Consider the following 72,089-nt stretch of genomic DNA (forward strand, 5'->3'; position numbering starts at 1 on the left):
CTCATTCAAGTACCTCGGGGTTTGGGTGGACAATAAGCTGGACTGGACTGTTAACACGGACCACCAGTACAAGAAAGGACAGAGCAGGCTGTACTTCCTCAGGAGACTGCACTCCTTCAACATCTGCAAAAAACTCCTGTGGATGTACCACCAGTCTGTGGTTGCCAGTGTTCTGTTCTACATGGTAGTGTGCTGGGGGGGCAGTACATCTAAGAAGGACAGCTCCAGACTTGAGAAACTGATCGGGCGGGCCGGTTCTACAATTGGAATGAAACTGGACTCACTGGTGACGGTGGCAGAGAAGAGGACTGTTGACAAACTAGTAAGCATCCTGGATGATGCCAGTCATCCTCTGCATAGCGTTATCAGTAGCCAGAGGAGCCTGTTCAGTGCTAGACTGCTTCATCCCAAGTGCAGGACTAATAGACTCAAGAACTCCTTTGTCCCACACGCCATTAGACTGTACAACTCCACTCTGGGACGGGGGACGGGGGGTATTAGGATGACAGGGGATGCAAAACATTAACAGTGCAATACGTTTTCATAACATGGTCATGCCTACTTTGTCTTGTTATATTCTTATTTTAATGTTATATTGTTATTCCCATTGTTTTTATTCTTTTTGTAATATTTCTCTATTTTGTTTCCTTTTAAACCCCCATTATTTACTTTTTACTTTTTTTTTTTTTTAAATTGATCTCAACTCTGTACACTGCTGCTGGAATTTTAATTTTCCTTAAGGAACTCTCCTGAAGGAATCAATAAAGTACTATCTATCTATCTATCTATCCATCTATGTATTGCAGCTGCCTTTAGCACCGAAACACAGCCAGTGTTTCTTTGTTGGGAAGCTTTAACACAGAGCGGTCAAGCGAACATGTTTCTCTACGTCAACCAGCACGTTTTTGGATGGGAAAATTGTGATATTAAGTTGGCTCTTACCGGAGACTTCATTGGATTATGGGACCTCCTCCTGTAGCTGTCAAAAAGGCAACTGCGATCTTGGCTCCTCGGCTTCTCTCAGAGACACTGGCGTTCAACACAGCCATTCGACTTTCAGGTATGACAGTATAATCTCACTGAAATACTATTAACACAATAAGCAGATAAGGGATTTTCCAGAATTATCCTAGTAATTGTGTGTAATTACATCTGAAACGCTCCCACTGCCGCCACCCGGAGCCGTCGCTTTTTTTTTTTATTTGCCTCACTCTAACTTTCCTCATCCACAAATCTTTCATCCTCGCTCAAATTAATGGGGAAATTGTCGCTTTCTCGGTCCGAATAGCTATTGCTGCTGGAGGCTATGATTATTAACAATGTGAGGATGTGAGGAGTCCTACAACCCGTGATGTCACGCGCACATCGTCTGCTACTTGCGGTAAAGGCAAGGCTTTTTTATTAGCGACCAAAAGTTGCGTACTTTATTGTCGATGTTCTCTACTAAATCCTTTCAGCAAACATATGGCAATATCGTGAATTGATCAAGTATGACACATAGAATGGACCTGCTATCCCTGTTTAAATGAGAAAATCTAATTTCAGTAGGCCTTTAACCTTTCATATTAAGGCTTGGCAACTGGAGAAAAGTTTTGATTTGTGCTTACATGGTAAACAACTCAAATGAATGTTTTATCCAGACGCATACATTCGTCCAAATGTGGCAAAGTAGACGCATTGTGGGTTTCCTGGACGTCGTCTACATCGCTAAAAGAAAAATCTAAAGAAGAGAATCCCTCTGCCATCTTCCACTAGTTTTTTTAATATATAAATTGCCCGCTTGAATATTCCCTCGTCTCTTCTCCGACTCTCTCGTCGTCATTTGTGCAACCGCTAAATGTAGTCGGTGACCAAATAATCGGGCGATCTCTAAAACCCACAGTAGATGACCCTCACATTGAAGAATTTAATTAAACGTCAACAGTCCCATGCATAATTATGCAGCCATGTGAAAAAAATATTTTACCATTACACGTGTTATCTTCTGTTAAAGTCAGAATAATAAGCGAATAAGTCGTTGTTTGGCTTATCAGATTCCGTCAATTGTCTTTTCTGTCTCCTGAGGATAAGACACAGCCTGATAATTGATATACATGCCCTTGTTACACAAATGCACATCATCAGGTATGCTTACATATAGGGTTGGGCGATATGGCCTTTTTTTATTATCTTAATATTTTTAGGCCATGTCACGATACACGATATATATCTCGATATTTTGCCTTTGTCAACACGTGGACTTTGGTGTATTCGTTATTCCGAGATGCAAGTAAAGTTGGATCGGACATGGCTTAGAGGTAAATACATGATTTTATTTTAACTCTAACAAAAGGTACAAAACTAAAGGCGCGCACAAAGGCGGAGAACAAACTTGACTAATGAAACAAAAACTAGCACTTGGGAAAAAAACTATGAACATGAAACAAATAAACACTTACAAAAGGTACAAAACCAAAGGCGCACACAAAGGCGGAGAATAATAATAATAATGGATTAAATTTATATCGCGCTTTTCTATTATTAGGTACTCAAAGCCCTCATAGAGAAGTTGGAACCCATCATTCATTCACACCTGGTGGTGGTAAGCTACATCTGTAGCCACAGCTGCCCTGGGGTAGACTGACGGAAGCGTGGCTGCCAGTTTGCCCCTACGGCCCCTCCGACCACTGCCAATCATTCATTCATCATTCATTCACCAGTGTGAGCGGCACCGGGGACAAGGGTGAAGTGTCCTGCCCAAGGACACAACGGCAGCGATTTGGATGTCAATAGGTGGGAAGCGAACCTGCAACCCTCAGGTTTCTGGCACGGCCGCTCTACCCACTACGCCATGCCGCCCCAAGAACAAACTTGACTAATGAAACGAAAACTAGCACTTGGTCAAAAAACTATGAACATGAAACATATAAACACTCACCGTGACCAGAATACACAAAACTCGCATGGCGAGAAACGAGCAGCAAGAAAACTATGGCAGCATGACAATGGCATGAGTAGTAAGGATATCAGATAGCATGGGTGTAAAGGAGGTAATGTTGCCAGCCCGACTGCCTGGCAACTTCAAGCTTAAATAATACCGACCTGATTAGTGCAAAACGTGAGACAGGTGAAACTAATGAGTAGTCAAAACAAGCAAGAGTGCACAACCAGGAACTAAAAAGAGTCCAAAAAACCAACAGCACATGGCCAAACAAAAACATGATCAAACAGACATGACAGCCTTAGCCTTGAATGAACACTTGATGCATATAATCACAGCAGTATGATGATTCTATGTGTCTACATTAAATCATTACTCTTCATACTACATTAATACACTTTCATGCAGAGAGAGAAATAACAACTAAGTCAATTGACCAAAACTCTATTTATTAAACAGTTCTTAAGCAGTGGCACAAACATTCATGTACATTCCAAAACAGAAAGTGCAAGATTGTCAGAGACATTTTAAAACAAGCTATTATTGCACTTTTGGTACAGAAGGCCACTACAATAATTTAAAACAAATAAAGTGGACTTTTGTGTATGATGTCACACAAGATATTTCAATAAATGTCAAATAAAAATGAGCTGCATAATAGAAAATCAAATAATGTTCGTCCTTCGCTATGTGGTAGGTTACTGCGGAAAATTATCGCCTTTTGTTATTTACTATTATTTTCATACAGTGTTTGTCTGGAAATGTTTGCCTCTGCATTTTGGTGGTGTGGGTGTGTGGCACCGAAACGGAGATGTTGACATACGGAGTAGGCATTCTTCATTCTCTAGCACAGGGGTCGGGAACCTTTTTGGCTAAGAGAGCCAAAAAGCCAAATATTTTAAAATATATTTCCGCAAGAGCCATATAATATTTTTTTTAACACTGAACACAACTAAACACGTGCATTTTTAAGTAATACTAACATTTCTAGAGTATGATAAGTATCTTATTCTTTGTAATAACATTGTTATTCTGAAGCTAACTGTGGAGGGGGCGTGGCCTGCGGGCCTGCAGCGACAGGTGCGTAGAAGGCCCACCCGGGCCTTGTTGTCTAATCACCTGTCGCTCTGTTATAGAGGAAATATACCCCCAGGGATTCCCGAGAGGGGGGGCGGAAGAGAATCGCACTGGACGGATCAAAGGTTGACGACACATGGCAATGGTAACACGACGACGACTATGGAATGCATATGTGGGAAGGTATGCAAGAACCGACATGGCCTGCGGATCCACCAGGCCAGGATGAAGTGTATGCAGAAGTTGGTAGAATCACAGCGCACAGGAACTACGCCTGGTGAGACGCAGGAGGAGCCAGGCCCGGAGTCACCCCACAGTGCCCGGAGCCTCCAGGTGATGCAACAACCAGAAGCACACAGGACATCAGAACATCGTCGGGTAAAGTGGCCCCAAGCTAGCAAGGAGAAAGAGTGGCTCCAGTTTGATTAAGATGCTGATACCATCTTGGAAACAACAGCCAAAGGGGACGCTGATCGACGCCTCAAGACGATGACCACGATCATCATCAGCCTCGCTGCAGAGAGGTTTGGACTTGAGGAGAAGCGGGCAGCGAAGCCCCCCTACATCATGAACAATAGAGCGAGTAAAATCCATCAGCTCAGGCAGGAACTGAAGTGTTTAAGGCAGCAGTTCAAGGTTGCACGTGAAGAGGATAGGGGGCCTCTTGCGGAACTACGTTGTATAATCCGCAAGAAGCTAATAACCTTGAGGAGAGCGGAGTGGCATAGGAGGAGGAGGAAGGAAAGGTCCAGGAGGAGAGCTGCCTTTCTGGCGAATCCCTTTGGAGTCACAAAACAGCTGCTAGGACAGAAGCGATGCGGTAGACTGGCCTGCTCCAAAGCTGAGGTCGACCACCACCTCAAGCAAATTTACAGCGATGAATGCAGAGGACAAGACCTAGGCCCCTGCAGGTCCTTGATTAATCCACCAACACCAACGCTTGACTTCAATGGGAAAGAGCCCGGCTGGAAGGAGATCCAGGAGATGGTCCGCAGGGCAAGGACGAGCTCTGCTCCAGGGCCCAGTGGAGTACCTTATAAGGTCTATAAGAACTGTCCAAGACTACTCCACAGACTCTGGAGAATCCTGAAAGTGATCTGGAGGAGGGGCAAGGTAGCAGACCAGTGGAGACAGGCAGAGGGTGTGTGGATCCCAAAGGAGGGGAAGTCTCAGAACATCAATCAGTTCCGAACCATCTCGTTGCTGAGTGTTGAAGGGAAGATCTTCTTCAGCCTCATGGCCAGGCGACTGACAGACTACCTCCTGAAGAACTCCCACATTGATACATCAGTCCAGAAATGAGGGATCCCAGAGGTATCTGGATGTCTGGAGCACACAGGCGTGGTCACTCAGCTCATCAGGGAAGCCAGGGAGAATAAGGGGGACCTGGCTGTTCTGTGGCTGGACCTCGAAAATGCCTATGGATCCATACCCCACAAGCTGGTCGAAGAGGCACTGAATCGGCATCACATTCCAAAGAAGTTCAGAGACCTCATTCTGGACTACTATGCCAACTTCCATCTAAGAGTCTCCTCCGGAAAAACAACCTCCGACTGGCACAGGCTTGAAAAGGGGATCATCACTGGCTGTACGATCACAGTCATCCTCTTTGCGCTCGCCATGAACATGCTGGTGAAGTCTGCGGAAGTTCAGTGCAGAGGTCCCCTCTCCAGGTCTGGAGTCCGGCAGCCACCCATCCGAGCCTTCATGGGCGACCTGACAGTGACCACTACATCCGTCCCAGGTTGCAGGTGGATCTTGAATGGCCTTCAGGAGGTGATTTCCTGGGCTCGCATGAACTTCAAGCCGGCCAAGTCGAGGGCCCTAGTGCTAAAGAAAGGAAAGGTTACTGGCAAGTTCTGCTTCTCACTTGGCACCACCAAAATACCATCACTCACCGAGGAACCTGTGAAGAGCTTGGGAAAGGTGTTTAATTGCAGCCTGAGAGACGCAGCCTCCACAAGATCGACCAACCAAGACCTGGAGACCTGGCTGACCGTGGTGGATAAGTCTGGCCTTCCTGGCAAGTTCAAGGCCTGGATTTACCAGCACGGGATTCTCCCTCGGATCCTCTGGCCCCTCATGGTGTACGAAGTCCCCATTTCAACGGTGGAAGGCTTTGAGATGAGGGTCAGTAGGTTCCTGCGCAGGTGGCTAGGACTACCGCGAAGCCTGAGCAGCATTGCTCTATACGGGCAGAACAACAAACTGAAGCTCCCCATCAGCAGCCTGAGCGAGGAGTTCATGGTGACACGGTCCAGGGAGCTCCTACAGTATCGGGAGTCCAGTGACCCAAAGGTTGCACAGGCTGGGATTGAAGTCAGGACGGGGCGGAAGTGGAGAGCTGTCGAGGCTGTGGATGTTGCAGAGGCAAGGCTGCGGCAAAAGGTTTTGGTGGGAACAGTGGCGCAGGGGAGATCTGGCTTAGGTAGCAGAAGAACACCTCGCTATGATAAGGCGCAGGAGAAAGAGAAGAGGTCACTGATCCTCGAGGAAGTGCGAGCAGGAGTTGAGGAAAGGCGAGCCTGCCAGATGGCGGGAATCCGGCAACAGGGCGCCTGGACGAGATGGGAACTAGCATCAGAGCGTAAGGTCACATGGACCGAGCTCTGGAAAGCCGAACCCCATCGAATAAAGTTCTTGATCCAGGCGGTCTACGATGTGCTGCCAAGTCCATCCAACCTCTTCTCCTGGGGAAAGGTGGAGACACCAGGGTGCCCCCTCTGCCAGAGGAGAGGAACCTTAGAGCACATCCTAAGCTGTTGTCCAAAAGCCCTGGGTGGTACCGCTGGCGACATGACCAGGTCCTGAAGGCCATAGCTGATGCCATCTGCAGGGGAGTCAGTCACAGCAAGAGCCTCCGCCCAGTGAAGAGTACTGCTTTCATCAGAGCTGGGGAGAAGTCAACACCGGCTGCCCAGAACACCTCGTCTGGTCTGTTGGCAACAGGATGCGACTGGGAGCTGTCAGTTGATCTGGGAAAGCAGTTGAAGTTCCCTGACGTGGTTGCTAAAACAACACTAAGGCCAGATATTGTGCTCACCTCAGTGACCTCCAAGCAGGTAATCCTCTTGGAGCTCACAGTGCCTTGGGAGGACCGTATGGAGGAGGCCAATGAGAGGAAGAGCGCAAAGTACTCTCAGCTTGTGGAGGAGTGTCGGAGCAATGGGTGGCGAGCGATGTGCCGGCCTGTTGAAGTGGGATGCCGAGGGTCTGTGGGCAAATCTCTCTGCAGGGCCTACAGAAATCTTGGCATCACAGGGGCCAGCCAGCAAAGGGCCATGAAGTTAGTCACAGATGCAGCAGAAGTGGCATCAAGGTGGCTGTGGATCAGGAGGGGAGAGGCGTGGCATGTAGGGCAGTAGCGCTACCTGGGGCCTGATCAACCCTGGCTGGGTCGCCTAGGGGAGGGGGTCTGATTGTTGAAAGACCCGAAACCCCCTGTGATCTTAGGTTAAATCACTGAGGATGTGTCCAGTTGCACCATTGGTGTATTTAAAAAGAAGCACCAGCCAGGAGGAGAGACTGGGTTGGGGCTGGAAATACTATTGCTGGAAAGCAACTGAGAGACTTATTGAAAAATAAAACAATATTGTAACCCTGAAACAAGCTCTCATGTGGGTGCTTGGGGGTCTGAAGAACCCCAAGGAGGGCAAGCCCCACACTAACCAATAATAAATAAATAACTTCTTACCATTAACGCAACTTCTTGAACAGGTGCGGTAGAAAACGGATGGATGGATTAAAAATGCATGAGTTTTTTTTTAATGTTTTGAACATTATTTTTAACACTGTGGTTACAAGTGGAATTATTCATTACTTATCGTGTTATGCAACGTCAACTCAGATTTACTAGAGAGCCAGATGCAGTCATCCAAAGAGCCACATCTGGCTCTAGAGCCATAGGTTCCCTACCCCTGCTCTAGCAGGTGACTTTTGAAATGATGCTACATATTAGCAGTAATGCTATTTTTTTGTGGCAACGCTTTTGCCCCACACTTGACAAATTACGGTTGTCTGTTCGACATATTCCCGCTTGAAGCCAAACCACCGCCAGACGATGGACCCCCTGCTGTTATGCTTGGGAATTAATTATTCCTTTATTTGTTACCAGATTGGCACCTTCTTTCTCTCGTATTACCACTCGCAACACAGCTAACCTTACCCATTTTTCTACCTCTCTGCTCCGCAAGGGCGTATACGTATGTGACGTATGTAAGAAGGTGCGCGTGGGAAGAGGCTATAGTGTAAAGCCCGCAGCTAAAAGCAACTGCGTGATAATGTTTACTCGAATATTACGATATTGTCATTTTCTATATCGCACAGAGACAAACCCGCGATAAATCGAGTATATCGATACATCGCCCAGCCCTAATAAGTAGTGTTATAAACTTTGTTCTTATGGCCATAGAGATGTAACGGTAAACGGTATAATGAAATTCCAGACGATTAATAATACCGCTTAAATTTTTAACAATGGAAAATACGTCATTTGTGAATGCATTTTAGGCGACACTGCTCATTTCCTGGGAACTGTTGCGCCGCATGCACGCCATGCTTTGAGAAAACATGGGGGAAAGCAATGACACAGACTTTTCTCCGGAGATGATCATTTTTTCATTTTTTCCCCTCACTTCACTTCCGTAGCGTTGACTCACGAGGTGCGTTATTAGATGGAGACAGGTGTGGACAATATTGTAGACACACATTTTTTCCCACACAAAGTACACAGCGGAGGAGAAAAATATTTGATGTACTTTCATTTTCTCAACACAGTGTCCTCTAAGCTGCTGTGACTGAGATTTAATGAGGTGAGGAAACATGCAGCAGGCGATAAAAGTCTTTAGTTTGTTTACTGGTATGGTCACTCGTCCTTTAATTAACTGCTAACTCTTGTCAGTGTTCCAATAACATCAATATTAGCTGAAATGTTTTGTCATCTCACGCTGAGGTACGAAGATTGTGTATTATATGAAAGAGGTATCACTCCTGTTTTTTTTTTGATATCAAAAAGTAAACACCATATTTGTAAAATTACTTGTGTTTTTCACGTCACAAAGCTGTTACTTAAAAAAAAGACATGCGACATAGCATGTTAAAGTTTTATGGTGTATAGTAGAGATGCGTGGATAGGCAATTATATCATCCGCAACTGCATCACCAAAGTCGTGGGGGTGGGTGGCGGGGTTTGCTGCTAGCGGGGTGTATACAATAGTCAGACAGTGTCACGGATGCAAAGGATTCTGGGTATTTGTTGTGTTGCGTTTATGTTGTGTTACTGGGAGGATGTTCTCCCGAAATGTGTTTGTCATTCTTGTTTGGTGTGGCTTCACAGCGTGGCGCATATTACTAAGAGTGTTAAAATTGTTTAAATCACAACCATTAGTGTGCTCTGTGTCACCCAGGATGCCTTGCAGTCGTGTGCGTGTATCTGCGGAAGCCACACACAACGTGTTGCTGGACTGACAAGCAGATCGTACATGCTGTAGAAGGCGACAAAGCCAATGACTTCATAGCACGCTCTAATACTTATTAACTGGGTGACTGCCGGCAGACATTCTAGAGAATGTCTGCATCTCCTATTGTCTTCTTCGCTTTGTGACACAGGTCCTAAATGGCTCTTTGAATGGTAAAGGATACCGATCACAGAACCATGTATATCAAATATTTCCGAATGGTTCAACCGCCATCCGCTCGAATCTAATTAAAATCTATTTTTTCATCATTTCACCCGCCCGACCCGCGGTTTATCCGCGGACTCCGCGGATGAGACCGCAAACCGCGCATCTCTAGTGTATAGTTAAATGTGATTGTGAATGTTGTCTGTCTATCTGTGTTGGCCCTGTGATGAGTTGGCGACTTGTCCAGGGTGTAGTCTGCCTTCCGCCCGATTGTAGCTGAGATAGGCGCCAGCGCTCCCCGCCACCCCAAAAGGGAATAAGCGGTAGAAAATGGATATATGGGTGTATAGTTAATTGCTAAACGACAATTTCCTCTCAAACTCTTATTGGACTTTTACTGATACAGCATCTACAAGTACATACATTTAGTGCATGTAAATGTACATAACTTTAAAAAAATACTTCTCTCTATAAAAGTTTTTAATAGAGATAAAGACATGTATTGAAAAAAAGATGGCATATTCTTACTATTAATGAACAAAATCACAAATATTTGTCTTGAATCACGGTTCAAATAACTTTGATTATTTCCCTCACCTCTAATTACCATGGTAAGAATTGTTTTCTAATTTTAAATTGCTGTCTTCCATACTATTTAAGGGTATATAATTAATAGGAAACATTTAACGTTTACATAATGTACTGTATATGTTTGCATACAGTTCAGGGAGGCAGGTGCTGTACATAATCACACTTGCGCCCTTACGCCCTTACTCCTGTTTACTAATAAACAGTGGGGCAAAAAAGTATTTAGTCAGCCACCGATTGTGCAAGTTCTCCCACATAAAATGATGACAGAGATCTGTAATTTTCATCATAGGTACACTTCAACTGTGAGAGTCAGAATGTGAAAAAAAAAATCCAGGAATTCACATTGTAGGAATTTTAAAGAATGTATTTGTAAATTATGGTCACTTCAAACAAGGAAGATCTCTGGCTTTCACAGACCTGTAACAACTTCTTTAAGAAGCTCTTCTGTCCTCCACTCGTTACCTGTATTAATGGAACCTGTTTGAACTCGTTATGTGTATAAAAGACACCTGTCCGAAGCTTCAAAGAGTCAAACTCCAAATTCCACTATGGCCAAGACCAAAGAGCTGTCGAAGGACACCAGGAAAATAATTGTAGACCTGCACCAGACTGGGAAGAGTGAATCTACAATAGGCAAGCTGCTTGGTGTGAAAAAATCATCCGTGGGAGCAATTATACAAGACCACTGATAATCTCCCTCGATCTGGGGCTCCAGGCAAAATCTCATCCCGTGGGGTCAAAATGATCATGAGAACGGTGAGCAAAAATCCCATAACCACACGAGGGGACCTGGTGAATGACCTGCAGAGAGCTGGGACCAAAGTATCAAAAATGTTACCATCAGTAACACTACGCCGACAGGGAATCAAATCCTGCAGTGCCAGACGTGTCCCCCTGCTTAAGCCAGTGCATGTCCAGGCCCGTCTGAAGTTTGCCAGAGAGCACATGGGAGAATGTCATGTGGTCAGATGAAACCAAAACCGAACTTTTTGGTATAAACTCAACTCATGGTGTTTGGAGGAAGAAGAATACTGAGTTGCATCCCAAGAACACCACACCTACTGTGAAGCATGGAGGTGGAAACATCATGCTTTGGGGCTGTTTTTTTGCTAAGAGGACAGGACGATTGATCCGTGTTAAGGAAAGAATGAATGGGGCCATGTATCGTGAGATTTTGAGCCAAAACTTTTTTCCATCAGTGAGAGCTTTGAATGGTTGACCAAATACTTATTTTCCACCATGATTTACAGATAAATTCTTTAAAATTCCTACAATGTGAATTCCTGGATTTTTTTTTTCACATTCTGTCTCTCACAGTTGAAGTGTACCAATGATTAGAATTACAGACCTGTCATCATTTTAAGTGGGAGAACTTGCACAATCGGTGGCTGACTAAATACTTTTTTGCCCCACTGTAACTGTCATGGATGTTTTGGTTTTGTGGGTGTTTCTTTATGTTTAATGTTCAGTTACTGTCCTGCGCTCTTAATTTCTAGTTTCCACTTCCTGTTACTTTGGTTACGCAGACCCTTACTTTGTCTGCCGGCACCTGTCCTTATGGTGCGTTTCATTTGTACTGAGAAGTCGGAATTTCAACTGGAACGCTTCTTGAGTATTCTCACCATCCCCGGAGATCGTTTTAAATATGGCTGCTCTGGATGTAAACCCGCTTTTATAATACCCGTTCCCAGAACTTCTGATTAGTTTTTGTCACGGCAAATCCGTCATATACAATGTACTGTTGTACGTTTATATATGGTAACGTCACTGCAGCGTAACCTCCATTTATTTAATGTGGTATACACGCTATACGTCGCAAGCAATATCATTCGTGTTCCTCTTCATACACTGGTTGCAAACTGAGTGCATATTTTTCAATAAGTTGTTTATATTCAGACAAGTTAAGTGCAAAAATAGCTTTTGTGGATTTGACCATCTTGATTTCTGACATTGTATCCGGAGCCCTCACAGGTCTCTGGCACTCATCGAGGGTGGACGCTTCCCTTCCCTCTCCCTTATCACTCCTGCTTACTTCTTTTATCTTGTCTTGTCTTAAAGGCCTACTGATATTAGATTTTCTTATTTAAACGGGGATAGCAGGTCCATTCTATGTGTCATACTTGATCATTTCGCGATATTGCCATATTTTTGCTGAAAGGATTTAGTAGAGAACATCGACGATAAAGTTTGGAACCTTTGTCGCTAATAAAAAAGCCTTGCCTGTACCGGAAGTGGCAGACGATATGCGCGTGACGTCACGGGTTGTAGGGCTCCTTACATCCTCATATTGTTTATAATCATAGCCACCAGCAGCAAGAGTGATTCGGATCGAGAAAGCAATGATTTCCCCATTAATTTGGGCGAGGATGAAAGATTCGTGGATGAGGCAAGTTAGAGTGAAGCACTAAACAAAAAAAAGAAAAGTCGACGGCTCCAGGCGACGGCAGTGCAGTGGGAGCCAGTGTTAATTTTGACAGCAAAATTTGATTTAGTTTTAGTCATAGTCTTTTGACTAAAATGTAATTTAGTTTTAGTCACAATTTAGTTATTTAAATTGTTTTAGTTTTAGTCTAGTTTTAGTTGACGAAATATCGTAAGATTATAGTCGACGAAAACTACAGTAGATTTAGTGGACTAAAGGGTAATATGTAAACTTTCCCTTCAATTTCTGAAAGTCAAAGCAAAACAGCGGAAAAATCACTGATACAAGTCGTATTTTGATGAAAATCATGTCTCAAATGTAGTATTTCACGAGTAAGCCGTGTAATAAACGGGATAACGTCGAGTGACTTGTATGTTGTGGAAAATGCTTACCTGTGTGTGGATTTCGGGGTGATTCGACTGTAAATGTCGCTTCAAGTTTGTTGTGTTTTTCCCCGTAATCCTCGCCCTGCAAATCTTACACTGCGTTTTGTTATCTTTGACCTCAAATATAAAATTTCATATGTCCTCTCTCCTCTTCCTCCCCGGCGTTGACATGTTGTCTTCTGCAGCGCATTCCCGGGTCAGTCTCGAACGCAAACTACGTTTACGTAACTTCCTTACCACATCGCTCTGATTGGTTCTCTTCCCAACTCCTCCTGCCTCTTCCTAACGAAATGAGTTCCGATTGGATCTCGTCTATGGCAGACATTTCCGTCTCGTTTTTATTCGTTGACGAATATGTCAATACACCTCGTCATCGTCTTAGTCAACGTAAATTATTTTTTTGTTAGATATTTTCTCGTTTTAGTCAGGAAAAAAAGGTCGTTGACGATAACTATGACGAAAATTTTTCGTTAACAAATTTAACAGTGTTGGGAGCGATTCAGATGTTATTAGACACATTTACTAGGATAAATCTGGAAAATCCCTTATCTGCTTATTGTGTTAATATTGTTTTAGTGAGATTATAAAGTCATACCTGAAAGTCGGAGGGCTGTGGTGACCGCCAGTGTCTCCGAGAGAAGCCAATGGAGGAGCCAAGATCACAGCCACCTTTTTGACAGCTGCAGGAAGAGGTCACATAATTCGCTCAAGTCTCCAGTAATTTTCCCGTCCAAAAACTTGCTGGTTGACGTGGTGGAGAAACATGTTCGCTTGACCGCTCTGTGTTAAAGCTTCACAACAAATAAAGAAACACCGGCTGTGTTTGTTTTGCTAAAGGCAGCTGCAATCCACCGCTTTCCACCAACAGCATTCTTCTTTGACGTCTCCATTATTAATTGAACAAATTCCAAAAGATTCAGCAACACAGATGTCCAAAATACTGTGTAATTATGCGATGAAAAGAGACGACTTTTAGCCGTGAGTGGTGCTGGGCTGAAATGTCCGCTCCAACCAATAACGTCACAAGCACGCGTCAACATAAGCGTCATCATTCCGCGACGTTTTTAAAAGGATACTTCGCGGGAAATTTCAAATTGCAATTTAGTAAACTAAACCGGCCGTATTGGCATGTGTTGCAATGTTAAGATTTCATCATTGATATCTAAACTATCAGACTGCGAGGTCGGTAGTAGTGGCTTTCAGTAGGCTTTTAAATTTATTGTTGCCTCTTTGCACCGATCTCCAAATCTGAACAATGGAAGTAATTAACTGGCCTCTCAACGAAATTGACAAGATTTGGGGTTTGGGAGAACCTGCCTGTCTTGACGGAGCGGTTGTTGCTTGACACACGGTGGACTGTTGGGAGAAGAAGGAGTGTCGCGTGCCTGGCGACCCTTTCAGTCGAGGGTGTGAAGATATCCACCTATTCGGAATTATGACAAGAGGACATCTGCTGATTGGAGTAAGCGTTGCTCTTGTTTGTCCACAAATTGGAAGTTGCTGGCAGCCTTCAAAGTACTGCGGTGTAGACTAATGGAGATCCCTAATAAACTGAAACTAAACTAAAAACTAAACCCCAAAGCTTCCACAAATGATTGGAGGATGCAGGCAGAACTGCGGACAATTGTGTGATTTGCATAACATCGAACCGTCTGCCCTGCAGGATCAATTTGAGGAACAGTAATAGACAATTACGAGTGAAAAGCACGTTTCATTTTCGCCCGCAAACAAATCATTCTTACTTGGGTTTTTTCCCTGGCTTCAAGACTCTCCCGAAGGACAGTGCGGCGAAGACACAAACTCCCTTCTTGTCTCTCATGGACACACCTGTTGTTGTTGACTTTGAAGTGACTGGCGTCTGCAAGAACACCAAGGTCGCCAAACGGAGACACGAGACACACAAATCTATCCACAAAAAAATACTTATTCGATGCTTGAATCCCTTAGGAATGACAGGCGGCTGGGCAGCGCTTAGATAGCAGCAGCCTGGCTCCGTAACCCCCACTCCCTCCTCTCTTTCGCAAGTCTCGAGTTCTATGTTGTAATATGTATATGTGCTTTGCCTTGGAATTTTTTTTCCACTGCAAACGAGGCCCCCTTAGGACCCCAGTTTTTACTCATCTACCTTTTCCTCATCTTTTACGGGGCCCCTTGTGGCATTTAGATGTTCTTGTCCAATGACAATAATCAATCAATCAATCTTTACTTATATAGCCCTAAATCACTAGTGTCTCAAAGGGCTGCACAAACCACAACACAAACCACGACGACATCCTCGGTAGGCCCACATAAGGGCAAGGAAAACCCACACCCAGTGGGACGTCGGTGACGATGACTATGAGGACCTTGGCGAGGACCACATATGTGGGCAAACCCCCCACCCCCTCTAGGGGACCGAAAGAAATGGATGTCGAGCAAGTCTAATATGAAACTGTGAAAGTTCAATCCATAGTGGATCCAACACAGCCGCAAGATTCCAGTCCAAAGCAGATCCAACACAGCAGCGAGAGTCCCGTCCACAGCGGAGCCAGCAGGAAACCATCCCAAGCGGAGGCGGATCAGCAGCGCAGAGATGACCCAGGCGATACACAGGCGAGCGGTCCATCCTGGGTCCCTACTCTGGACGAGCGGTCCATCCTGGGTCCCGACTCTGGACAGCCAGTACTTCATCCATGGCCATCGGACCGGACCCCCTCCACAAGGGAGTGTAGGACATAGGGGAAAAAGAAAAGAAACGGCAGATCAACTGGTCTAAAAAGGGAGTCTATTTAAAGGCTAGAGTGTACAAATGAGTTTTAAGGTGAGACTTAAATGCTTCTACTGAGGTGGCATCTCGAACTGTTACCGGGAGGGCATTCCAGAGTACTGGAGCCCGAATGGAAAACGCTCTATGGCCCGCTGACTTTTTTGGGGCTTTGGGAATCACTAATAAGCCGGAGTCCTTTGAATGCAGATTTCTTGCCGGGACATATGGTACAATACAATCGGCAAGATAGGCTGGAGCTAGACCGTGTAGTATTTTATACGTAAGTAGTAAAACCTTAAAGTCACATCTTAAGTGCACAGGAAGCCAGTGCAGGTGAGCCAGTACAGGCGTAATATGATCAAAATTTTTTGTTCTTGTCAAAAGTCTAGCAGCCGCATTTTGTACCAACTCTAATCTTTTAATGCTAGACAATAAAGACAATAAAGATCCATCCATCCATCCATACCCAGCTCCGATTTCCAACATCCGAGATAATAGGACGCAGCATTAGTTTGCAGTTTAGTCCATTTAAGTTCAGTTGTTGTTGCTGGTTAGGACTGGGATATTGATTTTTGAATGTTGATGCTACTTCTGAGAGGTAAACTGTTTTTGCGGACTGCATTTTGTTGAAGTTTACATTGGTTTGTCTCATGTTGGCCTAAGTTCCCCTGTGTTCGCGTGCACTTAAAGCTGCACTAGTCTTTTCTTATATTAAAGTCATTTTAACGTGTTTTCCGTACCCTAAGGCGTACCGGATTTCAAGGCACACTGCCGATGAGCGGGTCTAGTCAGGTTTATTTTCATACAAAAGACGCACCGGATTATAGAGCGCATTAAAGAGGTCATATTATTATTTGTTTTTTCTGAATGTAAAACACTTCCTTGTGGTCTACATAACATATAATGGTGGTTCTTTAGACAGAATATTGCATTGATTATGTTTTACAGATCTTCTCCAAGCCGCTTTCTGACAGTCGCTTCAGGATGCGCCATTCTGTGGGCTGTCTTATTAACGTGGCTCACCTTCGGCAGCGTCTTTTCTCCGTCACCTTTTGTTGTAGCGGTGTAGCGTGCAAGGACGGGAGTGGAAGACGTGTCAAAAGATGGCGCTAACTGTTTTAATGACATTCAAACTTTACTTCAATCAATAACGGAGCAGCTTCTCCTCATCCATGGCTCAAAGGTGCAATAATAACGCCGGAAATGTGTCCCGTGAAAAACCGTTCAACCGGAACTCTCTAATAATTAAAGTTCCTTGGGTGAAAAATGTATACTAACTACACCGGTATGTTTTTGGGATTTCATTGCGAGTTTGCTGACAGATACAAGTAAGAATTTTACACTACTTAATATTACAAAGGGGAGGATGAATGTCCCATAACAAGAAGATAGAGAAAAAGAAGACGCTTATTTTCAGGACTTATGCAGATCCAAAATACATATCAGCAGGTACCACAAGATAGGAAAAGTTGGTTTTGCACAATATTGTGAATTAAAACCACTTGCAGAACATGTCTTACGTTATACACACACCATAATAACACCCGTATGTTGACGCACAGTACAATCCATCAAGCTGTGCGGCTTCATAGTTTACCAAAGTCATACCAAAACGTTTTGATATTTTTTGGCGCGCCGTGTGTAATGTTCTATTTTTTCAAAGGAACATATACAATTTTGGTGTTGTTAACTTGAGTCATATTGCAGCCTACACTATCTCTTATGTGTGACTGCCATCTACTGTTCACACTTATAATATCACCTTGTACCAAATAAAATGCCTTCAAGCTTAGTAAGCACAAACAAAATACTTCTGTACATTAGGCGCACCGGGTTAAAAGGGGCACTGTCGAGTTTTAAGTAAATGAAAGGATTTTAAATACGCCTTATAGTCCGAAAAATACGGAACTTGCACTCTGTCTCCTGCTGCCCTTTGCATATTGGGATCACGACAACTAGGTCCCAATACCGTCGTATCCGCTTAACATGCAAGGTTGTCATTTCTCTAACTACCGCAAAGCCGGACTCAAAATGGCTCCCAATCTGCATTCAGTGGCCACCCAAAAAGTGTTCACTATGATTGTATTTACAAACCACATTTCCATATGAGTTGGGAAAGTGTGTTAGATGTAAATATAAACAGAATACAATGATTTGCAAGTCATTTTCAACCCATATTCAGTTGAATATGCTACAAAGACAACATATTTGATGTTAAAACTGATATACTTTTTTTTTTTTTGTGCAAATAATCATTAACTTTAGAATTGGATACCAGCAACACTTGACAAAGAAGTTGGGAAAGGTGGCAATAAATACTGATAAAGTGATGGAATGCTCATCAAACACCTATTTGGAACATCCCACGGGTGTGCAGGCTAATTGGGAACAGGTGGGTGCCATGATTGGGTATAAAAGCAGCTTCCATGAAATGCTAAGTAATTCACAAACAAGGATGGGGCGAGGGTCACCAATTTGTAAGCAAATTGTCAAAAAGTTTGAGAACAACATTTCTCAACGAGCTTTCGCAAGGACTTTAGGGATTTTACTATCTACGGTCCATAAAATTATTGAAAGGTTCAGAGAATCTGGATAAAACACTGCACATAAGCGATGATATTACGGACCTTTGATCCCCCAGGCAGTACTGCATCAAAAACCGACATCAGTGTGTAAAGAATATCACCACATGGGCCCAGGAACACTTCAGAAAACCACTGTCAGTAACTACAGTTGGTCGCTACATCCTGTAAGTGCAAGTTAAAACTCTACTATGCAAAGCAAATGCCATTTATCAACAACACAGAGGAACGCGTTCGGCTTCGCTGGGCCCGAGCTCATCTAAGATGCACTGATGCAAAGTGGAAAAGTGTTCTGTGGTCTGACGAGTCCACATTTCAAATTATATTTGGAAACTGCGGACGTGGTGTCCACCGGAACAAAGAGGAAAATAACCATCCAGATTGTTATAAGCGCAAAGTTAAAAAGCCAGCATCTGTGATGGTATGGGGGTGTATTAGTGCCCAAAGCATGGGTAACTTACACCTGTGTGAAGGCACCATTATCGCTGAATGGTCCACACAGGTTTTGGAGCAACATATGTTGTCATCCAAGCAACGTTATCATGGACGCCCCTGCTTATTTCAGCAAAACAATGCCAAGCCACATGTTATAACAGCGTGGCTTCGTAGTAAAAGAGTGCGGGTACTTTCCTGGCCCGCCTGCAGTCCAGACATGTTTCCCATCGAAAATGTGTGGCGCATTATGAAGCGTAAAATACGACAACAAGACCCCGGACTGTTGAACAACTTAAGCTGTACATCAAGCAAGAATGGTAAAGAATTCCACTTTCAAAGCTTCAAAAATTAGTTTCCTCAGTTCCCAGACATTCATTGAGTGTTGTTAAAAGAAAATGTGACGTAACACAGTGGTGAACATGCTCTTTCCCAACTACTTTGGCACATGTTCCAGCCATGAAATTCTAAGTTAATTATTATTTGCAAAAAGAAAAAAAGTTTAAGAGTTTGAACATCAAATAACTTGTCTTTGTAGTGCATTCAATTGAATATGGGTTGAAAAAGATTTGCAAATCATTGTGTTCCGTTTATATTTACATCTAACACAATTTTCCAACTCATATGGAAACGGGGTTTGTAGAACAAAGCGAAGTTATCAGTAGTGTGACTAATAAGCGTCTATTTACGAGTAGCCCCGCATACACTTGCCAAAGGGAGTGTTCCGCTATAAAAGAGCCAACATGTCCGACGATCCCTTCCAGGGATCCAGAGGCAACCCGGAGCAGTGGGCTACTAAGTGTCCATGCTGAGCGTTCTTCCCAGACTCACTGCTGCTTGTCAGACGTGCCCAGAATAACTGCCACGGGGCGGCTTGAGGGGAGACTCCCTAATCAGATGCCACACATTCAGCACAAACGGAGCAAGAAAAGGTCACTTGCAGGAGAGAATAGAGAATATCAGACCTATTCAACAATGACTGAATGGCCACCTTCCAGCTCCAAGAAGATGAGGCCAGGAGAGCGAAACAATGTAAAAATAGACACAAAGGGAGCAGTCATTGGTTTTCTTTACTCAGTATCTCCCTGTTAAGGGGATGGAGCCTATCCCAGCCGGGGGGGCGGGGTGCATTGATCGACTGTCAATCGTGAGCGTTCACACTGTCATTGGCAGATTTACAAACCCCGTTTCCATATGAGTTGGGAAATTGTGTTAGATGTAAATATAAACGGAATACAATGATTTGCAAGTAATTTTCAACCCATATACAGTTGAATATGCTCCAAAGACAACATATTTGATGTTCAAACTGATAAACTTTTTTCCCCCGCAAATAATTAACTTTAGAATTTTATGCCAGCAACACGTGACAAAGAAGTTGGGAAAGGTGGCAATACATACTGATAAAGTTTAGAAATGCTCATCAAAGACTTATTTTGAACATCCCACAGGTGTGCCGGCTAATTGGGAACAGGTGGGTCCCATGACTGGGTATAAAAACAGCTTCCCAAAAAATGCTCAGTCTTTCACAAGAAAGGATGGGGCGAGGTACACCCCTTTGTCCACAAATGCAAGACTAAATAGTTAAACAGTTTAAGAACAACATTTCTTAAAGTGCAATTGCAATACATTTAGGGATTTCAACATCTACGGTCCATAATATCATCAAAAGGTTCAGAGAATCTGGAGAAATCACTCCACGTAAGCGGCATGGCCGGAAACCAACAATGAATGACCGTGACCTTTGATCCCTCAGACGGCCCTGTATCAAAAACGGACGTCAATCAAAGGATATCACCACATGGGCTCAGGAACACTTCAGAAAACCACTGTCACTAAATACAGTTTGTCGCTACATCTGTAAGTGCAAGTTAAAGCTCTACCATTCAAAGCGAAAGCCATTTATCAACAACATCCAGAAAAGCTTCCGGCTTTTCTGGGCCCGAGATCATCTAAGATGGACTGATGCAAAGTGGAAAAGTGTTCTGTGGTCTGACAAGTCCACATTTCAAATTGTTTTTGGAAATATTCAACATCGTATCATCCGGACCAAAGGGGAAGCGAACCATCCAGACTGTTATCGACGCAAAGTTCAAAAGCCAGCATCTGTGATGGTATGGGGGTGCATTAGTGCCCAAGGCATGGGTAACTTCCATATCTGTGAAGGCACTATTAATGCTGAAAGGTACATACAGGTTTTGAAACAACATATGCTCCCATCTAAGCGCCGTCTTTTTCATGGACGCCCCTGCTTATTTCAGCAAGACAATGCCAAGCCACGTGTTTCAACAGTGTGGCTTTGTAAAAAACGAGTGCGGGTACTTTCTTGGCCTGCCTGCAGTCCAGACCTGTCTCCCATCGAAAATGTGTGTCGCATTATGAAGCGTAAAATACGACAGCGGAGACTGTTGAACGACTGAAGCTCTACATAAAACAAGAATGGGAAAGAATTCCATTTTCAAAGTTTCAACAATTAGTTTCCTCAGTTCCCAAACGTTTATTGAGTGTTGTTAAAAGAAAAAAGTGATGTAACACAGTGGTGAACATGCCCTTTCCCAACTACTTTGGCACTTGTTGCAGCCATGAAGTTCTAAATTAATTATTCGCAAAAAAATAAATAAAGTTTGAGTTCGAACATCAAATATCTTGTCTTTGTAGTGCATTCAATTGAATATGAGTTGAAAAGGATTTGCAAACCATTGTTTTCCGTTTATATTTACCTTTAACATAATTTCCCAACTCATATGGAAACGGGGTTTGTATTAACAGCGAGGGTTCTCCCTGGAGACCCTGTACCAGCTGTCATCTCAAAGAGTGACGAGCTGTCCCCACGGAAAAGGTCTCCCGCTGCTCTTTAATGCTGTGACTCATGTCAATATGTACTTTTTTTCCAAAGCGCAAACGCAGACAGTCACGGAGCTGCCCTCCATCTTTGGCGGTGATTTCAATAAAGCTCTTGTTTGCCCAGGCCTCCATTACCTCTCCGCAAGCATCTCTCCCGGGGCTCACGCTCGTCTGTGTGCTCCGTATTTGTAAAGTGTCAGCGGTAATAATCAAGCTCCCACGTTACCGCCGCCGGTGTCTGTCAGCAGCAATATCAGACCCAGCGCTCCCAGCGGCCCTACTGGGACCTTCCGCACACCAGTTCCATCAAGGCGCTAATGTACGATGAAGTCTCAGACTGCGGAGGGGTCGCCGGCCTCACCGCCTGCTGTTTTCACACGTATATGGACGCCACCAGGGAGGGGAAAGCCATCGTGTACATCATACGACACTGTACTATTTAATATGCATGTAATCCACATCCTGCATTTATTTAGTATTTGTCATTTTGTTACCACAGTCTTTATGTATTTATCTTTAAACTTGTAATCACTGTTTACTTAATTTTTTCACAAATTTAGTATAGATTGTATTAACCAGGAGTGCCCACTAGAGATGCGCGGTTAGCGGTCTCATCTGCGGGTCGGGCAGGTGACATGACGAATAAAAAGATTTTAATTAGATCCGGGCGGGTGGCGGTTGAACCATTCGGAAATATTTGATATACATGGTTCTGGGATTGGTATCTTTTACCATTCAAAGAGCAATTTAGGATCCGTGTCACAAAGCGAAGAAGACAATAGGAGATGCTAATATTCTCTAGAACATGGGTGTCAAATTCTGGCCCGCGGGCCAAATTTGGCCCGCCGTGTAATTTAAATTGGCCCTTGAGGCAATATCAATTTAGCATTAGAGCTGGCCCGCCGGTGTTATACAGCGTCAGTGCCGCTCTAACACCGCATTCACCACTAATACTCATACTTGCCAACCCTCCTAAGTTTCCCGGTAGACTCCCGAAGTTCAGTGCCCCTCCCGAAAATCTCCCGGGGCAACCATTCTCCCGAATTTCTACCGATTTCCACCTGGATTACTATATTGGGGGCGTGCATTTAAGGCACTGCCTTTAGCGTTCTCTACAACCTGTCGTCATGTCCGCTTTTCCTCCATACTAACAGCCTGTCACATAATATTTGTGGCTTTTACACACACACACACAAGTGAATGCAAGGCATACTTGGTCAACAGGCATACATGTCACATTGAGGGTGGCCGTATAAACAACTTTAGCACTGTTACAAATATGCGCCACACTGTGAACCCACACCAAACAAGAATGACAAACACATTTCGGGTGAACACCTGCACCGTAACACAACAGAACAAGTACCCATAACCCCTTGCAGCACTAACTCTTCTGGGAAACTTCCAGCAAACTAACCAATAATTAACGTTTTATTCATGCATTTTCTCTTGCTACTTCAAGGCTTGAATGTTTGGTTCATTCATTATTGTTATTTTATTTTAAAATTTATTACTAGCCTGTGGAAAAAATATATATATTTACCTCAGAAGATTGCAAATACAAAAAAAAGGCATTACATTTTTATTTACATTTTATTTGATATGCCATTGATATTTTTTATATTATTATTATTTGAAACTGGATTTTGCTTGTCACTAAAGTTATATAAGCCTTGCTTGTTCAATATTTAATGCAAAACTCTTTTGGGTCCCTATTAAAAGGTTAATTTGTTCAACCTTGGCCCGCGGCTTTGTTCCGTTTAAATTTTTTGCCCACTCTGTATTTGAGTTTGACACCCCTGCTCTAGAATGACTGCCGGCAGTCACCCAGTTAATAAGTATTAAGGCGTGCTATGAAGCCATTGGCTTTGTCGCCTTCTGCAGAATGTACGATCTGCTTGTCAGTCCAGCAACATGTTGTGTGTGGCTTCCGCAGACACACGCACACGACTGCAAGGCATACTGGGTGACACAGAGTACACTAATGGTTGTGATATAAACAATTTTAACACTCTTAGTAATATGCGCCACGCTGTGAAGCCACACCAAACAAGATTGACAAACACATTTCGGGAGAACATCCTCCCAGTAACACAACAGAAACGCAACACAATCCAATCCAATCCACTTTATTTATATAGCACATTTAAACAACAATAACGTTTCCAAAGTGCTGCACAGCCTTGTTAAAAACAATATTAAAAAAAACAATATTATGCTCCACCAATGACTGAATAAAAACAAAAAATAAATAAATATAAAACCAATATAAAAAAAACAATATAAAAACAAATATGATTAAAAACTATTTTAAAGGGTAAAATCAATTAAAACAGTAAAATAGAAATCAAAGTGTATAAAAAACACAGATGACAACAGAGGACAACAGAGGACAGAGGACCACACAACTCACGTAGTGTTAAAAGCCAAATAATAAAAGTGGGTCTTAAGACGAGACTTAAAACACTGCACTGTGGACGCAGTTTGAACATGGAGGGGCAGAATCCTTTGCATCCGTGACACTTCCTGAATATATTTTACACTCCGCCCACCTTACCGACGCACGGAGTGTATAAAATAGTCAGGTATTGTCATGGATACAATGGATTCTGGGTATTTGTTGTGTTGCGTTTATGTTGCATCATTGGGAGGATGTTCTGCCGAAATATATTTGTCAATCTTGTTTGGTGTGGCTTCACAGCGTGGCACATATTACTAAGAGTGTTAAAATTGTTTATATCACAACCATTAGTGTACTCTGTGTCACCCAGTATGCCTTGCAGTCGTGTGCGTGTGTCAGTGGAAGCCACACACATGTTGCTGGACTGACAAGCAGGTTGTACATGCTGTAGAAGGCGACAAAGCCAATGACTTCATAGCACGCCCTAATACTTATTATCTGGGTGACTGCCGGCAGTCATTCTAGAGAATATTAGCGTCTCCTATTGTCTTCTTTGCTTTGTGACGCGGGTCTTTAATTGCTCTTTGAATGGTAAAGGATACCGATCACAGAACCATGTATATCAAATATTTCCGAATGGTTCAACCGCCACCCACCCGAATCTAATTAAAATCGATTTTTTCGTCATGTCACCCGCCCGACCCGCGGTGATGAGACCGCAAACCGCGCATCTCTACCGGCAGTAAACGTCAAGAACTCAGCCAACACGCCTCGTCTGCATTATTTATAATTAGACTGTCAACACATATACAGTGTGATTTTGCTTTGTTTACAAGGAAAGTAAAACAAAAGTTAAAAAAGGGGGATATGTTGTATATATATGTTTGTGCTGTGGTTGCTTTAAGAACGTTGCGACAGCTGCCGTAAAGGAGGTGCGTTGCTAGCCTGGTTGGTCGTAAAAGTGTTGGTCATGTGTTTGTACCCTGCTCAAATCCCTCAGTAAAGTTATTCATTGGATTATATCTTCTGTTTTGAACTTTATTACACCTTGGAGCGCTTTTTCCCGTCCGTTGTTTTCCTGCTATCGCTATCTGCGCCTAATAACTGAGCTACGTGACGTCGTTTCTTGTGATGTCTCACGGAGCATTCTGGTCGGGACGGATTCGAATAAAGAACCAACTCTTTTTCTTTACTATAGTGGTCTCCATAACGGGTACCGGTTATCAAAAAGGAGTTTGAGTCCGAGGACTCGGTTCTTTTCTTATCGAACAACCTGGAAAACCGGTTTCGAGTATCATCCCTACGCTTCAGCAGCTCGTGGGACCATGACCATGACTTCTGTTTTGTGCGATCAGCCGTTTTACTGCCATTTTACAGGCACTAAAACACAAAAAATATCAAGAGCAAAAAAGATATGCATATAAAATGTTATACATAAAAGCAGTATTACAATACATCCATAAAAAACCAACTAGTGTAGTATCTCTCTAGACATAGTTTTTTTAAACCCTTTTATTTTTTTGACCCCTTAAATACACAAGTCAGCCTATTCCACTGGGAAGCAGCCGCGTAAGACACTTTTATGCACAGCACATGTTCTTGCCCTTTTTTACTACTTTGTCTCCATTAGTCAGTTGTTGAGTCTAGTGGCTTTGTCTGCTACAAATATATACTGTAATATGTTAGAGTGTAAGATTCACTTTTGCTCTGTTTGGTTTACTTTCCTACCCTCATTATGTCTCCCAAGCATACTCTTCTGGCGGCAGCGTGTCAGAATGTAAGGGCAAATTAAAAACACAGCTTTCACCACTTTAGTCATAATTTATGCGCTTAAAAAACTTCTGTATGACTTTAGCTCCAAACTTTTTCTGTTTGTTTGATTCAGAGCCGTGTCCATAGAGCAGGGGTGCCCACACTTTTTCTGCAGGCGAGCTACTTTTCAATTGACCAACTCGAGGGGATCTACCTCATTTATATATATCATTTATATTTATTTATTTATGAAAGAGACATTTTTGTAAACAAGTTAAATGTGTTTAATGATAATACAAGCATGTGTAACACATATAGATGTCTTTCTTTCACAAAGACAAGAATATAAGTTGGTGTATTACCTGATTCTGATGACTTGCATTGATTGGAATCAGACAGTAATGATGATAACGCCCACATTTTCAAATGGAGGAGAAAAAAAGTTGTCCTTTCTGTACAATACCACATGAAAGTGGTTGGTTTTTGGCATCTAATTCATCCAGCTTCCATACACTTTACAAGAAAAACATTGGCGGCAAATTCCATAGCTTGCTTGATTGACATTCACGGCACCCGAGGGTCTTGTGAGATGACGCTGGCTGCTGCCAGTTCATTATTATGAAAAAATGACAGAGAGGAAGGCGAGAAACACTTTTTATTTCAACAGACTTTCGCGCCGTCCCTTCCGTCAAAACTCTAAAGGCCGACTGCACATTTCCTATCTTCACAATAAAAGCCCTGCTTCATGCTGACTGCGCTAACAAAATAAGAGTCTCGGAAAGCTGGTGTGCACAAGTGATGTGCACGCCAGCTTTCTGAGGGATCGCTTGTGCACGCCAGTTTTCCGAGACTCTGTATTTAGTTAGCGCAGGCAGCATGAAGCAGGGCTTTTATTGTGAAGATAGGAAATGTGCAGTCGGCCTTTAGAGTTTTGACGGAAGGTACGGCGCGAGAGTCTGTTGAAATAAAAAGTGTTTCTCACCTTCCTCTCGGTCATATTTTCATAATAATGATCTTGCAGCAGCCAGCGTCATCTCACAAGACCCTCCGGTACCGTGAATGTCATTTAAGTGACGTCTTGGTGAATATTGATGATCACAAATTTTTAGGTCTATTTTTTTTAAAAGCCTGGCTGGAGATCGACTGACACACCCCCCGCGGTCGACTGGTAGCTCGCGATCGACGTAATGGGCACCCCTGACCATAGAGAGTATGTCCAAAACTTTGGAAGCAACATGGCCCACAGTACTCAAATGGGGGGATTTTAACCAATCAGAGAGAGTATGCCCAGAGGATTGTCACGGCCAAAGTGCATTCTTCAGTAAAGCCGCAGAGCGCACCTCGGGACACGCCCACGGCCGCTCATCTCCTCACGCGTCACTACGGCCGGCAGCAATCAGCACACCTGGAGCTAATTATCAGATCTGCGCTAATCAGCCTGTTCAACCTGCTATCCCGGGCCAGAATGTAACCATCTGTTCCTGTAGCCAGTCTGCCTTCCTTCCCGCGTCAACGAGCTGTTTCACCCCGCGTCCCTTCTGTTTTCCCTGACTTCCTCTTGGATCTCGAACTCCCGCATGGACACGGACCTCCTGCGCCCCGCTACCGCCCCTGACTTCCTGCTTGCCTCACGGATATTCGAGCATGCCTTTCTAACCCGTGACCTTCCGCCTCTCGCTCATTACTGCGGTAATACACAGCAGTTAATTAAAGGCCTACTGAAAGCCACTACTACCAACCACGCAGTCTGATAGTTTATATATCAATGATGAAATATTAACATTGCAACACATGCCAATACGGCCTTTTTAGTTTACTAAATTGCAATTTTAAATTTTGCGCGAAGTATCCTGTTGAAAACGCCGGTATGATGACGCATGACGTCTTTGGATTGTATCGGACATTTTTTTCCAGCCCAATCCAAGCTATAAGTAGGCTACTTTAATCGGATAATTACACAGTATTCTTGACATCTGTGTTGCTGAATCTTTTGCAATTTGTTCAATTAATAATGGAGACGTCAAAGAAGAAAGATGTAGGTGGGAAGCTGTGTAATGCAGCTGCCTTTAGCAACACAAACACAGCCGGTGTTTCCTTGTGTACATTCCCGAAGGTGAAGCTTTACTATGGAACAGAGCGTTCAAGCGAGCATGGTTCCCGACCACATGTCAACCGTCAGGTTTCGGTGAGAAAATTGTGGTAATAAGTCGGCTCTTACGGTAGACATGAGCGGAGCTTGCGTCCTCCTGCAGCTGCGGACTCTCTTACCTCCTCCCACCGGAGACACTGGCGGTCACCACACCCGTGGCCACACCCCTCCGACTTTCAGGTACCATATAATCTCACTAAAACACTAGTAACACAATAAGCAGATAAGGGATTTTCCAGAATTATTCTAGTAAATGTGTCTAATAACATCTGAATCGCTCCCACTGCCCTTGCCATTTTATTTCTTTTTTTTTTCTAGTAGTTCTCTCTCACTATCCTCATTCACAAATCTTTCATCCTCGCTCAAATTAATGGGGAAATTGTCGCTTTCTCTGTCCGAATCGCTCTCGCTGCTGGTGGCTATGATTGTAAACAATGTGAGGATGTGAGGAGCTCCACAACCCGTGACGTCACGCGCACATCGTCTGCTACTTCCGGTACAGGCAAGGCTTTTTTATTAGCGACCAAAAATTGCGAACTTTATCGTCGATGTTCTGTATTAAATCCTTTCAGCAAAAAATATGGCAATATCGCGAAATTATCAAGTTAGACACATAGAATGGACCTGCTAACCCCGTTTAAGTAAGAAAATCTCGTTTCAGTAGGCCTTTTAATAGGTAAATGTTAAATGGGTTATACTTGTATAGCGCTTTTCTACCTTCAAGGTACTCAAAGCGCTTTGACAGTATTTCCACATTCACACCCACATTCACACACTGATGGCGGGAGCTGCCATGCAAGGCCCTAACCAAAATCAGGAGCAAGGGTGAAGTGTCTTGCCCAAGGACACACCGGACATGACGAGGTTGGTAGCAGGTGGGGATCGGACCAGGAACCCTCAGGTTGCTGGCACGGCAACCACACCGTCCCCTAATTCTTACACATAGTCTCACACCATACACACGCTTGAATTTAGTCACACTCCATTTCCTTAGTTTAAGTATTATTGTTTCGGTATTTTGTATATACATATATATATATATATATATATTTATACCTATAATAAATCATAGAACAACTTCGCCTTCTGGTGGTCTGTGCCGTCAACACTCCTCCCGAAACCATAAGAAAGATCTCCTAAATGAATGGTCATAAGCCCCTCACGTGTTTTCAACTTTGAAACAGACTTGGCCATACTCTCTCTGTACACTGCTCTGGTTCGATATTGTCATTACTGCCACCAGTGGTGGAAAAGTGTATTACAACAGAGTACTACTTCTGCGGCCCATACGGACCACTGCTGAGAAACCGATATTTTTTGTGGGCGATGAAATAGACTTCAGAGTTTTAAGCAGCGTAGGTGTGATTATTGATGGGTCCAAATGTATTCACATTTCCCACAATGCATTGCCGTTATCATTATGAAGAGCAGAGACGCTAATTGTCACCCATAATTTATCCAATAATATTAATGATGCCGACGACGTGTGCCATTGTCAGCTGCCACAATCAAAGCGGGAGAGATATTACGAGCTTGTATCGCAATTCCTGAACGTATTTTCTGGCGAGCATGGATTGCTACAATCAACCGAGATGTGACGTGCCGACGATGTCGTGTTTCTTCCGATCATTTTGAAAGTAAAACAATTATTGAAAATAAATAACAGCCCCACTTTGCATTAACTTGATGCGCTTGCCTGAAGAACTTGGATAGTAGTTGCATTGATACATTGTGCTCACTTCTCTTATTCGGACTGTAGCCTCCACATAAAACAAAAATGAGAACGTCATTCTCCCAATCCTGCCTTACAGTCAGAGTGCGCCGAGATGACCTTAGATTGGTTATCCGTGATTACCGGGTCGCATCATTTCTGGGAGTGAATTAGACTGGCTTGACGACACCATGTCCACTGGGTTTATAGAGATGAACGTCACAAACAAAGCCGCCATAGCTATCTTGACGTTTATGAATTTGAATGTGTAAAATGGGCTGGGTTGACCAATTAGGTAGTTCATTAAAGTGCGGGTATGAGACATCGAGTGTCACGACTTGGACTTGGACGTGGATTGTTTTTCCGAGGCAAAGGAAAGCTGGCGCGAGCAAGGCGTGAATGTAAGTACTTGATTTATTTTAACATTAACAAACTACAAAAAAAGAAAGCAAAAAAAAGGTGCGCACAATAGCGGAGAACAAACTTGACTACAGAAAACGAAAACTTGCACTATGGCGTGAGTAAGACAGGCTTAAATATCAGTGACATAATCCGTGAAAACGGGTGCGAGACATGAGGACAGGTGAAAACTGATGAGTTGCTATGGTAACAAAACAAACCAGGAAGTGCAAAAACAGGAACTGAGTGTCCAAAAAACAAAACCGAACATCACTACAACAAAACATTAAGAGTAAAATTCCGTGCATGGTCTATGCTCCACTAAGACTTGTCGATCTTGTACGGGACCTTACATCCAACTAGATGAGACAAAACCTGAAGGAATTGCCTGTGATTGCTCCAATGTTGAAGTTGCAATGAAATCCTGGGATTTTTTTTTTTTGAATCGTTGAAGTAAAACACACAAATCCCAAACAGGCCTAATATTTCAAAGTTGGAACAGTTTCAATCAGATGAAAAATGTGAGAGTTGTGGATCTTTGAAGAACGTCCCATGGATTTCAATGGGAATGTCCCCAACATTTTGGGTAGTTCGGGGAAAGCTGGAATTGTTTTGAAAATGGTGAAAAAAAAACAAACCCTGAATGGTTTGAAGAAGTTAAAATGGTTGGTGTTGGAATTTTTCAAATCAGTCCAGAAATGTTGAAATACAAACTCCGTTTCCATATGAGTTGGGAGATTGTGTTAGATGTTAATATAAATGATATACAATGATGAATGGAATACAATAATTTGCAAATAAATTTCAACCCATATTCAGTTGAATATGCTACAAAGACAACATATTTGATGTTCAAACTGATAAACATTTTTTTGTTGTTGCAAATAATCATTAACTTCAGAATTTGATGCCAGCAACACGTGAAAAAAAAGTTGGGAAAGGTGGCAATAAATACTGATAAAGTTGAGGAATGCTCATCAAACACTTATATGGAACATCCCACAGGTGTGCAGGCTATCTGGGAACAGGTGGGTGCCATGATTGGGTATAAAAGCAGCTTCCATGAAATGCTAAGTAATTCACAAACAAGGATGGGGCGAGGGTCACCACTATGTAAGCAAATTGTTGAACAGTTTTAGAACAACATTTCTCAACGAGCTATTGCAAGGAATTTAGGGATTTTACCATCTACGGTCCGTAAACTCATCAAAAAGTTCAGGGAATCTGGACAAATCACTGCACATAAGCGATGAGGTTACAGACTTTTGATCCCTCAGGCGGTACTGCATTAAAAACCGACATCAGTGTGTAAAGGATATCACCACGTGGGCTCAGGAACACTTCAGAAAACCACTGTCAGTAACTACAGTTGGTCGCTACATCTGTAAGTGCAAGTTAAAACTATACTATGCAAAGCCAAACCCATTTATCAACAATATCCTGAAACGCCACCGGCTTCTCTGGGCCCGAGCTCATCTAAGATGGACTGATGCAAAGTGGAAAGGTGTTCTGTGGTCTGATGAGGCCACATTTCAAATTGTATTTGGAAACAGAGGACGTGGTGTCCTCCAGAACAAAGAGGAAAATAACCATTCGGGTTGTTATAGGCGCAAAGTTCAAAAGCCAGCATCTGTGATGGTATGGGGGTGTATTACTGCCCATGGCATGGGTAATTAGCACATCTGTGAAGGCACCATTAATGCTAAATGGTCCATACAGGTTATGGAGCAACATATGTTGCCATCCAAGCAACGTTATCATGGACGCCCCTGCTTATTTTAGCAAGACAAGTGTTCACTTCGTAAAAAAAGAGTGCGGGTACTTTCCTGGCCCGCCTGAAGTTCAGACCTGTTTCCCATCGAAAATAAGTGGCGCATTATGAAGCGTAAAATACGACAGCAGAGACCACGGACTGTTGAACGACTGAAGCTCTACATAAAACAAGAATGGGAAAGAATTCCACTTTCAAAGCTTCAACAATTAGTTTCCTCTGTTCTCAAATGTCTATTGAGTGTTGTTAAAAGATAAGGTGATGTAACACAGTGGTGAACATGCCCTTTCCCAACTACTTTGGCACGTGTTGCAGCCATGAAATTCTAAGTCATTTATTATTTGCAAAAAAAAATAAAGTTTATGAGTTTGAACATCAAATATGTTGTCTTTGTAGTGCATTGAATTGAACATAAGTTGAAAAGAATTTGCAAATACTTGTATTCCGTTTATATTTACATCTAACACAATTTCCCAACTCATATGGAAACGGGGTTTGTAGGACCATGTTGAACGTGGGGGACAGTGTGGCGAGGTTGGGAGATTGGCTGTGCCAGCAACCAGATGGTTCTTGGTTCAATCCCCACCTTCTACCATCCTAGGCACGTCCGTTGTGTCTTTGAGCAAGACACTTCACCCTTGCTACTGATGGGACCAGGTTAGCGCCTTGCATGGCAGCTCCCGTCATCAGTGTGTGAATGTGGAAATAATGTCAAAGCGCTTTGAGTTTTTAAAAAAAGGTAAAAAAGCCCTATACAAGTACAACCCATTTACCATTTGAATTGAGAAATGTTATTACGGAATTTCGCGAAAACAGGGAATTTTTCCTTTTTAAAAAACAACTTTAATTTTTGTCCCGATTAATTGGAATGTTTTGACGGTGGAACAGTTGAAATGTGTTGAAAAGGGAGTAGAAGGAATATTTGCCCGAAAAAAGGGTACTAATAGGGCTTTTGTAAAGCAGGAATTCTGGAAAATCCTGGAATCTTTTTGAACTTGAAAAAAATATAGTTTGAATTTCCAGAATGGTGGAATGTGTTGAAGGTGGACTTGTTTGAATAGGCTGAAATATGTGGAAAAGGTGAACGTTTGAAAAATGGCTAATTCATTGTGAATGCGAAAAATGTCCCAGAAAAGCTGGAATTTTGGGAAATCTGGGAATTTTGGGAATTTGTCAAGGGAAAGCCCACTATTCCCAAATAGGCTGAACAGTTTTAAGTTGGACTGGTTTGAATCGGGTGAAAAATGTGGAAGGTCGAACGCACCAAAATCTGGAGAATAAGTAGTAGAAGAATGAATGGATGAATTTTGGTGTAGAAAACCATATGTGTGAATGCTTTGGTGCATTCACACAATTACGACTGTTTCCTCTTTGTAACGATGAAGGGCCTTCTTATCTAACGACTCAAAGTTTTTCTCAATCGTATCAGAGCTGGTGCAATATTATTTCCCCGCTCAATAGTTCGGAAATATTACGTGTAACGCTAATTAGCAAAATGGTGCCTTCACAGAGGTGTAAGTTACCCATGCCTTGGGCACTAATGCACCCCCATACCATCACAGATGCTGGCTTTTCAACTTTACGCCTAGAACAATCTGGATGGTTATTTTCCTCTTTGTTCTGGAGGACACGACGTCCATAGTTTCCCCAAAAAATATTTGAAATGTGGACTCGTCAGACCACAGAACACTTTTCCACTTTGCATCAGTTCATCTTAGACGAGCTCGGGCCCAGCGAAGTCGGCGGCGTTTCTGGGTGTTGTTGATAAATGGCTTTGGCTTTGCATAGTAGTTTTAACTTGCACTCACAGATGTAGCGACAAACTGTAATTACTGACAGTGCGGGAATAAGCGGCAGAAAATGGATGGATGGATGTTTTTTTTTTAAGTGTTTCTGAGCCCATGTGGTGATATTTACACACCGATGTCGCATTTTGAGGGATCCAAGGTTCGTATTATTAACGCTTACGTGTAGTGATTTCTCCTGATTCTCTGATCCTTTTGATGATATTACGGACCGTAGATGGTGAAATCCCTAAATTCCTTGCAATAGCTCGTTGAGAAATGTTGTTCTTAAACAATTTGCTTACGCATTTGTTCGCAAAGTGGTGACCCTCACCATGTCTTTGTTTGTGAACGACTGAACATTTCATGGAAGCTGCTTGTATACCCAATCATGGCACCCACCTGTTCCAAACTACCCTGTTCACCTGTGGGATGTTCCAAATCAGTGTTTGATGAGCATCCCTCAACTTTCTCAGTCTATTTTTTGCTACTTGTGCCAGCTTTTTTGAAACACAATTCCAAATGAGCTAATATTTCTAAAAAATGACAAGGTTTACCAGTTTGAACGTTAAATATTTTGTCTTTGCAGTCTATTCAGTTGAATATAAGTTGAAAAGGATTTGCAAATCATTGTATTCTGTTTTTATTTACCATTTACCCAACGTGCCAACTGGTTTTGGGTTTTGTATATAAACTGACTCCACAGACAGATTCGGCAGCTTGCTCAAATCTGGCCTATTAGACGTGCTCGTATGGATCAATTCCACTAACTGTACTTATTTTTTATAAAGTGGCGAGCCTTTGGAACAGGGTCCAGTTTGTTTCGGTACAGTCCCTCATTTTGTTTATTTCGTACGATCCATAGTAATCCAGTTAGTGTCTCTCTCTCTCTCTCAAAATACTGTTGGTTCAGTACAGCCATGTGAACAAAAACTTTGTCCAGCAACAGTGGCTACCCAGTCCCCACAATGCATTGCGATATCACATGCACTACAACTCCACTTTAAATGGAACAGGACTCGCATGTAGACCGAGGGCACACACTGTTTAGCTGACTCTCAGGGTCACTATTAGTCGTCCAATTTTTCCCGTTTTGTGAAATGCTGTCATGTCTGTTTGATCATGATTTGTTTTAGTCATGTTCGGTTTTATTTTTGGACTCTTTATGCACTTTTGTTTGTCTTGGTCACCATAGCAACTCATTAGTTTTCACCTTGTCCTCATGTTACGCACGTGTCTCACGTTTTGCACTCGCTTACCTGTTTTCACTAATCACCACAGTATTATTTAAGCCTGTCTGTTTCTGTTCTTCATCCTGGCAACATCACTATCTATCACCCTCCATCACCTGCTAAGCACCTTGTAATCCATGCCAAATGATCCATGTCCCGTTCTTGTTCTTTTCCAAGTAAGTTTTCTCGTTATTTATGCCGCAGTGCAAGTTTTTGTTTTTATGTTCACAGTTTTGCCTTAGTGCGAGTTTTGTTTTCACAGCCAAGTTTTTGTACCGCCATTATGCACGCCTTTTGTTTGCCTTTTTTTGTGCAGTTATAGTGTTGAAATAAAAGTCTTTACCTTCATGCCATCTCCGGTCCAAGTTCACTTGCATCTCGGGAAAACAACCATCTCATAGTCCAAGTATCGACAAATGCATCATCAGGGTTTGTGTTAAGTAGCCTGTTCACTATTCATCCATCCATGCATTTTCTACGGCTCTATTCCCTTCAGGGTCGCGGGGGGTGCTGAAGCATATCCCACCTGCATTCGGGCGGAAGGCGGTGTACACTCTGGACAAGTCGCCACCTCATCGGAGGGCCAACACAAATAGACAGACAACATTCACACACTAGGGCCAATTTAGTTTTGCCACTCAAGCTATCCCCAGGTGCATGTCTTTGGAGGTGGAAGGAAGCCGGAGTACCCACGCAGTCACGGGGAGAACATGCCAAACTCAACACAGAAAGATCCTGAGCGCAGGATCGAACCCAGGACCTTTGTATTGTGAGGCAGATGCATTAACCACTCCACCACCGTGCTGCCCAGCCTGTTCACTAAAAAAATTACAAATGACCATTTGAAAACGGCGCAATATATTTATGATATAGCAACATTTCCTTTTAACGAGTGATTCTCAATTTGATTATTCTGCCTTGCTGCCACACTTCGGCTGTTTGCAACTCCTGCATCATTCCCTTCACCTCCCGGGGGTGCTGGCTTTCCACACCATTACGACTCTCCGCCTCTCCTCCCAGCGCTCACTTATAGGAGCTGTCAGCAGCAGGCAGGCTTCCGCGAGGTCACAAAATGAGGTTTCGTGTCTGATGACATCAGCCTGCCCGGTCGCAGTCAGGGCTTTGATGCGGGGCTGCTTCAGATGGATGCTGAACAACTGGGTCAGGCTGCAGGATAGCACAATGGAAGCTGATGGACAGCTCGCTAACAGAAAGGCTTATTTTTTTTGTCTATTTATTGCTGCACATGGAGAGTGTAGGTTCGGGTTTTACAATGCCAGCACTCATGTTGAAATGTCACCAAATATGTCAAACATACAGGAAGTCAGCAAAAATCCCACTCAACTCACCTCAGACCACAGGATCTCTCAACTTTTCACATTTTGCATGATTCGGTACAGAATCAATCTTTTTATTTATTTATTTATTTTTCAACATCCACTAGATTGCAATAGCTGCATTCATTCATTATACAAACCCAGTTTCCATATGAGTTGGGAAATTGTGTTTCTGGATGTTGTTGATAAATGGCTTTCACTTTGTATATTAGAGCTTAAACTTACACTTACAGATGTAGAGAAAAACTGTATTTAGTGACAGTGGTTTTCTGAAGTGATATCCTTTAGAGATTGATGTTGGTTTTTGATACAGTGCCGTCCAAGGGATCAAAGGTCACGGTCATTCCATGTTGGTTTCCGGCCATGCTGCTGACGTGGAGCGATTTCTCCAGATTCTCTGAACCTTTTGATGATATTATGGACTGTAGATGTTAAAAACCCTAAATTTCTTGCAATTGCACTTTGAGAAACGTTTTTTTTAAACTGTTTGACTATTTACTCACGCAGTTGTGGACAAAGGGGTGTACCTCGCCCAATCCTTTTTTGTGAAAAGGCACCCACCTGTTCCCAATTATCTTGCACACCTGTGGGATGTTCCAAATAAGTGTTTGATGAGCATTTCACAAGTTTATCAGTATTTATTGCCACCTTTCCCAACTTCTTTGTCACGTGTTGCTGGCATCAAACTCTAAAGTTAATGATTATTTGAAAAAAAAAAAAAAGTTAATTCGAACATCAAATATGTTGTCTTTGTAGCATATTCAACTGAATATGGGTTGAAAATGATTTGCAAATCATTGTATTCTGTTTATATTTACATCTAAAACAATTTCCCAACTCATATGGAAAGGGGGTTTTTACAACCAATTTTTTGGACTATTATGCTACTTTTTTCCTACGCTTTGTACCATGCAACTTATGAAACGGTGCAGCTAATTTATGGATTTTTCCTCGCTAACGGTCATTTTGTTCAAACAAATTATTTTCAAGAGACCAGCAGAGTCCAAACTGCGGCCCACCGACGTCTCCGATTTGCCCCGCGTGTTTAATGAGGAACATTGCCCCCAGCAAGATTGCATTCATTTTAAAAGTTTGACAATATTGGTACAGCTACTTTGTCAACGATGTGGGTATATCAGGTCAATGACCTTTAATTTCACTCTGAATGGAGCGATGCGTAGCATTTATCTTAATGACCCAATGCAAAAAATCTATCCATTTTCTTCCGCTTATCCGAGGTCGGGTCGTAGGGGCAGCAGCCTAAGCAGAGAAGCCCAGACTTACCTCTCTTCAGCCACTTCATCCAGCTGAGGCGTTCCCTGGCCAGCCGGGAGACATAGTCTTCCCAACGTCTCCTGGGTCTTCTCCGTGGCCTCCTGCCTGTCGGACGTGCCCCAAACACCTCCCTAGGGAGGCGTTCGGGTGGCATCCTGAGCAGATGCCCGAACCACCTCCTCTGGCTCCTCTCCATGTGGTGGAGTAGCGGCTTTATTCTGAGCTCCTCCCGGATTACAGAGCTTCTCACCCTATCTCTAAGGGAGAGCCGGCAGAGGAAACTCATTTCAGCCGCTTGTACCCGTGATCTTGTCTTTCCGGTCATAACCCAAAGCTCATGACCATAGGTGAGAATGGGAATGTAGATCGACCGGTAAGTTGAGAGCTTTGCCTTCCGGCTCAGCTCCTTCTTCACCACAACGGATCGATACAGCGTCCGCATTACTGAAGACGCCGCACGGATCCGCCTGTCGATCTCACATTCCACTCTTCCCTCACTCGTAAACAAGACTCCTAGGTATTTGAAAGATCTCCTCCCCAACCTGGAGATGGCACTCCACCCTTTCCAGGTGGACTCGGACTTGAAGGTGCTGATTCTCACCCCAATCGCTTCTCACTTGGCTGCGAACCGAGGAAGTGAGAGCTGAAGATCCTGGCCAGTTGAAGCCATCAGGACCACATCATCTACAAAAAGCAGAGACCTAATCCTGCAGCCACCAAACCGAATCCCCACAAGGCCCTGACTGCGCCTACAAATTCTGTCCATAAAAGTTATGAACAGAATCGGTGACAAAGGGCAGCCTTGGCGGAGTCCAACCCTTACTGGAAAAGGGTCCGACTTACTGCCAGTCATGCGGACCAAGCTTTGACACTGATCTTACAAGGAGCGGACCACCACAATCAAGATGGCGGCGCCCGGACGGGCTGCGACATGGCGGAGCTCTTGCTAAAGATGGAACATTTGGCAGAAATACCGGACAATTCCACAAACTTTATGGCTGGCTCACATCGTGGTCACTCCGTGATCACGTACGACCGCCAGACACTTCTGGATGTGGACATATCGGGCCGTTTTGGACTGATAGACGCGTGCGTGCTAAACATGCTAACTAGCATGGGAATACGTCGGCGGCTACATCCAGCAGCCCGTGAAGCAGGGGAGTATAGTAGCAGCGGGGGCCGTCCACGGAGCAGACGCCAGCGGTGTGATCGGAAACGCGGATGTCGAGCGGGGCTAAAAACAAAGCAGAAGGCTAATCCCCACAGAACACCACTTCCCTCCATCCTGCAGACGGATTTAAATGGAAAATGCGAGACTACTAGTCTGGGTAAGGAGTCTGTTAAATTATAACAAGTTTTTTCTGCTTTGAGTGTTTCAGAGTTGGACATGTGTTTTACCGAGGTGGCTAACTATGATGCGTGCAGTTTATCAAAGCAACAAACAAACAATCGGAAAATCCCCGATACTGAGGTGGCTAACCATGATGCGTGCAGTTTATCAAAGCAACAATCAAACAATCGGAAAATTCCTGTCGTATCAATTCCTAGATATGGTCGTAACTATACTAAATGCACTGGGCATAATAAACACAACATTATTAATATTGCTACTACGGATAATTTGATCAAAAACTCCCTAAAACAGCCCACTACCTACAATATAGGTTTTTTAAACATAAGATCATTGTCTCCCAAAACGTTATTAGTTAATGATATTATCAGAGACAACAATCTTAACGTCATCGGTCTCAGCGAAACCTGGCTTAAACCAAACGACTTTTTTGCGCTAAATGAGGCATGTCCTCCTAACTTTACACATGCGCATATTGCCCGTCCGCTTAAAAGGGGTGGGGGGGGTCGCACTAATATACAACGAAAACTTTAACCTTAGTCCTAACATAAATAATAAATATAAATCGTTTGAGGTGCTTACTATGAAGTCTGCCACACCGCTGCCTCTACACCTGGCTGTTATCTACCGCCCCCCAGGGCCCTATTCGGACTTTATCAATGAATTCTCAGAGTTCGTTGCTGATCTAGTGACACACGCCGATAATATAATCATAATGGGGGACTTTAATATCCATATGAATACCCCATCGGACCCACCGTGCGTAGCGCTCCAGACTGTAATTGATAGCTGTGGTCTCACGCAAATAATAAATGAACCCACGCATCGCAACTGTAATACGATAGACCTAGTGCTTGTCAGGGGTATCACCGTCTCCAAAGTTACGATACTCCCGTATACTAAAGTATTGTCCGATCATTACCTTATAAAATTCGAGGTTCAGACGCATGTTCGTCAAACCAATAATAATAATAACTGCTATAGCAGCCGCAACATTAATACAGCCACAACGACAACTCTTGCTGACCTACTGCCCTCGGTAATGGCACCATTCCCAAAGTATGTGGGCTCTATTGATAACCTCACTAACAACTTTAACGACACCCTGCGCGAAACCATTGATAACATAGCACCGCTAAAGTTAAAAAAGGCTCCAAAAAAGCGCACCCCGTGGTTTACAGAAGAAACTAGAGCTCAGAAATTATTATGTAGAAAGCTGGAACGCAAATGGCGCACGACTAAACTTGAGGTGCACCATCAAGCATGGAGTGATGGTTTAATAACTTATAAACGCATGCTTACCTTAGCTAAAGCTAAATATTACTCAAATCTCATCCACCGTAATAAAAACGATCCTAAATTTTTGTTTAGTACGGTAGCATCGCTAACCCAACAAGGGATTCCTTCCAGTAGCTCAACCCACTCAGCTGATGACTTTATGCAACTCTTTAGTAAGAAAATTGAAGTCATTAGAAAGGAGATTAAAGACAATGCGTCCCAGCTACAACGGGGTTCTATTAACACTGACACGATGGTATATACGGCGGATACTGCCCTCCAAAATAGTTTCTCTCGTTTTGAGGAAATAACATTAGAGGAATTGTTACAACGTGTAAATGGAATAAAACAGACAACATGCTTACTTGACCCTCTTACTGGGAAACTGATCAAGGAGCTCTTTGTATTATTAGGTCCATCAGTGCTAAATATTATAAACTTATCACTCTCCTCGGGCACTGTTCCCCTAGCATTCAAAAAAGCGGTTATTCATCCTCTTCTTAAAAGACCTAACCTCGATCCTGACCTCATGGTAAACTACCGACCGGTGTCTCACCTTCCCTTTATTTCAAAAATCCTTGAAAAAATTGTTGCGGAGCAGTTAAATGAACACAATCTATGTGACACCTTTCAATCCGGTTTCAGGGCAAATCACTCCACGGAGACAGCCCTCGCAAAAATGACTAATGATCTATTGCTAACGATGGATTCTGATGCGTCATCTATGTTGCTGCTCCTCGATCTTAGCGCTGCTTTCGATACCGTCGATCATAATATTTTATTAGAACGTATCAAAACACGAATTGGTATGTCAGACTTAGCCCTGTCTTGGTTTAACTCTTATCTTACTGATAGGATGCAGTGTGTCTCCCATAACAATGTGACCTCGGACTACGTTAAGGTAACGTGTGGAGTTCCCCAGGGTTCGGTCCTTGGCCCTGCACTCTTCAGCATTTACATGCTGCCGCTAGGTGACATCATACGCAAATACGGTGTTAGCTTTCACTGTTATGCTGATGACACCCAACTCTACATGCCCCTAAAGCTGACCAACACGCCGGATTGTAGTCAGCTGGAGGCGTGTCTTAATGAAATTAAACAATGGATGCGTTGCAACTCAACGCCAAAAAAACGGAAATGCTGATTATCGGTCCTGCTAGACACCGAACTCTATTTAATAATACAACTCTAACATTTGACAACCAAACAATTAAACAAGGCGACACGGTAAAGAATCTGGGTATTATCTTCGACCCAACTCTCTCCTTTGAGGCACACATTAAAAGCGTTACTAAAACGGCCTTCTTTCATCTCCGTAATATCGCTAAAATTCGCTCCATTCTGTCCACTAAAGACGCCGAGATCATTATCCATGCGTTTGTTACGTCTCGCCTCGACTACTGTAACGTATTATTTTCGGGTCTCCCCATGTCTAGCATTAAAAGATTACAGTTGGTACAAAATGCGGCTGCTAGACTTTTGACAAGAACAAGAAAGTTTGATCACATTACGCCTGTACTGGCTCACCTGCACTGGCTTCCTGTGCACTTAAGATGTGACTTTAAGGTTTTACTACTTACGTATAAAATACTACACGGTCTAGCTCCATCCTATCTTGCCGATTGTATTGTACCATATGTCCCGGCAAGAAATCTGCGTTCAAAGGACTCCGGCTTGTTAGTGATTCCCAAAGCCCAAAAAAAGTCTGTGGGCTATAGAGCGTTTTCCGTTCGGGCTCCAGTACTCTGGAATGCCCTCCCGGTAACAGTTCGAGATGCCAGCTCAGTAGAAGCATTTAAGTCTCACCTTAAAACTCATTTGTATACTCTAGCCTTTAAATAGACTCCCTTTTTAGACCAGTTGATCTGCCGTTTCTTTTCTTTTTCTTCTATGTCCCACTCTCCCTTGTGGAGGGGGTCCGGTCCGATCCGGTGGCCATGTACTGCTTGCCTGTGTATCGGCTGGGGACATCTCTGCGCTGCTGATCCGCCTCCGCTTGGGATGGTTTCCTGCTGGCTCCGCTGTGAACGGGACTCTCGCTGCTGTGTTGGATCCACTTTGGACTGGACTCTCGCGACTGTGTTGGATCCATTGTGGATTGATCTTTCACAGTATCATGTTAGACCCGCTCGACATCCATTGCTTTCCTCCTCTCTAAGGTTCTCATAGTCATTATTGTCACCGACGTCCCACTGGGTGTGAGTTTTCCTTGCCCTTATGTGGGCCTACCGAGGATGTCGTGGTGGTTTGTGCAGCCCTTTGAGACACTAGTGATTTAGGGCTATATAAGTAAACATTGATTGATTGATTGAATCAGACAGCCCAATACCACGTACTCTCTGAGCACTCGCCACAGGACTGCCTGAGGGACACAGTCAAATGCCTTCTCCAAGTCCACAAAACACATGTAGACTGATTGGGCAAACTCCCATGCACCCTCAAGGACTCAGGATCTTCACCTCTCACTGGATCAGTTGGTTGGTGGCTGCAGGATTAGGTCTCTGCTATTTGCAGATGATGTAGTCCTGATGGCTTCATCTGGCCAGGATCTTCAGCTCTCACTGGATCGGTTCGCTGCCGAGTGTGAAGCGACTGGGAAGAGAATCAGCATCTCCAAGTCCGAGTCCATGGTTCACGCCCGGAAAAGGGTGGAGTGCCATCTCTGGGTTGGGGAGGAGACTCTGCCCCAAGTAGAGGAGTTCAAGTACCAAGGAGTCTTGTTCACGATTGAGGGAAGAGTGGATCGTGAGATCGACAGGCGGATCAGTGCGGTGTCTTCAGTAATGCGGACGCTGTATCGATCCGTTGTGGTGAAGAAGGAGCTGAGCCGGGAGGCAAAGCTCTCAATTTACCGGTCGATCTACGTTCCAGTCCTCACCTATGGTCATAAGCTTTGGGTTATGACCGAAAGGACGAGATCACGGGTACAAGCGGCCGAAATTAGTTTCCTCCGCCGTGTGGCAGGGCTCTACCTTCGGGTGAGAAGCTCTGCCTTCTGGGGGGCGCTCAAAGTAAAGCTGCTGCTCCTCCTCATCGAGAGGAGCCAGATGAGGTGGTTCGGGCATCTGGTCAGGATGCCACCCGAACGCCTCCCTAGGGAGGGTGTATAGGGCACGTCCAACTGGTTGGAGGCCACGGGGAAGACCCAGGACACGTTGGGAGGACTATGTCTCCCGGCTGGCCTGGGAACACCTCAGGATCCCAAGGGAAGAGCTGGACGACGTGGCTGGGGAGAGGAAAGTCTTGGCTTCCCTGCTTAGGCTGCTGCCCCCGCGACCCGACCTTAGATAAGCGGAAGAAGATGGATGGTTATTACACTGACATCCTTGCAAACATATCAATTATCAGTGTATACAAAAAAAGAAGAAATCTGTCGATTTTACGGTTAAAAAAAACAAGCATTTCAGGTGCTTGAATTTATTGAGTATTGGCAGTGGTTTTTGTGCCAAATTATTGTAAATTGAAAAACGTTAAAGTTATATTTACGGGAGAATTCTGGCAACTGAGCTGCTTTTTTCCCAATTTTAAATTCTACTGTCATTGTCTTTACAGTGCATTAATGTCAATGGACAAAAACGACCACTTTTGTTTTTATAATAAAATTCCAGGTGACAAAACTGACATTTTTTTAACCCTAAAATGGACTGTATTGCTTTACTGTGCAGCGTATTTTTTTATCTGAATTACAAACCTCCTGCTGCGTGGTCAACTGCATAACAAACTTCCTCAGTCAAGCCTCCTTGACTTTACTCTTGACCTCAGCCTGACCGCTCATCCCGAGCAGGCGCCGCACTTACCACCGCACGCCGGTGCACGCGGTGAGTAATCGACTGCTTCCTGATCTGACTGCAGGCCTTTAGAAATTGCGTCTGTCTGTCAAAAGGCTGCAAACTGCCCATTTCGAAAAAGCTTTCACGGGATACAATTTTGGAGGCTAAGCCAAAGATTACTCGTCCTTGGCGAGGGGTTGATGAGGACCCATAAAGCCTTTCTTCCCCCGTGATGGATATTTGACGGTAGACGTGTAACGTTCACCCACCTGTCTCGTCTCGCAAATCTACCTGGTCTGCGCCGTGTTGTTGTTGCGGCTACGGCACACCGAAACACTGCATGCTATTTCAGTGAATTTTCAAAATGGGGCCCCAGGGACATTGTTAAAACACAAGACAGATAAGATGGAGCGATACCCAGAATGGTTTAGTACATGAACACGTACCAATGATTGAGGCGTGGAGCACATGATACTGATCAAGCATGTTCCCGAGGTCACACGCCCCCCTCTATTTGACACACACTACCTCCATTACAAAATTATATTGCATATTAGGGTTCTTTTATTATTTAAGCATGGTCTTATTGCCATGCAAGTGCAGTAAAACACTGACTGACTGTTTGGGTACGTCAGCTGTACTCGTAGTGTAAAGCCGTCGCCTCTCCCCAGCCATTTCGTCCAGCTCCAAACTTAAAACTCATCTGTATACTCTAGCCTTTAAATAGACCTCATTTTTAGACCAGTTGATCTGCCGCTTCTTTTCTTTCTCCTATGTCCCCCCCTCCCTTGTGGAGGGGGTGCGGTCCGATGACCATGGATGAAGTACTGGCTGTCCAGAGTCGAGACCCAGGATGGACCGCTCGCCTGTATCGATTGGGGACATCTCTACGCTGCTGATCCGCCTCCGCTTGAGATGGTCTCCTGTGGACGGGACTCTCGCTGCTGTCTTGGATCCGCTTTGAACTGAACTCCCGCGGCGGTGTTGGAGCCACTATGGATTGAACTTTCACAGCATCATGTTAGACCCGCTCGACATCCATTGCTTTCGGTCCCCTAGAGGGGGGGGGTTGCCCACATCTGAGGTCCTCTCCAAGGTTTCTCATAGTCAGCATTGTCACTGGCGTCCCACTGGATGTGAATTCTCCCTGCCCACTGGGTGTGAGTTTTCCTTGCCCTTTTGTGGGTTCTTCCGAGGATGTTGTAGTCGTAATGATTTGTGCAGTCCTTTGAGACATTTGTGATTTGGGGCTATATAAATAAACATTGATTGATTGATTGAGCTCCTCCCAAAAGATCCAGAGGCGTTCCCAGGCCAGCCGGTAGACCTCGTCTTCCCAACATGTCCTGGGTCTTCCCCGTGGCCTCCTACCAGTTGGACGTGCCCGAAACACCTCCCTAGGGAGGCGTTCGGGTGGCATCCTGACCAGATGCCCCAACAACCTCATCTGGCTCCTCTCGATGTTGAGGAGAAGCGGCTTTAGTTTTGGTTTGCGCTAATAATAATAATAGATTACATTTATATCGCGATACTTGAAGCCCTCACAGAGAAGTGGGAACCCATCATTCATTCACACCTGGTAGTGGTAAGCCACATTTGTAGCAACAGCTGCCCTGGGGTGGACTGACGGAAGCATGGCTGCCCCTCCGACCACCACCTATCATTCATTCACCAGTGTGAGCGGCACCGGGGGCAAGGGTGAAGTGTCCTGCCCAAGGACATAACGGCAGCGATTTGGATGTCAATAGGCGGGGAGCGAACCTGCAACCCTCAGGTTTTCTGGCACGGACGCTATACCCACTACGCCATGCCGCTCCTCCTAGATGACAGAGCTTCTCACCCTATCTCTCTGGCGGAGGAAGCTCATTTCGGCTGCTTGTACCAGTGATCTTGTCATTTCGGTCATAACCCAAAGCTCATGACCATAGGTGAGAATGGGAACGTATATCAACCAGTGAGTTGAGAGCTTTGCCTTCCGGCTCAGCTCCTTCTTCACCACAACGGATCGATACAGCGTCAACATTACTGAAGACGCCGCACCGATCAGCCTGTTGCCCTCACGATCCACTCTTCCCTCACTCGTGAACAAGACTCCGAGGTACTTGAACTCCTCCACTTGGGGCAAGATCTCCTCCTCAACCCGGAGATGGGACTCCACCCTTTTACGGGCAAGAACCATGGACTCGGAATTGGAGGAGCTGATTCTCATCCCAGTCGCTTCACACTCGGCTGTGAACCGATCCAGTGAGAGCTAAGGTTGGGTATCGTCTGAATTCAAACGATTCCAATTCTGATTCCGATTCCTGACAATTCTCGATTCCGATTATTTTTGTACCATGCCGGGATCAATGTGTTTGACAGGTAGTCCCCGGAAGGTGGTATGTATTTTGGGTTGAGAGTTTTGTGAATTTTTTTTTTTTAATATTTATATTTATATAGCACTTTTCTCTAGTGACTCAAAGCGCTTTACCTAGTGAAACCCAATATCTAAGTTACATTTTAAACCAGTGTGGGTGGCACTGGGAGCAGGTGGGTAAAGTGTCTTGCCCAAGGACACAACGGCAATGACTAGGATGGCAGAAGTGGGAATCGAACCTGCAACCCTCAAGTTACTGGCACAGCCACTCTACCAACCGAGCTATGCCATATCCCATATCCCTGCAAACATAAACAAACATGTAAAGTTGCTGTTACTGTTTAGCCCAGTATCAATTTGCTTAGCTCTAACGTATTGCTTAACTAACCTAAATGTTGGAGATTCCACCTCTGAGAAGGGATGCGGTCTTTTGACTATGTGTGCAGTGACCTTTCTGTGGCACTCTTCCGTCTGTGGCACCGACATCTTCCCCATTTCCGCTACGGCGAACAGAGTACGCTGAGCACATCGCGGAGCCTGGCTACCAGGTTGTGAATTGTCTATGAAAAAATACGGGGGCTAATTTGTTAGCTGCCTCAACGTTGGCGCAAAACACATTATTTATTGCATATATATTGTTTTACTTACCGGATTCGGACTGCAGTGCAGTCACCGAGGTGCCAGGCTGGGCGTCGGAGCCGGAGCCAGAGGAAGAGGCAGAGGAGGACGGTCGGCGCAGCGCATTGAAGACGGGACACGCATTTATTTGTACTCCATGAACTCGGAGGTGCTTCATCATGTTCGACGTGCACACCCCTAAGCACGAAACAGTCCTGTCACACGTGTTACATTTCGCAGATTAAAATAAAACCACACTTTCAACCGCCGACGCCCGCTATCCATGCTTGACTGACTCGCTCGGCTCAATAGGCTCGGCTATGCTAACACTTCCGGCGGTGGGCGCTTCTTCGTTGGTGTTCAGCGGCTTCTTCTTCCGGTCGGCGGTCTTATTCTTTTTTTTTCGGTCAGCGGACTGGGTATCGAAACTAGGAATCGAAGTTCAAACTTTTGAACGATTCCGGGAGAATCGGAAAGTTAGTCCCGGTTCCAATCGATACTCGATACCCAACCCTAGTGAGAGCTGAAGATCCCGGCCAGATGAAGCCATCAGGACCACATCATCTGCAAAAAGCAAAGCCTAATCCTGCAGCCACCAAACCCGATCCCTTCAACGCCCCGACTGCGCCGAGAAATTCTGTCCATAAAAGTTATGAACAGACTCACCTGTGGCCATGAGCTTTGGGTTATGACCGAAAGGACAAGATCACGGGTACAAGCGGCCGAAATGAGTTTCCTCCGAAGTCAGGGCGCTGAAAGTCATCTTCATTTTTTTCTCCCCTCCATGCTTTGTGAAGAATGGATGATTGTCATTAGTTTTGACTGATTTGATGGAGGTGGTTGGCCGCTGCTGATAGTGGTGATTATCATCTGCATGTCGGGCACAGGACGGGGCGGCGCAGTGGCTTTATGAAGAGCGTACAATGGCCTCATCCGTCGTCTTTGCTTTCCTTTCAGCTTCAGAGCAAATGAGCGTGATGGATCCGGACGTCATTAGGGGAACTGAGGCCTCCGTCACAAATCACTTTTATGCGAGAATATGGCGGAGCGGCGGCGACAGCTTTACGACTCCCGTGATATTAATGGAGTGCTGCGTTTTACATAGCGTGGCCCTCTAACCGCCACCACGCCCTCTCCCTGCAGCCCTTTTAATTTCCTACCTGATCCGACCTCAAGTCATTATAGATCACAGGGATCCATTTTATGAGCCTTTTCACGGGTGCTCAGGACCTTAGTCAGCACTTTCCACTTTGCCGTCAAGCCGGAACACTCAAAATTCCAAATTCCTACCCTGTGTGATACTTCTATTAAACACAATAAAGATGAACATCTCAAGAAAACTTACATTACTAATGTTTCCTCTTCAGACCGGATTTTGAGATTTATGCTCCTGGGTCTTCGCAGTTCTCACAGCCGAAACAAGTTTTCCGCTGAGTCAACACTGACTATTTAGCTTCATTCTTGCAAGTGAACAATGGCAATTAAGGACAGAGGGAGAGTTATTGGAGCTGGAACTAATCAATCAGCACCAGACGCAGACTGGGACAAAAATTTTACCCTAGAATTGTTTTGGCCTCGACTGGCCCACTGCATTCCCAGAAAGCCACGCTGTTTATACCTTTGTCTCCTAACCTAGACTAATAAGTAACTACAAATAACCAGATCTCATTTGGGACTTTTTTTTTACCAAGTTTTTGTTCCACATTTAAAACACTTCCTTGTGGTCTACGTAACATGTAATGGCTGTTCTTTGGTCAAGATAGTGCATAGTGCAGACCGTTTTCAAGCCACTTTGAGACCGTCTTTTCAGTATGGGTCGTTTTGTAGGCATATCTTATGTGGTACTGTTAAAATTAAAGGATTTTTTATTTTAAAAAAAAAGGAAACATGAAATTAAATAAATAAAATACTTCCATCCATCTTCTTCCGCTTATCCAAGGTCGGGTTGCTGGGGCAGCAGCCTAAGCAGGGAAGCCCAGACTTCCCTCTCCCCAGCCATTTTGTCCAGCTCCTCCCGGGGGATCCCGAGGTGTTCCCAGGCCAGCCGGGAGACATAATCTTTCCAGCGTGTCCTGGGTCTTCCCCGTGGCCTCCTACCGGTTCTACCCTAGTGATGCGTTCGGGTGGCATCCTGACCAGATGCCCGAACCACCTCATCTGGCTCTTCTCGATGTGGAAGAGCAGCGGCTTTACTTAGAGCTTCTCCCGGATGACAGAGCTTCTCACCCTATCTCTAAGGGAGAGACCCGCCACCCGGCGGAGGAAGCTCATTTCGGCCGCTTGTACTTTCGGTCATAACCCAAAGCTCATGACCATAGGTGAGGATGGGAACGTAGATCGACCGGTAAATTGAGAGCTTTGCCTTCCGGTTCAGCTCCTCTTCACCACGACGGATCGATTCAGCGTCCGCATTACTGAAAACCCCGCACCGATCTGCCTGTCGATTTCACGATCCACTCTTCTCTCACTCGTGAACAAGACTCCGAGGTACTTGAACTCCTCCACTTGGGGTAAGATCTCCTCCCCAACCCAGAGATGGCACTCCACCCTTTTCCGGGCGAGAACCATGGACTCGGACTTGGAATTGCTGATTCCCATGCCAGTCGCTTCACACTCTGCCGCGAACCGATCCACTGAGCGGTGGTGAAGTGAATTCATTGACTCATATCATGGTCAACATCCATCCATCCATTTTCTACCGCTTATTCCCTTTTGGGGTCGCGGGGGGCGCTGGCGCCTATCTCAGCTACAATCGGGCGGAAGGCGGGGTACACCCTGGACAAGTCGCCACCTCATCGCAGGGCCAACACAGATAGACAGACAACATTCACACTCACATTCACACACTAGGGCCAATTTAGTGTTGCCAATCAACCTATCCCCAGGTGCATGTCTTTGGAAGTGGGAGGAAGCCGGAGTACCCGGAGGGAACCCACGCATTCACGGGGAGAACATGCAAACTCCACACAGAAAGATCCCGAGCCTGGATTTGAACCCAGGACTGCAGGACCTTCGTATTGTGAGGCAGACGCACTAACCCCTCTGCCACCGTGAAGCCCATGGTCAACATATAAATGTTTATATCCAACTTGGAGGATGTAAAACCATCAGATCGCAGTGAATAATGGTTGAGAAAGAGCCTTAGATAAATGTGGACTGGAATTTGTTCTCTCCCAAGAAGAAGCTCTATTCTGGCGAAGAGATTCCATATCTACCTTAAACGTCAAGCCTACAAGTGATGCCATACATCTGTTGCTTTCCAGCCAGGACAAACAAACATCTCCTTGAATGGTCGGGTGGGGTTATTTGGACTTCGTGCACACCCAGCCAGAGAATGAAGGAATATATAAACTGATGGTTTGGCTTCTTGAGTTAGGAGTCCGGCATATCTGACCTCGGTTCCTGCAGGGAACTGCAGGGCTGTTTTAGATGGCTCGCTTGCAATAAAGCACCTTTTGGTTCACAGCGGATTACTTGGTGTAAGACAAGTTTTCTACGGCTTGTACGATTCCAGTGCCACTTCCTGTTTCCGCAACTTGTGTCCCAACTGAGTATCCAATCACAGTGTGAGGCCATCTCGAAGGCCTTACTGACAACAAATGGTAATCTGATTGGGTATCACAATTGTCTATCAACGGGTGATCAAGGGTGATGGGTCAAATGCAGGGAATAATTTCGCCACACCTCGTGTGTGTGTAACAATCATTGGTACTTGAACTTTAAAAACAATAATTTTGGTTAAATGCTCCTGGTTTGGAAATGATTCTGCCATTTTTAATTTTGACAGCGGTTTTTGATTTAGCTTTAGTCGCGATCTTTTGACGAAAACCGATTTTAGTTTTAGTCACCAACCCTATTTTCCGGACTATAAGGCGCACTTAAAAAACATTTTTTTTTACCCCTCAAAACTGGACAGTGCACCTTATAACCCGGTGCGCCTAATGTGCGGAATCATTCTGGTTTTTCTCACCCACCTCGAAGCAATTTTATTTGGTACATGGTGTAATAAGTGTGACCAGTAGATGGCTGTCAAACATAAGAGATACGTGTCGACTGCACTATGATGGCAATATGACTCAAGTGAACAACAAAGACATTTATATATGTTCCTTTGAAAATAGAGAACATTACAAACGGCGCGGGCTTCACGGTGGAAGAGGGGTTAGTGCGTCTGCCTCACAATAAGAAGTTCCTGCAGTCCTGGGTTCAAATCCAGGCTCGGGATCTTTCTGTGTGGAGTTTGCATGTTCTCCCCGTGAATGCGTGGGTTCCCTCCGGGTACTCCGGCTTCCTCCCACTTCCAAAGACATGCACCTGGGGATAGGTTGATTGGCAACACTAAATTGGCCCTAGTGTGTGAATGTGAGTGTGAATGTTGTCTGTCTATCTGTGTTGGCCCTGCGATGAGGTGGCGGCTTGTCCAGGGTGTACCCCGCCTTCCGCCCGATCGTAGCTGAGATAGGCGCCAGCGCCCCCCGCAACCCCAAAAGGGAATAAGCGGTGGAAATGGATGGATGGATGGATACAAACGGCGCTAAAAATCTATTAGAATGTTTTAGTACAACTTTGGTAAGCTATGAAGCCACACTACTTGATGTGTTTCAACATAGGCCTATTATTATGATGTGTGTATAAGGTAAGAGGTATTTTCTGCCGTTTTGTTTTGCTACATGCAAAAGCAAATTTTCTTACCTTCTGGTACCTGCTGATCTGTATTTGGGATCTGCATAAATACTGAAAATTTGTGCGCTTCCGCCTTTGTAGTCCGTGGGAGCCTCTCCATCTATCTCTATGTTCTTGTCATGGGACAACCATCCTCCGCTGTTGCCATTTCTCATATAAAGTAGTGTAAAGTTCTTACTTATATCCGCCAGTCAACTCGCCATGAAAGCGCTAAAACATACCGGTGTAGTGAATTTACGTTACTCACCCAAAGAACTTTAGTTATCAGAGAGTTACGGTTGGACGGTTTTTCACGTAGACACATTTTGCCGGTGTAAAGACACCTGTATTGTTGAGTCTGAAGGCTCCGGGCAGATTTGGTACAGCACGGCAACGTAAACGTACTGAATTCTGATTGGATACAAACTCTATACTAAAAACAACAGCATTGGAAGGAGCATGACATGACATGAAGATAATATGAATACTTTTAGATTGTGGAGGTTACTCCCCTCCGGGTTCTTCAGACCACCAATCACTGACATGACAGTCCCTTTCCAGGGTTTAGAACACTGTTTTATTTCTCAATAAAGTATTTTTGGTTGTGCTTTTCAGCATGAGTCTCTTCATCTCTGTTTCGCTCCAGCTCCACCTCAAACTCTCTTCTGCTCCCCGGCTGCTGCCTGTTAACGGTGATTAGATAATCAGGCCCAGGTGGGCCATCTACGCACCAGTCGCTGATCTTGTTTCGCTGCAGGTCCGCAGGCCACGCCACCCCCCACATAGATATTTAGGGAACGTTAATTAAAAATGACTTTTATTTTTAATTATGATCATGATTTCTGGTTATGTGCGGCCAAGAGAGAAGGCCTTACTGTCCCTGACGGCACACCACTGGTTTAACGGCTCGTCGACTACTCAGATTATAGTAAGGAAGGGGGCGCCCTAATAACGTAGTTTCCTGCTGCCGTGAGGTCAAACAACTTTTAATCCCTTTGCATTTTTGCACATCTGCCACCCGACTGCTCTGCCTTGTTAAACTGGAGGTCGTTCAGCGTCTCATATTTACAATTTTTGCCTTTAGCATTAGGAGAGCTTTAAAGCATTTTATAGAGGAATGTTTTGCCCCGGCTCGGGCATTCATTCACTATTTATAGGCTTCATTAACTCACTTCAGGAGTTGGCAAAAAAAAAAAAAAAAAGCCTTCACACAGTGAGCCAGGAGGAGCGGAGGTGGCGACAAAAGCTGCGACAGATTCATCACGCCCGGAGTGGAGGTCACCTTTCCGGGGAGGAGGAAATCAGCATTACAGCTGCAGTAAATCCGGGCTGGCTGCTGTGGAGCCTGTGAAGCGATATTTAATGCGTCAGAGGAACAAACACAAAAGTAAGCCAATAGGCGGCGCAGCGGGGCGTCGGGCTCTTGCTTTCATTCGAACCCCGTTTCTATACGAGTTGGGAAATTGTGTTAGATGTAAATATACACGGAATACAATGATTTGCAAATCCTTTTCAACCCATATTCAATTGAATATGCTACAAAGACAACATATGTGATGTTCAAACTGATAAACCTTTTTTTTTTTGCAAATAATAATTAACTTAGAATTTCATGGCAGCAACACGTGCCAAAGTAGTTGGGAAAGGGCATGTTCACCACTGTGTTACATCACCTTTTCTTTTAACAACACTCAATAAACGTTTGGGAACTGAGGAAGCTAATTGTTGAAGCTTTGAAAGTGGAATTATTTCCCATTCTTGTTTTATGTAGAGCTTCAGTTGTTTAACAGTCTCCGCTGTCGTATTTTACGCTTCATAATGCGCCATTCATTTTCGATGGGAGACAGGTCTGGACTGCAGGCGGGCCAGGAAAGTACCCACACTCTTTTACTATGAAGCCACACTGTTGTACCACGTGGCTTGGCCTTGTCTTGCTGAAATAAGCAGAGGCGTCCATAATAATGTTGCTTGGATGGCAACATTTGTTGCTCCAAAACCTGTATGTACCTTTCAGCATTAATGATGCCTTCACAAATGTGTAAGTTACCCATGCCTTGGGCACTAATACACCCCCATACCATCACACATGTTGGCTTCTGGACTTTGCATCTTAACAGTCTGGATCAAGGGTGTCGAACTCTGGCCCGCCGTGTAATTTCATTTGGCCCTTGAGGCAATATCAAATTACCATTAGAGATGGCCCACCGCATTCACCGCTAGTACTCATACTTGCCCACCCTCCCGATTTTCCCAGGAGACTCCTGAAGTTCAGTGCCCCTCCCGAAAATCTCCCGGGGAAACAATTCTCCCAAATTTCCACCTGGAAAAAAATATTGGGGGCATCTTTAGCGTCCTCTACAATCTGTCGTCACGCCCACTTTTCTTCCATACAACCAGTGTGCCGGTCCAGTCACATAATATATGCATGCGGCTTGTACACACACATAAGTAAATGCAAGGCATACTTGGTCAACGGCCATGCAGGTCACACCGAGGGTGGCCGTATAAAGAACTTTAACACTGTTACAAATAAGCGCCACACCGTGAACCCACACCAAACAAGAATGACAAACACATTTTGGGAGAATATCTACACCGTGAGACAACATAAACACAACAGAACAAATACCCAGACCCCCTTGCAGCACTAACTCGCTACAATATACACCCCCCGCTACCACCAAACCCCCTCCCACCGACCTCATTATTTCATTTTAAAATGTATTAGCCTGTGGATGTTAATATTTACTGCAAAGGCTGCAAATAGAAAATAGACGTTAAATGTTTTATTAAATTGTATTTAATATACCATCGATGTTTTTTCGTTTGTTTTTTGAAAGTTGATTTTGCACTATTAAGTTAGATAAGCGTTGCTTGTTCCATATTCAGTGTTAAAGCAAATCCGTGTAGCAAACTGAGCAATAATGAAAGTTTGATTCATCCACTTTCTCTTGCTACTTCAAGACTTGAATGCTTGAGTCATTCATTATTGTTATTTTAATTTCAAATTTATTATCAGCCAGTGGGAAAAGTTTATTTTGATATTCACCCCAGAAGGCTGCAAATAGAAAAGAGGCATTCAATTTTTATTTGAATTTAATTTGATACGCCATTAATATTTTTTAATTATTATTATATTAATTGAAACTCGATTTTGCATGTCACTCTAAAAAAAGTTATATAAGCCATATTCAATGCAAAACTTATTTGGGTCCCGATTAAAAGGTTAATTTGTTCAACCTTGGCCCGCGGCTTCGTTCAGTTTAAATGTTTGGCCCACTCTGTATTTGAGTTTGACAACCCTGGTCTGGATGGTTCTTTTCTTCTTTGTTCTGGAGGACACGACGTCTAGAATTTCTGAAAACAATTTTAAATGTGGACTCGTCAGACCACAGAACGCTTTTTCCACTTTGCATCAGTCCATCTTAAATGAGCTCAGGCCCAGCGCGACCAGCGGAGTTTCTGGGTGTTGTTGATAAATGGCTTTTTCTTTGCATAGTAGAGTTTTAACTTGCACTTACAGACGTAGCGACAAACTGTAGTTACTGACGGTAGTTTTCTGAAGTGTTCCATGTGTCGATATCCTTTACACACTGATGTCTCTTTTTGACGCAGGATTGAAGGTCCATAATGTCATCGCTTACGTGCAGTGATTTCTCCAGATTCTCTGAACCTTTTGGTGATATTACGGACCGTAGATGGTGAAATCCCTAAATTCCTTGCAATAGTTGAGAAATGTTCTTAATTAAACTGTTTGACAATTTGCTCACACATTTGTTCACAAAGTGCTGACCGTTTTTGTTTGGGAACGACTGAGCATTTCACGGAAGCTGCTTTTACACCCAATCGCGGCACCCACCTGTTCCCAATTAACCTGTTCACCTGTGGGATGTTCCAAATAAGTGTTTGATGAGCATTCCTCAACTTTCTCCGTCTTTTTGCCACTTGTGCCAGCTTTTTTGAAACATGTTGCAGGCATCAAATTACAAATGAGCTAATATTTGCAAAAAATAACAAAGTTTTCCAGTTCGAATGTTAAACATCTTGTCTTTGCAGTCTATTCAATGGAATATAAGTTGAAAAGTATTTGCAGATCATTGTATTCTGTTTTTATTTACCATTTACACAAGGTGCCAACTTCACTGGTTTCGGGTTCTGTAAATGAGTTTTGCTTGAAGCGCGGCGGCAGATAAGACGCGTTCGATGACTGAAATTATGTGAAGGGCCCCTTCGATGTGAGCATGTGTGTTTTCCTTGAAACTCGACGTGACACACCCGAGGCACACTGGTATCAAAATCATGCGCACATTAACATTTTACACATTAAAACCTCGGGAGGTTTGCACCTGAGATTAGTCGTGTCATGTCTTTGTGTCAAGGCCGCGGCTTTCACGCGAAAGCTTGCTTCGCCTTTTTGCCCTGCCCACCTCTTTTCGTTTCTCTGCTTTTTGATCGTTGATTAAACTTGACGCAGTCAGCGGGGAGACTGACAAAAAGCGGGAGAGGAACGGGAACATCGGCGTGGCTTTTTGATGGCGACCCATCCCGCGGATGTTGACATTTCAGTGAAAACGTCAACACAGGATGCAAGCGGGGATGCGCTTACCCACCCACCCTCGGGGAAGTTGTTGTCAGGACAAAACGACGTGGCGAATTACCGTATTTCCTTGAATTGCCGCCGGGTATATAGTATGCGCCTGCCTAGAATTACTGCCGGGTCAAACTCGTTTCGCTAAATATTATTTTTACTAGCGCATGTCTAGAATTTCCACCGGGTCAAACTCGTTTTGCAAAATAATTAGCATATGCCTAGAATTTCCGCCGGGTCAAACTCGTCACGTCACGAGTGACACTTCACCTGTCATCATTTTCAAAATGGAGGAGGCTGATTTCAATATTTTGAAATCGCATAAAGGGAAGAAGATTAAGAGCTATTCAGTAGGATTTAAGGTCCAAGCTATTGAATATTCTAAAAAGAACCGAAAGCAGCTATGTTTTATTGATATACCGTAGCTGCGTGTGTCAAATATGAGTCATTAAATGACTCCCGCCTCGTGGTGGTAGAGGGCGCTAGTGATCCTTCTCGCGACTACTCGGCTGCAGAAGAAGTGACAACAAGCAGCAAGAGCGAGCAGCGTGTGTTTATTTTTTCCTCTCGCTTGCACTTTTAACATGGAGGATTACATATCTAAAATAAAACAGTTTTCTAAACTGGACTTTCATTCAAAGCAGGAGGTCATGAAGGAATATCTCCATTGAGACAGAGACTTTTTAAAACTGAAGAAAGATAAGGAAGACTTCTTTTAACAAGTTATCGATGCTTTTGATCAGAAGGGGCTGTGCATGGACTTCATTTATAAGTAAAGGTAAGACCATAATAAAGTTATTTTTTATTATTGTGCTTTTCATGATGGTATCCTTAGATCACACTCAAATTTTTAAGCGCAGGCCTTAATTTACCGCATGCCTTTGGTAAGTGCCGGAGTGAGAAGAGATTTTAAAATAATTAGCGCCCCGGCGGCAATTCAAGGAAATACGGTAGGCAAAAAAATAATAATAATAATAATTCTTCCATTTGCGATTAGAAAAACATTTTTTACAATGACAGAAAGACTCCGGAACCTCATCACAAAATTCACAGTATTAAACCACGTGTGAATATATTTTATGCACATTTGACTTCATATTTCTTGACCAAAAACAATCTCTGATCTGAACAATGCTCAGTGGCCTCGTGGTCAGAGTTCAAACCCCGGCCGAGTCATACCAAAGACTATAAAAATGAGACCCGTTACCTCCCTGCTTGCCACTCAGCATCAAGGGTTGGAATTGGGGGTTAAATCACTCAAAAATGATTCCCGGGCGTGGCCACCGCTGCTGCCCACTGCTCCCCTCACCTCCCAGCGGGTGATCAACGGTGATGGGTCAAATGCAGAGAATAATATCGCAACACCTAGTGTGTGTGTGACAATCATTGGTACTTTAACTTTAAAAACAATACCTTTGGTTAATTGTTCCTTGTTTGGAAATTATTTGAACAGCAGTTTTTGATTTAGTTGTAGTTTTCTTTTTGACGAAAACCTATTTTAGTTTTAGTCATCTACCCTATTTTCCGGACTAAAAGGCACACTTAAAAAAAAATGTTTCCCCTCAAAACTCGACAGTGCGCCTTGTAACCTGGTGCGCCTATCGTGCGGAATAATTTTGGTTTTGCTTACCCACCTCGAAGCAATTTTATTTGGTACATGGTGTAATGATAAGTGTGACCAGTCGATGGCAGTCAAACATAAGAGATACGTGTCAACTGCACTATGATGGCAATATGACTTAAGTAAACAACACCGACATTTATATATGGTCCATTGAAAATATAGAACATTACACACGGCGCTAAAAATCAATTAAAATGTGTTAGTACGACTTGATGCACTTTTGGAAGAATGGTGGAAAACTCCTATACACGAACTCCACAACCTTGTGGACAGCCTTGCCCAGAAGAGTTGAAGCTGTATTACCTGCAAAAGGTGGACCAACATCACATTGAACCCTAAGGGTTAGGAATGGGTTTGTCACCGATTCTGTTCATAACTTTTATGGACGGAATTTCTAGGTGCAGTCAAGGCGTTGAAGGGATCTGGTTCGGTGACTGCAGGATTAGGTCTCTGCTTTTTGCAGATGATGTGGTCCTGATGGCTTCATCTGGCCAGGATCTTCAGCTCTCACTAGGGTTGGGTATCAAGTATCGATTGGAACCGGGACTAACTTTCCGATTCTCGCGGAATCGTTCAAAAGTTTAAATTTCAAATCTTCAACTCTCACTGGATCGGTTCACAGCTGAATGTGAAACGACTGTCCGAGTTCATGGTTCTTGCCCGGAAAAGGATGGAGTGCCATCTCTGGAGATCTTGACCCAATTGGAGGAGTTCAAGTACCTCGGAGTCTTGTTCACGAGTCAGGGAAGAGTGGATTGTGAGGTCGACAGGCGGACCGGTGCGGCGTCTTCAGTAATGCGGACGTTGTATCGATCTGTTGTGGTTAAGAAGAAGCTGAGCCAGAAGGCAGAGCTCTCAATTTACCGGTCGGTCGACGTTTCCATCCTCACCTGTGGTCATGAGCTTTGGGTGTTGACCGAAAGGACAAGATCCCAGGTGCAAGCGGCTGAAATGAGCTTCCTCCGCCGGTTGACTGGTCTCTCCCTTAGCTCTGTCATCTGGGAGGAGCTCAAAGTAAATCCACTGCTCCTCTACATCGAGAGGAGCCAGATGTGGTGGTTCAGGCAGCTGGTCAGGATGCCACCCGAACACCTCCCTGAGACAGGAGTTAGTCCGACCGGTAGGTGCTGAATATTCTAATTTCCATTCAGGGATTACTAAAGTATTTCTGATTCTGATTCATCGAGAGGAGCCAGATGAGGTGGTTCGGGCATCTGGTCAGGATGCCACCTGAACGCCTCGCTAGGGGGGGTGTTTCGGGCACGTCCGACCGTTAGGAGGCCACGGGGAAGACCCAGGACACGTTGGGAAGACTGTGTCTCCCGGCTGGCCTGGGAATGCCTTGGGATCCCTTGGGAGGAGCTGGACGAAGTGACTGGGGAGAGGAAAGTCTGGGCTTTCCTGCTTGGATTGCTGCCCCCTCAACCGGACCTCGGATAAGTGGGAGAAGATGGATGAATAGGTCAAGAGTCAAGACTCCATCCAAGAGTTCATAAATCGAGAGGTTCGCCAATCGAGGGCTTCGACAATTGAGGTTTCACTCTACATGTTTACATGTCAGTGAGTGTATCTGCCTGGTTTGTGTTATTTACCTTTTGGTGATAAAATAAGGACGATTAGAAACCAGCTAGAACAGGGGTAGGGAACCTATGGCTCGCGAGCCAGATGTGGCTCTTTTGATGACTGCATCTGGCTCTCGGATAAAACTGAGCTGACATTGCTTAACACGATAAATAATGAATAATTCCACTTGTAATCACAGTGTTAAAAATAACCTTCAAAATATAAAATATTGTCATGCATTTTTATGTCCAAGAAGTTGGTAAGAAGTCATTTATTTATTATTGGTTAGTGTGGGGCTAAGAGCTTGGGCTTCACGGTGGAAGAGGGGTTAGTGCGTCTGCCTCACAATACGAAGGTCCTGCAGTCCTGGGTTCAAATCCAGGCTCGGGATCTTTCTGTGTGGAGTTTGCATGTTCTCCCCGTGAATGCGTGGGTTCCCTCCGGGTACTCCGGCTTCCTCCCACTTCCAAAGACATGCACCTGGGGATAGGTTGATTGGCAACACTAAATTGGCCCTAGTGTGTGAATGTGAGCGTGAATGTTGTCCGTCTATCTGTGTTGGCCCTGCGATGAGGTGGCGACTTGTCCAGGGTGTACCCCGCCTTCCGCCCGATTGTAGCTGAGATAGGCGCCAGGGCCCCCCACGACCCCAAAAGGGAATAAGTGGTAGAAAATGGATGGATGGATAGTGTGGGGCTTACCCTCCAGAGGGTTCTTCAGACCACCAAGCACTGACATGAGAGCCAGTTTCAGGGTTACAATATTGTTTTATTTTTCAATAAGTCTCTCAGTTTCTTTCCAGCAATTGTCTTTTTCTCTTCCGTTCTCGCTCGCGCTCAGGTTTCCAGCCCCAAGCCCGTCTCTCCTCCTGGCTGCTGCTTATAACATAGCGACAGGTGATCAGATAAAAAGGCCCAGGTGGGCCGTCTACGCACCTGTCGCTGATTTCAAACCCTGTCCTGGCAACACCCTGCTTCGATGCAGGCCCGCAGGCCACGCTCCCTCCATGGTTAGCTTCAGAATAACAATGTTATTACAAAGAATAAAAGACCTCTCTAGAAATGTTGGTCTTTCTTAAAAATGCACGCGTTTTGTCGTGTTCAGTGTTAAAAAAAATATTATATGGCTCTTGGGGAAATACATTTTAAAATATTTGGCTTCTTGGCTCTCTCAGCCAAAAAGGTTCCCGACCCCTGAGTTAGAATGTGCAAATTGTGCACAATACGACGTCCGAAACGAGTGAAGGAAGAGAGAAAGAAGTGGCACCAAAGACTGCTGCTGTCGCCTCTCAGTATCCCTGATAGCAACAGCGAGGCTCCGTGGTTATACAGCATCATTAGTAGCGCCGTTTGACATAATATACAACCCTCTGAAGCGGAACACAAGCTAATAAAGGTCTGATTATGCAGGCCTGGCAATGTGGGCGCCATTCCAGGCAAACACCCGCCGAGCAGAAGGTGAGAGACGCCGCGGCCAACACGCTCCCGTCTCGACAAAACATGACATCAGTCGCCTCCCACGCCGTCAATCTTAACCTCGATACATCCCCACGCCTCGCTCGCTCTTCCTCGAAGGGAGGATGGCGTCCAATCCGGAGAAGACTGTGGGGTCAAGGCGGTGATTTTTTGGGGGGAACACCCCGCTGGTTCTCGCCCGCCAAAACACGAGCCTGACGTGCCATCAGAGACAGCTGGTATGTTGCTAAACCGAAGCCCTTGGCATGTTTGCACACTGTCGGCTCGCACAGCTTTGAAGGAAGTCCTTTTAAAGAAGTCAGGGCCAACTTCCTGTTTGCCGAAAATCGCTGCTTCTGACCGTATTTGGTGGCGATGCGAAGCAGTTGGCCAACTTCCACTTAGGCGGTTTAGATTATTTCCATTTGCGTCTTTGATGTACAAAACCCAAAACCAGTGAAGTTGGCACGTTGTGGAATTCTTAACTTTTATTCAATTTTAATAGACTTCAAAGACAAGATACTTAACGTTCGAACTGGTAAAATTTGTTATTTTTTGCAAATAATCATGAACTTAGAATTTAATGGCAGCAACACATTGCAAAAAAAGTTGGCACAGGGACATTGTTTCCACCGTGTCCTTGTAACAACACAAAAGTAAACGTTTGGGAACTGAGGAGACAAATTTTTGAAGCTTTCCCCTTCTTGCTTGATGTACAGCTTAAGTTGTTCAACAGTCCGGGGTCTCCGTTGTGGTATTTTACGCTTCATAATGCGCCACATGTTCAATGGGAGACAGGTCTGGACTACAGGCAGGCTTGTCTAGTACCCGCAGTCTTTTACACGTGGCTTGACATTGTCTTGCTGAAATAAGCAGGGGCGTCCATGATAATGTTGCTCCAAAACCTGTATGTACTAGAGATGTGCGGTTTGCAGTCTCATCTGCGGAGTCCGCGGATAAACCGCGGGTCGGGCGGGTGACATGACGAAAAAATATATTTTAATTAGATTCGGACGGGTGGCGGTTGAACCATCCGGAAATATTTGATATACATGTTTCTGGGATCGGTATACTTTGCCACTCAAAGAGCCATTTAAGACCAGTGTCACAAAGCGAAGAAGACACTAGGAGACGCTAAAATTCTCTAGAATGACTGCCAGCAGTCACCCAGATAATAAGTATAAGGGTGTGCTATGAAGCCATTGTCTTTGCCGCCTTCTACAACATGTATGATCTGCTTGTCAGTCCAGCATCATGTTGTGTGTGACTTCTGTGGCAACACGCACACGACTGCAAGGCATACTGGGTGATAGAGAGTACACTGATGGTTGTGATATAAACAACTTTAACACTTACTTATAGGCGCCACGCTGTGAAGCCACACCAAACAAGATTGACAAACACATTTCGGGAGAACATCCTCACAGTAACACAACATAGACGCAACACAACAAATATCCAGAACCCTTTGTATCCGTGACACTTCCTGACTATTTTATACACCCCGCTAGCAGCAAAGCCCCCCCCCCCCAACCCCCCCGTGCGTCGGTAAGGTGGGCGGGGTTGGGGGTGCGGGGGTGTAAAATATATTCAGGAATTATCACGGATACAAAGGGTTCTGGGTGTTTGTTGTGTTGCGTCTATGTTGTGTTACTGTGAGGATGTTCTCCCGAAATGTGTTTGTCAATGTTGTTTGGTGTGGCTTCACAGCGTGGCGCATATAAGTAAGTGTTAAAGTTGTTATATCACAACCATCAGTGTACTCTGTATCACCCAGTATGCCTTTCAATCTTGTACGTGTGATTGCGGAAGCTGCACACAACATTTTGCCGGACTAACAATCGGTTTGTACATGTTGTTGAATGTGTCAAAGGCAATGGCTTCACAGCACGCCCATATTCTTGTCGTCAGGATGAATGCCAATTGAATATTCGCGAGAACGTTAGCGGCTCCAATTGTCTTCATTACTCTGTGAAACAGGTTTAAATAGCTCTGTGAGTGGTAAAGGTGGCCGACCTCTGATGTACAGTATATCAGCGGGCAGGCGGGTACGGTTCTGATAAAATGTTGGTTCGGTTGGCGACTTTGGTGATGCGGTTGCGGATGATGTAACTGCTTATTTGCGCATCTCTAGTATGTACCTTTCAGAATTAATGGTGCCTTCACAGATGTGTAAGTTACCCATGCCTTGGGCACTAATACACCCCCATACCATCACAGATGCCGGCTTTTCAACTTTGCACCTTAACAGTGCGGTTGGTTCTTTTCGTCTTTGTTCCGGAGGACACGACGTCCACAGTTTCCGAAAACGATTTGAAATGTGGACTCGTCAGACCACATAACTCTTTTCCGCTTTGCATCAGTCCTTCTCAGACGAGCTCGGGCCCATCCTTGGGTGTTGTTGATAAATGGCTTTTGCTTTGCATAGTGGAGTTTTAACTTGCACTTACAGATGTAGCGATGAACTGTAGTTACTGACAGTAGTTTTCTGAAGTGTTCCTGAGCCCTTGTGGCGATATCTTTTACACACTAATGTCTGTTTTTATTACACAGTACCACTTGAGGGATCGAAAGTCTGTAATATTATCGCTTGCGTGCAGTGATTTCTCCAGAAATCCCCAAATACCTTGCAATAGCTGGTTGAGAAATGTTGTTCTTAAACTGTTCGACAATTTTCTCAGGCATTTGTTCACAAAGTGGTGACCCTCGCCCCGTCCTTGTTTTGTGAATAACTGGATATTTCATGGAAGCTGCTCTTATACCCACCTGTTCCCAGTTAGCCTGTTCACCTGTGGGATGGTTCAAATAAGTGTGTGATGAGCATTCCTCAACTTTCTCAGTCTTTTTTGCCACTTGTGCCAGCATTTTTGAAACATGTTGCAGGAATCAAATTCCAAATAAGCTAATATTCGCAAAAAATAACAAAGTTTTCCAGTTGGAATGTCAAATATCTTGTGTTTGCAGTCTATTCAATTGAATATAAGTTGAAAAGTATTTGCCAATCATTGTATTCTGTTTTTATTTACCATTTACACAACGTGCCAACATCACTGGCTTTGGGTTTCGTAATTTTTTGTTCGCTTAATATACTGTGCAAAAAAAAAATTGTCTTCATCCTGTCTGCTTCTGGAAAATATAAAGCACAGCAGTCATGTCGAACCTAATTTTTTATTGGCCTAAAAAAATCAACCACAACAAAAAGGCTTAATGATACAATACAAAATACAAATATGCTGACTTGCCTTACGGCGTACGTCACTACTTCTTTTTCCATTTGTCTAAAAGACGGAAGCCAATGCCTTTTTTCTGCCAGAAAACTAGAAGGAGAAGAGGCAGAACACCTACGTGCAATTACTGCTATAATGGCTAAAGCTCCAAAACAACCAAAGAAAGGAAAAGTTTAGTCTGAGGAGACAAAAAAAAGAAAGCCAGAGCTTACCCAGTTAGGATCAACATTGCCCTGGCTTTCGCTCGACTTCCGATTGTTGCTGCCTATGCTCTGCTCCTGCCGGACTTCCGGTGCTCAAATCGAAATGCTAATGCTAACTTTAGCTTTCGGAAATTTGCGGGTAGCAATAATTAGCCACCAGCTTGATAGTTTGTAGCTCAACACTCCTTCCTCAAAGTACTCTCCCGCCGGTCTTTCTTTGCTTAGTACCTGCATCCACCTCGACACATTTTATTAGTAGCGTCATGTTTATAGCCCAATCCAATATATATTTTTTGATTGTTTCTATTTAACGTCATCATAGCCAATACAGACGTTATATTTGTGCCAACATTACAGCGCACATTTTGTCAGTATGACGCTATATTCACTAGTCCGTTAGAAAATATGGTCTTCTTCTATAAAAAACACTACCGCTTTGGTCCGCTGGCGCCGCCAAAATTAATCAAAAATGAAAGTTCTTGAGTGGGGCTTTATCAATAATACGCTTTATTTTTATGTGAAACATTTTTTTTTACTTAAACTTGAATATGATCGTAGTGGTTGCATTCTAGTGGGTACCTCGGACCACCACACTGCCACGGGAGCCCGGATCAGGGTTACAAAACTGTTTTATTTTCATAGAATAGTGAGGCTTCAGCGACCCCGAAAGGGACAAGCGGTAGGAAATGGATGGATGGATAGTGCAACTCTTCTGCTTTCCAACAAACTTTTAGTCTGTGTCTGTCTCTCTCTCTCTCTCTCTCTCTCTCTCTCTGTGGCTCCCACTCCAGCTCCACTCAGCGTGTCTCAACCCGGCTGCTGCTAATAAAGTCGACAGGTGATTAGATAACAAGGCCCACCTGTGCCATCTACTCACTTGTCGCTGTCTTCACGGCCGGTCCTGGCACACCCCGTTCCGTGGCAGGCCCGCAGGCCACGCCCCCCTCCACAATGATTTTATGCATGTTTTGTACTATAACAAATTCACGCATATCTATAAACCTTCCGAATTTGACCTGGACCAGGTTTCGAATCCAGTACCGCTGCCTTTATAGGACAAACACTAACACTGTGCACCACGGGAGCCAACGAGGAGTTATTTTCCATCATATATATACATTTTTTTTTTTATCAGTGATAGAGCAAGAAGGGGCCAGGAATATGTTAGCGGTAACATTTCCTAAAGGGCGCCTTGTCATGCATCATTAATTGGCATTTTACATGCACTTCTTCACGCAAAATAAGGACGCCATGTGTCAGCAAAGTTATTTTAATGAATCTATATATGTATAAATATTTATATACACCGTATTTTCCAGATTATAAGACACACTTAAATTACAATGTTTTTCTCAAAACTCGACAGTGCACCATATAACCCGGTGCGCCGAATGTACGGAATAATTCTGGTTCTGCTTACCGACCTCGAAGCAATTTTATTTGGTACATGGTGTAATGATAAGTGTGACCAGTAGATGGCAGTCAAACATAAGATGTATGTGTAGACTGCAATATGATGGCAATATGAATCAAGTGAACATCCATCCATCCATCCATTTTCTACCGCTTATTCCCTTTTGGGGTCGCGGGGGGCGCTGGCGCCTATCTCAGCTACAATCGGGCGTAAGGCGGGGTACCAACAACATTTTATTTCCATTAAAAATATAGAACATTACACACGGCGCTCAAAAATTTGTCAAAATGTTTCCGTACGACTTTGGTAAGCTATGAAGCCACACCGCTTGATGAATTGTACTGTGCTTCAACATAGAAGTATTATTATGGTGTGTGTATAAGGTAAGACATATTATCTGGCGTTTTGTTTTGCAATATTATGCAAAAGTAAATTTTCTTACCTTCTGGTACCTGCTGATCTGTATTTGGGATCCGCATAAGTCCTGAAAAATTGCGCGAGTCTGCCTTTGTAGTCCGTGGCAACACCGTAGTCGATAAACTTCTTCTTTTTCTCTATTTTCATTCATCCTTCGCTGTTGGCTTTTCTAATATAAAGTAGTCTAAAGTTCTTACTTATATCCGTCAGTAAACTCGCCATGAAAGCGCTAATACATAGCGGTCTATTTAGTTTACATTATTCACCCCTGAACTTTGGTTATGAGAGAGTTCTGGTCGAACAATTTTCCACTCCCGTCCTTGCACGCTACACCGCTCCAACAACGATGACGGGGAGAAGACGCTGCCGAAGGTGAGCCACGTCAATAAGACCGCCCACAAAACGGCGCATCCGGAAGCGACGGTCAGAAAGCGTCTGGAAGATGATCTGTAAAACATCATCTATGCAACATTTTGACCAAATAACCACCATTGCGTGTTATGTAGACCACAAGGAAATGGTTTTTCATTTAGAAAAAATTATCATAATATGAATCCTTTAATGTGCCTTATAATCTGCTGCGCCTTATATATGAAAAAAGAACACATTTAGACCATTCATCGGCAGTGCGCCTTATAATCCGGTCCCCCTATGGTCAGCAAAATAAGGTAAATATTACAGATGTCAAATAATGGCTTTTTTGCCAATTTCCGATATTGTCCAACTCTTAATTACAGACACCAATATCAATGCCCCGCTGGATGCATTAAACAATGTAACAAGCTTTTCCAAAATAGATCAACTCAAATTATGGAAAAAAATGCCAACATGGCACTGCTATATTTATTATTGAAGTCACAAAGTGCATTATTTTTTGTAACATGCCTCAAAACAGCAGCTTGGAATTTGGGACATACTCTCACTGAGAGAGCATGAGGAGTTTGAAGTTAAGGTGGGCGGGGTTTCGGGGGGTGTATATTGTAGCATCCCTGAAGAGTTCGTGCCGCAAGGGGTTCTGGGTATTTGTTCTGTTGTGTTACGGTGCAGATGTTCTGCCGAAATGTGTTCGTCATTCTTTTTTTGGTGTGGGTTCACAGTGTGGCGCATATTTGTAACAGTGTTAGTTGTTTATACGGCCACCCTCAAACTGATCTGTATGGCTGTTGACCAAGTATGCCTTGCATTCACTTGCGTGTGTGAAAAGCCGTAGACATTATGTGATTGGGCCGGCACGTTAAGGCAGTGCTTTTAAGGTTTATTGGCGCTCTGTAGTTCTCCCTACGTCCGTGTACCACTCCGCACGGCTTTTAACGGTATCGGCTTTTTGAAACCGATACCGATAATTTCCGATATTACATTTTAAAGTATTTATTGGCCGATAATATTGGCATTCCGATCTCTAATATCATCTCTAACATAAAAAAAGAGGACCCAAACACACATACTGTACAGCAGATTTTTACAGCTAAATGTGTACATATCATTTACATACACATACACCTTTGTATTCATGTTTTGCTGTTTTTTACATTTTTGTTGTGTTTTGCTTGGTCTGAGAAATAAAAGAGGAGCGACGTTCATATGCTGTTAATATTCAGTGTTTTATCGTTCATAGTAAATATTGTAAATCCCACTTTCTTTACTTTAATGTACATTTTGGGTGTCCCAGTCAATAAAAAAGTGTTGAGTTTTTTTTGAGTTGGTCCGTCATCACGTTTAAATTATTATCGGACAACTTTGCTGGTTTTGGATTATGTACATCTGAATTGCGATTCCTATTCACATTGATTCTAAATCGTCAAAAACCGTTAAAAAAAATGCAAATAAAAATAAATAAGAAACATTTTACTTCATTTTTTTTTTCTAAGAGTACATTTTTGAAATAGAAAGTCATTCAACTGTTCTTGTATTTCTAAGTGTAAATGGTGGAGGCGATCTAGTGATCACTTCCCGGGGATCCTTGATGCCGAGGAATAGTCATCCATCTTGCTGTGGTCTGGATCGTCTGCTGATCCTGATCCAGTTCAGGATGGATGGGCATACACAATAGCTGGGTACTTTTTCCAATTTCTATACTTGAGTTGTTAAAGCCCAAGTGTGGATGAGTGGATGTGTGCATGTATGAAGGGTCTGAGTGAGCAAAGTGTGATTGTCAGGTGTGATTTTGACTGTAAAATTCAATAAAATATATTTGTTAAAGTGAAAAAAAAATCGCTATTTTATTAAAAAAACAGCTTTTTTTTTTACCTGAACAGTAACCTGTTTGTAAAAAGTTTCAATATAACTATCACACTAAATGATACATTACTGAATACATGTTGAATCAAGAACCAAACTCCTATCCATCCATCCATCCATCTTCTTCTGCTTTTCCGAGGTCGGGTCGCGGGGGCAGCAGCCTAAGCAGGGAAGCCCAGACTTCCCTCTCCCCAGCCACTTCGTCTAGCTCTTCCCGGGGGATCCCGAGGCGTTCCCAGGCCAGCCGGGAGACATAGTCTTCCCAACGTGTCCTGGGTCTTCCCCGTGGCCTCCTACCGGTTGGACGTGCCCTAAACACCTCCCTCGGGAGGCGTTCGGGTGGCATCCTGACCAGATGCCCGAACCACCTCATCTGGCTCCTCTTGATGTGGAGGAGCAGCGGCTTTACTTTGAGTTCCTCCCGGATGACAGAGCTTCTCACCCTATCTCTAAGGGAGAGCCCCGCCACCCGGCGGAGGAAACTAATTTTGGCCGCTTGTACCCGTGATCTTATCCTTTCAGTCATGACCCAAAGCTCATGAGCATAGGTGAGGATGGGAACGTAGATCGACCGGTAAATTGAGAGCTTTGCCTTCCGGCTCAGCTCCTTCTTCACCACAACACATCGGTACAACGTCCGCATTACTGAAGACGCCGCACCGATCCGCCTGTCGATCTCAAGATCCACTCTTCCCCCACTCGTGAACAAGACTCCTAGGTACTTGAACTCCTCCACTTGGGGCAGGGTCTCCTCCCCAACCCTCCCCAACCCACACTCCTATTGATTCGTAAATATTTTTTGTAATCAGCCTGACCCAAGCCTTGATAATATTCTTTGTGAATAACACATGCTTAATGTCTTTTGGCAAGGTTGTAAACTGTAAGTAAGATATATATGATTATTGAATAAAATCAACAGTAATATTACTAAATCAGTGGTAATAATTAAAGGCCTACTGAAAGCCACTACTACCGACCACGCAGTCTGATAGTTTATATATCAATGATGAAATATTAACATTGCAACACATGCCAATACGGCCTTTTTAGTTTACTAAATTGCAATTTTAAATTTCTTGCGAAGTATCCTGTTGAAGACCTCGGTATGGTGACGCGTGCGCGTGACGTCTCGGATTGTAGCGGACATTTTGTTCCAGCCCGATTTCAGCTATAAGTAATCTGCTTTAATCGCATAATTACACAGTATTCTGGACATCTGTGTTGCTGAATCTTTTGCAATTTTTTCAATTAATAATGGAGACGTCAAAGAAGAAAGATGTAGGTGGGAAGCGGTGTATAGCGGCCGCCTTCAGCAACACAAACACAGCCGGCGTTTCCTTGTTTTCATTCCCGAAGGAGAAGCTTTACTATGGAACAGAGCGGTCAAGCGAACATGGTTCTCTACCACGTGTCAACCGGCATGTTTCGGTTAGAAAATTGTGGTAATAAGTCGGCTCTTACCGTAGACATGAGCGGAGCTTGCGTCATTCCTCGTGCACCTGTCAAAGAGGCAGCTGCGGACTCTCTTGCCTCCTTCGACCGGTCGCCCCCGAATGTGGGATGATTCCACCGTAGAGGAGAGGAAAAAATAGCTCAGCCCGGCCCCAACGGCTGCCTTCACTTCGTCTCGTCGAGAAAGTTGGCTTCCCTCAGAGACACTGGCGGTCACCACACCCGTGGCCACACCCCTCCGACTTTCAGGTACGACTGTATAATCTCACTAAAACACTAGTAACACAATAAGCAGATAAGGGATTTTCCCAAATTATCCTAGTAAATGTGTCTAATAACATCTGAATCACTCCCACTGCACTCTTTTTTCTTTTTCTTTCTAGTCCTTCACTCTCACTATCCTCATCCACGAATATTTCATCCTCGCTCAAATTAATGGGGAAATTGTCGCTTTCTCGGTCCGAATCGCTCTCGCTGCTGGTGGCCATGATTATAAACAATGTTCAGATGTGAGGAGCTCCACAACCCATGACGTCACGCGCACATCGTCTGCTACTTCCGGTACAGGCAAGGCTTTTTTATTAGCGACCAAAAGTTGCAAACTTTATCGTCCATGTTCTCTACTAAATCCTTTCAACAAAAATATGGCAATATTGCAAAATGATCAAGTATGACACACAGAATGGACCTGCTATCCCCGTTTGAATAAGAAAATCTAATTTCAGTAGGCCTTTAATCAATCAATCAATCAATGTTTATTTATATAGTCCCAAATCACAAATGTCTCAAAGGACTGCACAAATCATTACGACTTCCTCGGAAGAACCCACAAAAGGGCAAGGAAAACTCACACCCAGTGGGCAGGGAGAATTCACATCCAGTGGGACGCCAGTGACAATGCTGACTATGAGAAACCTTGGAGAGGACCTCAGATGTGGGCAACCCCCCCCCCATAGTGGCTCCAACACAGCCGCGAGAGTTCAGTTCAAGCGGATCCAAGACAGCAGCGAGAGTCCCGTCCACAGGAAACCATCTCAAGCGGAGGCGGATCAGCAGCGTAGAGATGTCCCCAACCGATACAGGCGAGCGGTCCATCCTGGGTCCCGACGAGCGGTCCATCCTGGGTCTCGACTCTGGACAGCCAGTACTTCATCCATGGTCATCGGACCGGACCCCCTCCACAAGGGAGGGGGGGACATTGGAGAAAGAAAAGAAGCGGCAGATCAACTGGTCTAAAAAGGAGGTCTATTTAAAGGCTAGAGTATACAGATGAGTTTTAAGGTGAGACTTAAATGCTTCTACTGAGGTAGCATCTCGAACTGTTACCGGGAGGGCATTCCAGAGTACTGGAGCCCGAACGGAAAACGCTCTATAGCCCGCAGATTTTTTTTTTTTTTTTTGGGCTCTAGGAATCACTAATAAGCCGGAGTCTTTTGAACGCAGATTTCTTGCCGGGACATACGGTACAATACAATCGGCAAGATAGGGCCCGGGTCCGTCTGGAGTGGAAAAAATTGGGCCTCAGTCGTTAAGAGTAGGTTGTGAGTTGATACCAAAGACTATAAAAATGGGAGCCATTACCTTCCTGCTTGGCACTCAGCATCAGGGGTTGGAATTGGGGGTTAAATCACCAAAAATCATTCCCAGGGGCAGCCACCGCTGCTGCTCACTGCTCCCCTCACCTCCCAGGGGGGTGGAACAAGGGGTGCAGAGGACAAATTTCCCCTCACCTAGTCTGCGTGTGACAATCATTGGCACTTGAACTAAACTTAACTTTAAAAGGTTAAGAACCCCTGCACTAACCCACACATGCAATCAATAAATGAGTTTATTTCCCTCAACATCTCTTATTTTCTCTTAATTCCACCGTGGAAACATGACTCCAAGTGTTGAGTGTGCGCATCAAAGAGCGCCTATGGATAAATACGTAACATCCGCGATAATCCATGTCAGATATTTCCGTCTGACAGGAGAGAATGTTGCTTGGAAAAGGTTCCTGGCGGTGCACCCGACATAACCCGCTGGTGACAGTGCAGACAAATCCCGTCTGACTGCTCTTACCCAGCGCCGCCGTCTTTTTACCTGCCGCGCCGTCACAGAAGGTAAAGACCCCTATTCTTCCCGCCATCTCCACGCTCTCAGCCCGGTGCTGACGCTCACACGAAATGACACCCCCCTCGCTTCGCCTCTCCTGACGTAGGCGAAGGGCAGCGTGAACAAAAAGGGTCGGGGGGGGAACACCAAATCGCATTCCGCCGATACTTGCCGAGTTGACAGCTTTTCGTTTCTCCAGGATACGGGGGCTGCTTCTTCTCGACGAGGTCTGCGACTTCTTCCTCTGGGCTGGTGGTAAACAAAGAACATGTCGGGGAAAGCATCTTTCAAGAGACGAGACACAGGAAGGAGTCGTAAGCGAGACGTCTGTCAAGGAGTGAAGACCGT

General features: G+C 44.2%; 1 pseudogene; it reads left to right on the forward strand.

The window, feature by feature from the left end:
* Positions 1-4,412: 4,412 nt before the first annotated feature.
* On the forward strand, positions 4,413-52,157 carry LOC133557152 (uncharacterized; annotated as a pseudogene).
* The last annotated feature ends 19,932 nt before the right edge of the window (positions 52,158-72,089 follow it).

Source organism: Nerophis ophidion, linkage group LG08, assembly GCF_033978795.1.
Source record: "Nerophis ophidion isolate RoL-2023_Sa linkage group LG08, RoL_Noph_v1.0, whole genome shotgun sequence".
NCBI classification, from domain to species: Eukaryota; Metazoa; Chordata; class Actinopteri; order Syngnathiformes; family Syngnathidae; genus Nerophis; species Nerophis ophidion.